Here is a 72,089-nt window from a genome sequence, read left to right on the forward strand (position 1 = left end):
GCATTAAATGCGTGAATGTGTTATCGTGTTCCTTTTGTGCTTTTATGCTAAGGCTGATTTTAACAATTTTATATTAGCATTAACCATCTGATTTCAGCATCAAATTCAAAATCATTTATTTCAACTTAGATGCCAGTTTTGACACACTTGTTGAATGTCAAAATATAAATAACAATGTTAACTCTACCATCATTCTGTAAACCATTTGATATCAATATCATTGTATACAGTTGGATCTGGATATAGTTTTTTTGTTTGTAACATAATATTGAGACTTGACATTTTTTGACCTCACTTCTAAAGGTCTAAAGACTAACACACAAGTTCAAGTTGATTGCGGGATTGGAAGCTGGTAAAAATGATTTGCAATGATTCCACTGCATACATACGAATATAATTTATGCGTACTAAATCATTCTCCTCTAATGATTCTTTATATGGAGGATTCGCTTCCATTCTGCCTTCTTCATGCTTTTATGCACGAGCTCACAGCCCACCTGGTGTTAAATGGTTACTAGAGCCCATAGACATCTACAACGAAAATGCCGCCACCTACCTCGAGACATAAGCTCTAAGTCTTAACAATACAGCGGCTGCCCTACCCTCCAAACCGAAACGCATTACTGCTTCACGGTAGAAATACGCAGGGCGGTGGTACCTACCTTTTCGGACTTAAGATGTCCTACCACTAGCTATGCAAACTTCTCTTGAAAAAGTCGTTAGCAAGATTCAAGAATCTGTCACGATAGAAACTTGTGTCTTCCGATAACTACCCACTAAATCATCATCGCTGTTGGAGATTAAAAAAATAAAAAAATAACAAAAGGGCCCAGCTAACCCTCTGCTTAGTTTTTGCACGCAAGTACCCTTCAAACGTTTAAGAATCTGAATCTTACCATCGGTACATCTGTACTACCGGCAAAAACATCTTATCGGACAAATTCCTTCCCCTCAAATTAATCACCATTACAAGAAAATTAAGTTTAATCATCAAACAACGAGTCCAATCTTCGAACACTCCGAAGATACTTGAGAGATCTCATTCAGTGTCTGTGCGCCAAAAGACAAGGAAACTTATTTATGTGCTCAAGTTTAATAACAGTACTTTGAATGGCCGAAATTCCGCGTTAAAACGATTATACGAAGGACTTCTCCGTTGAAATTTATCGCGTGGACGCTCAGTTATTTTTCAATTTGGATCTGTACAACCGGTTTAAAAGTATATAGTTTGATCGGCGACTGCGGAACTCGAAAACGCCGTCTCTTAGAGAAGTACATTGTGCATTTGGGATTTCCTTTACAGCATCTTCACTTAAATCAGACTACTTTTACGGTTTAATCTCGCAGTTATTGTCATTCTTGATATACATCGCGTTGTTATTATAACTAGTGGTGCCCCAGTAGTCGAAATTCGACTATAATTATTTTAAATTATAAATTCGAACATTTATTATATTTGTGGACATTGTTCTATTGTCAAAGACTATTATACTACTCTCACTTGTTAATTTTTTTTAATTGTAAGTTCTTGCAATTCATTTCGTAATTAATTTGTTTTTCTCAATGATTTGTGATTGTTTCTTGGTTTGGTTTGTTTCTTTTATTTGAGTTTTTATTGTAAGTCCTAGTTTATTTTCTATTTTTTTGTAAAATGACTTTAACCTCATGGCCATGCTACCAATAAATAAAAAAAGAACTTCGCTAAAACTACTCTATAGATTAATAATAATAAAGACAAACAATATTATTCTATTCTCAATTTGACCATAGACTTTAAACAATAACAAAAGTTTAACAATAAACAAAGAGTATATGTGTATATATGTTTGTGTCAAATACATGGTAGTGTGTGTAACGTTTTTTTATTGATTTAATGTATTTTTAAAGCATAATTACAAAAAAAATTACTATTCTACACTACTTCTTATATATTATCTATAAGTGTGGGAAATTTCATACTGCTCCGTCCGCGCAATTTTCATAAAAAGGGGTAGAAAATTTTTGCTTCACGTGTTATCTATATATTAATACGTGAAGCAAAAACTTTGTATCCCTTTTTGCGCAAATTGCGCGGACGGAGGAGTATGAAAATTTCCACACTTATAGAGAATATAGAGAAGAAGTGCACAATGCTAATATTTTTTTAAAATAATGCATAAAAGATACATTAAATCAATAAAGAAAACATTACACACACTACATATCATGTATTTGACGCACACTCGCATGCATACTATTTATTGTCAAACTTTTGTTCTTGACGTCTGGTCAAATTGAGAATAGATTAAATTGAATGTTGTTTGTCTTTGTTAATATTTTTCTATAGTGTAGTCTTGGCGAAATTCGTGATTATAGAAGTATAAAATACAATCATAATAGTGTACAAACTTACAATTCCAATTAATTATAGTCGAATTTCGACTACCGCGGGACCTATAGTATATATATATATATATATATTCTTACTTCGGATGTTGCGAATACATTACTTTTTTCTAATGAATTGATGCCATTTCCTGCAGTCTGCGTTATAATGTAGCATATTTAATACACAATATTCCTTTTCTTTGTGTTATCTTGAAGATAGTTCTCTACTCGATAAACTGACGTCACACGGTGGATTGCTCAAACTGTGTCTAATATCTCTGATCAACTCCGAAACTTTTTCTAAGTAGTAGAAGTTTATAAAAGCGATAAACGGAAAATATAATATTCGGAAAATACTATAACGAACTGTTATAAGAAAATATTTAATTGTTCCTTTAGAAAAAATGGTTTTTGATGAGTGATTTTTAATGAATCTCGTTATTTTACTTTGTCTTGTTGATCTAGACGTAACGAGTTCTTAACAAATTTTTTAAGATTATTTTCGTTTTCCAATACTGTATTTTCATAGGAATTAACTGGTTTCTGCTGGTTTTTTTAAATTAACACTGGTGTGTGCTTCCAAATCATCATCATAGGAGCATAAGGCATAAGACGTATGCTACTGAGCCACTGGCTTGAACTGGCTTATCCTTAAATATTACTACGCTCGAAGCAGTCATGCGTTCCAGCTTAAAACGTGAGTTAGGTGTTGTACAAGATGAAAGAGACCTTAAACTTATATTACGTGGTAAATAGCGTGATATTCATGCTATGATATTGTTACGCCGGTAAGAGTAACGCCATCTATCGCCGAATAGTCGAACGAATATCGGAGGATCTAGAACGCTTGAGAAGTGAAGTATAACGCCATCTGTTGACATATAGCGGAAACGACTACTAGATATGTGTAGAATATTCTCGAAAATTCTAGGGATGAGGAATCGGCTATAAAAGCGTTGCAGTGATGGCACGCAGTCAGTCAGTAATCGGAACTACTCGAAGCGAAACAGCGAACGGATCACCTGAAGCGAAGCGGAACAAGCGAATTGTGAGATTTAAAGTGTTTGTTTAGTGTTTTTGTGTTTTGAGTGGGCTCGCTACCAATGGGCGAGCTGTTAGGATTATATTTTTGGATGTCTTAATTGAGGGTACGATGACCTGACTTAATACCGCAATAGCCTACGTCTGAATGAAGATTCAATATTAATGTAATTTCGTCGGACATCGCACAAATACAGATCTGGAACGAAAACACGTCGCATCCGACGCAAATAACACATTCGGGTCGCGACAGATGCAAGCCTGAATTCAAATAAGAGCGAAACGTCAGAATAACAGAATTTACATGTTTTCGCAGCGGCAAAACAAACTGGAATCCGGAATATAACAATTTTTGTAGTTCGACTTCGACTATATTTGGATTTTTGTGGCGACTAATTCGGGACGATGACTGATTGAATGGATTGGTGAAATTTAATTTAGGTTCTAAGTATAAGGTTTTTCGAAATTGGGGGTCTACGGAGGGACTACGAATTTCCAGAGCTTTAATTTGTACCTTTCATAGGGGTGCTTCAAGGTATTAGTCGAGGTAATCTCTTTGCACATGGCTTTTTACGATGCGCCTCCCACCACCGTTGAAGTCGGAATGGGGAAATGGTAAAGCCTGAGTCAGCCCATATCTTCATCTTAGTGTAATCTAGTAAAATCATCGGGCCTAGAACAAGATTATAGCAAATTCTCGAAAAATATAACGAGTCACTCAAAATAAGGCCCGTTTATTCCGAGTTAAGGGTCAAGCCACACCTGGAGTAAATTGAATTCTATGAATAAATTTCACTTGCGTCGCGCTACGGTACATGGTAAGAACGGAAGCGTTTGTTGTACATTGAGTTACGTATTATTCTGCTGTTATTATCTGAAGATATTGTAACGCGCTGGGGTTCGGGATAAATAAATGTTCCACTAAAGTACAACTTAAAACTGTATTTATCACTTAGAACACACACAGAACACTTTAAAATTCTTAATTTACTTCTTCCGCTTCGCTTTAGTTGATCCGTTCGCTGTTTCGCTTCGAGTAGTTCCGATTACTGACTGCTTCGTGCCATCTCTGAAACGCTTTTATAGTCGATAAGACATCCCTAGAATCGTCGAGAACATTCCTCACAAATTGAGTACTTTCGATGTGTGTTTCAACTATCTGACAATAAATGGCGTTGTAGGTACTTCTCGAGCGTTCTATATGTTACTAGATCCTTCGATATTCGTTCGGTGATAGACAGCGTTACTCTTACCGGCGTTACAATATTATCACAGTCAAACCCACAAAGTATTTAATTTGCGTAATTAAGGAAGCGTCTAAGTGAATAAGCCCGCTCGTGTAGGTGCTAACGGCCTGTTTATTTCTATCGTGAAGCAATCAATCGCGCAGCTATCGTACTGTAAAACTGAGACTTAAAACTCGGTGGGTAGCAACATTAACGTTGTGGATATCTCTAGACTCCAGTACCCAGTAAACGCCAGGTACGCAGACCTCTATTAGTCCCTTTAATTACTCTATGCATCCAACAAATTAATCCAGTATATCTGTAATAATAAGCAAAGACCAGAGTTCCGTACCAGTTTTAGTTAGTATCTAAGGCTTCAAGTGTTGTTAAGACGGAAGAGTTACCGGAAGACGCAGAGGGGGTGGGCTTTCCGCGAGGGGGGCCGAATTCCTGTTGAAGGCCATAAAAATCCCCTCGGTGCAGGCTCAGGCCCAGCCCTAGCGGCGAGGCTTGGCATAACTCTAGCAGTGGATGGACTGAAAAAAACAAGAAATTGAATTACATAAAATGTACCTAAGTCTTGATTTGATTTTGCTATGGTATATGGGAAGTTGCCCACGCGGATTATATATCATGTCTGTGGCCATCCTGTTTTTTAGGTTGGGATACCCGTTATACTTCACAATTAAGATTTCGACTACGTATCTCAAAGTGTGTGGCAATATTCAAGCTGTGATATCTTGGACCTTCAAAAACCACTCAACACAAGATGGGTCGTGACTTGTTTCACCCAAAAAACGCAACGAAAAAAATCTCCTGACATGCGCCCCATTTTTCGACCCTTGGTAACATTTCATAGGGAACAAGAACTTATTGCCCCCGGCCCGTAAATAACTTAATATTACATTACAAATCAAAGGAAAATTTCGGGGTTCAATTTTGTTTCTTTGTCAATTAAGAACATTTTCACTTAAAGTTTTTCCTTTGAATAATAAAGGAACTTGCTGCTGTCTGATTACTGTCTTGTTTTACAGCTACTGTTATTAAATTTTGAAATCGAAGGGCAGAAGTTCAGAGTCCACTTCATTTTCAATTCATTAATAAAAAATTTGAAGAGCACAGATAAGTCACATACACTAAACCCCTTTCTGAAATTAAGTCAAAGACATTAAGTGTCAGAAAAAGTATTTTATTGTTCAAAAGTGTATTTTTTTAGTTTTTTAAAACTATTATTTATTTTTCAATTTTTTGATCCAATTTGAATTTAATTTTTTAAATTTTTTTTTTTTTCGTTTTTTAACAATTTCATCTGAATCAGTCGGTAGCTTAAATAGGTGATCGACGCGCCTGGTAGTTTTTCCCTTCGCGATCTTGACGCTGACACTCCGAGTCTCAGGACAAAAAAAAATCGCTAATCCTGATTACCCTAGTAATGATAACGGATCAAACTGTTTAAAATACTGGATTGTCATCCTGGTCCTTAATAAATATGCCAAATTTCGAGTTAATCCGACGTTTTGAAGGGGATCAAAATCATGTTCAAAGATTCCGTTACATACACATTAACCTACATTCGTCTGAAGCTTATAAAAGCGTATTAATATAACTTCAATTTAACATTTTGCAATCAGGCTACATTCAATATACAACAAACATAAAACATACAACAAACAAGCTTCATATTTAAAACACGTGAAATCATTACCACTTCTTTTCTCACTTCCTCATTTTTTTATCCCCAAAAATTCATGGAAAACCCGTAGTACAACTCTAGGAAAACATAAAACGGATATCCGTATTACTATATAGTAACAAAGAGACAATCGACTTAAGGCCTATAAGTCACAGGATTCTTATTGTGAACTAAAATAACTATTATTAACAGACGTTACTGAATTATCTACGTCCTGTATAAACGGATGGCGGCATTATACAAATGTAGCGTAGCAGTTCAACGCAGGCCTTATTTAGGTAGCACTGGGTGATAAGCTGAAGCGGTTAACGACTTTTATTTTATTAGTCTATTTATAATTTTTAGCTCGCTTAGATTTAGAAACTACTAAACGTATTCCGCGGCTTAATCGCCTTAGTAAATCGGAAGAAAAAAACTGGTGTCGTAAGATTAAATACACCCTATGTAAATTTCCGGTTTATGAATGATCTTTCTCAGTTTTCAATCAGTCTATGATTATCTGTCATTAACAGATTTGTCATTCTGATAATTTGACATAATTTTTATAGCTGACATAGGTCTACGTAGTTAACTCGTAGTAGACGAAGGAGACATGAAATAAAAAAAAGTGTGTGTGTCCGCTCCGACGCACGACTGGAGTTTACTGGATATAAAAAATTAAACGAAACAATACGAGAAATAGTTCTATATTACGACAACACGATACACTACAGATTATTAACAAATTAACGAGACACAAAACAAACGACTAACAAATATATGAAAATACAATAATGAGAGAAACGCGCGATCAGTACGAGGCTTTGTGGCGGACTGCCGGCGCAGCAGCCCGGCGTCACCTGCGATAACGCATTTCGTGTGACATGCGCAATCAGGCGCATAACGCATTTCGTGTGACATGCTAGTACGATTTTGGTCCCCATAATTTTCATACCCCGGGCCTATATATGTAAATCGATTCTAAAGGAGTAAACTCCAATAATAGTTTAAAAAAAACTAACAATATACGCTTTTATAGGAAATCCAACTACAAAATAGAAAATAAATTTTAATAAATTTGATTTAAAAATAGTGAAGGAAAAAATGATTTTACTGTAAAAGAGCGTGGGGTGCTTTTCAGGATATTCTCAAAATAACCCTTCTACTCATATCTGTTTATAAAATATTTATAACTACTGATACCATGCACCCACGCTTTTTTTTTTATAATAAAATCAATTTTTCTTACACTATTTTTAAATCAAATTTATTTTCTATTTTTTAGTTGGATTTTCTATAAAAACGTAGTTTTTTTAAACTATTATTCACTTTTAATTTTTTAGTTGAATTAAAATTTTTTCAATCTTTTTTTTATTATTTATTTTTTAGTATTGAATTGTCATCGGTCGTTAATAAGTATACCAAATTTAGAGTTAATCCCACGCTTTGAAGGGGGTCAAAATCATGTTCAAAAATTCCGTTACAAACATACATACGTCTGAAGCTAATAAAAGCGTTTTAAATAAAAAGTGGAAGTGAAGTCGTCGTGGCCTAAAGGATAAGACGTCCGGTGCATTCGTATCTAGCGATGCACCGGTGTTCGAATCCCGCAGGCGGGTACCAATTTTTCTAATGAAATACGTACCTAACAAATGTTCACGATTGACTTCCACGGTGAAGGAATAACATCGTGTAATAAAAATCAAACCCGCAAAATTATAATTTGCGTAATTACTGGTGGTAGGACCTGGTTGTCAAGTATTTTAAAAATCAAAAACTAAAGCAAGTATAATGATAATAAAAAGCGTAAGATTAAATATAAAAGTATTTTTTATTATGTCTACAATTCGCGAAATCCTAAAAAAATACCATAATGGTGGTAGGACGTTTCGTGAGTCCGCACGGGTAGGTACCACCGCCCCGCCTATTTCTGCCGTGAAGCAGTAATGCGTTTCGGTTTGAAGGGTGGGGCAGCCGTTGTAACTATACTGAGACCTTAGAACTTATATCTCAAGGTGTGTGGCGCATTTACGCTGTAGATGTATATGGGCTCCAGTAACCACTTAACACCAGGTGAGCTGTGAGCTCGTCCACAAATCTAAAAAAAAAAAAAAAAAGTGCATCGTGAAATGAAAGTCACAATGGTATTTTAATGACAAGACTGTCTTACCTTTCAAATGACACGCGGTCACTTTACGACAGAAAGAGATAGGAGGCACAAATTTTGGCCCAAAATACACCTATACTCGAAAAGGAATAATTAGCCACAAGAAGTTCATGGCAGAACACAATGTGACTTATGTAGTGAAGCATATTTTCCGACGCTTATTTACAAAATTAGTTTTAGTAAATAAAATATTGTATAGTACATTATCCTATATGCTATATATTTTTTTTAGCTTTGTGCTGATAGCCTTGAGAGACTATTTCTGCTTCACCCTAACGTTTGTAGGTGAGGTCACGGGGCTCAAATCGGAGAGTTGCTAACACTGACGCTAGTAAGAGCAGTGCTTCACAGAATCTACCACCGGATCGGAAACGCGACCCACTGAGAAGATCCGGCGAGAAACTTAGAAACTCAGTGGGCTGTGTCTATGGGTTATGCTATATTATAGTGTTCTGAATGACTAATAAAGACACGAGCTCACTCGATTGCGAACGAATGGGCTTAAAAGCGGTGACATTAATTTAGCGCAGTCAGCCGAAAACATACATCGGCACCTCGCGACTAACCCGACGGACGCGCTCATATCTCAGCATATATCTTCTAATTCTATCACTGAAAACTATACTCTGGGACACTTGTAAACAAAGCCTCATTTGCATTATGGTACAAATCTATTTCGACAGAATGTAAGATTAATTAAAACTATTTTAACGTTTAGATTACGGTCATCCGCGACCGTGAAACCTGTCAAGTATTTTAAAAATCAAAAAGTAAAGTAAATATAATAACAAGAAAAAGCTTAAGATTAAAATATAAAAGTAATTTTTATTATGTCTACAATTCGCGAAATCCTAAAAAAATACTACAATGGTGGTACGGTGGACGTTTCGTGAGTCCGCGCGGCTAGGTACCGCCACCCTGCCTATTTCTGCCGTGAAGCAGTAACGCGTTTCGGTTTGAAGGGTGAGGCAGCCGTTGTACTGTAAATATTGAGACTTTAGAATTCATGTCTCAAGGTGGGTGGCGGTCTTTCCGTTGTAGATGTCTATGGGCTCCGGAAACCACTTAACACCAAGTACGTCGTGAGTTTGTTTACGCATCTAAGCAATAAAAAAGTAAGCTCATACTAGTATTGAAGGTAATTGATAATCATAAAGCCGCGTGTGGCCACTTACTCATCTTTAATCTCAACTAAAGATCAATCAACGCAATATGTTCCTAACTCAAATATTTCACCGCTCTCACCTATTACAAACGAGGTCTCCTGAAACTTTCTCTCAGCAAGCATTTATATTCTCCAGCAAGTATACTTAAGTCTCTTGCTAAAGACGAAGTGGGTATTACGGCAAACTAAGTTATTTCACTTAACATTCGAAACAGTTCTTTTTTTTAGAATACAGCCAACACAAGTGGCTCTCAACTCTCAGAGGCAATTCAAATCAGGAGAGCTCTATGATTTTAAAATCTAAATGATCGAATAAAAGTTGTTCATTAAGTAGATACTTGAACGAATAGAGAAGTGAAAATGAATTATTTCAAGCCTATACATTTAGTTTTAAAGCATTTTGTATTACGTGAAAAAAACTTCTGATTGATAAACTAACCTAACTCTTACTTATCAAAATGAGAAAAGCATTCCTACGAAGGTATAAAGTTCTAAAATTTAAATCATTCGCTCAGTTCGGATAAAGTTTTAAAGGTTATTCTAATTACTGGTGGTAGGACCTCTTATGAGTCCGCACGGGTAGGTACCACCGCCCTGCCTATTTCTGCCGTGAAGCAGTAATGCGTTTCGGTTTGAAGGGTGGGACAGCCGTTGTAACTATACTGAGACCTTAGAACTCATATCTCAAGGTGGGTGGCGACATTTACGTTGTAGATGTCTATGGGCTCCAGCAACCATATATTATTATTTACATATCTATTAGACATGTATGTCAAAAACATTCTTTTTTTACGATTGAAGGTTTGCCGGTGGCCCGAAGGCCTTTCCAGTTTCACCAAGACAGTTGGGCGAGCAAAGGCTCAACAAGGAAGGGTGGGATTAACTAACAGCTACCCGAGCGCCTCCGAAAGCGACCTAGTAACTCAAGGGCAGCTGCTTCGCGAATAAATCTACGATCGGAATCGCGACCCGCTGAGAAGATCCGGTGAGAAACTCAGCGGGCTGATGCATGGGTTAGGTTGCACGTCAAACTATTGGCCAAGTTCGACGAGTCCTTGAGCCTGCTCCTAGCGTTAGAGTTGAAGGCGCCTAATGCCAGAGTTATTGGATCTGATGGATCCGTAAGGATGTGTCTAGGGCGTCGACGGTGACTGGCTTCTGCTTGAACAGGATTTGGGGAGTAGTCAGCGGCTTCTATTATGAGCCGTCTTCTTTAAGTACACAAATAGAAACTACGAAAGTATCATTGCTTTCGTCGAGTCCTCGTGGTCCCCCTTACCAGGGCACAGGTCGAACTTTGGCTTTTTAAACTAGACAATCTGTACTACGTATTGAACTAGAACTACTGTGGAATACTTGGTGGTGTATCGTAATGCTACATTGCTCAGAACGCAGCAATGATATGATGTTTTGACTCATTTCCCTACCTACGACTGAACTATATAATAAACCTACTTTTAAATGTGTTCAGAAAATCGAGTGAGAAGCGAGAACCGTGTTACCATACCGAACCTCCCACACCTTTTTGCAAATACCATAAAATATTAAGTAGGAGAGATTAGCATTGGAGCTAGAATTCCCATCCCTGAAGGAAAAGGGGAGGAATCTAATCTCTGGACATCCCGCTGTCCCTCGAACGGGGAGCCGTCGCAATATAATATTTACTGGTGGTAGAACCTCTTGCGAGTCAGCGCGGGTAGGCACCACCACCTTACTTATTTCTGCCGTGAAGCAGTAATGCGTTTCGGTTTGAAGTGTGGGGCAGCCGTTGTAACTATACCTGAGACTTTAGAACTTATGTCTCAAGGTGGGTGGCGCATTTACGTTGTAGATATCTATGGGCTCCAGTAACCACTTAACACCAGGTGGGCTGTGAGGTCGTCCACCCATATAAGCAATAAAAAAAATATATAATTGCGAAATATCTGATGATAGGTTTTTCAAGAAATTACCTCTATAAGCAACACTACCTACGCAATATGCTTTCTTGTAAACCAATGTGCACTATAGTGATAAAGCGGTATAGGACTATGGTACCAACTCGCAACACTCATTAATAAGAGCTCCCAAAGCAATTGGTTACAGACATCGTTTCTACAGGGCAAGAAATTCGTTACGAGAACGTTTATATGGTAATTAATACGAAAAGTAATAACGTTGTTTTAATAGATTTTAATTGACTGTCAGTTTTATAGCTATGGATATTAAGACCATTTTGATGTATAACAATAGCGTTTATTGATCATGAGGTTTTTTTTTTTTTATTGCTTAGATGTGTGGACGAGCTCACAGCCCACCTGGTGTTAAGTGGTTACTGGAGCCCATAGACATCTACAACGTAAATGCGCCACACACCTTGAGATATAGTTCTAAAGTCTCAGTATAGTTACAACGGCTGCCCCACCCTTCAAACCGAAACGCATTACTGCTTCACGGCAGAAATAGGCAGGGCGGTGGTACCTACCCGTGCGGACTCACAAGAGGTCCTACCACCAGTAAAGGTAACTTATACTAGTAAATAAATAGATCTGAATGAATAGAACTGAATAGTAACATAGTACTAGCGGCTACGCTTTGTTATTGAACATCGCTAATTGTTCATATTTTTAAGTAGATTTTTCAATGGTTTTTTTTTCGTACAAACCTTATCCATACAAATGGAAAGACAACGAAAAAAAATTTAAGTCAATACGGTCGCATTACTCCCAATTGATGATTATAACTCACACATCCCTAATTGTTCTACTCGTGGGTCTTGAAGGGGCATGCATGCGGGCGGAGCGGCAGAGACTTCGCCGGGCAACCACGAAGTTTTTCCAAAAGCTGTCAGTCGATATAGCATCAATGAAATATATTTTACATCGTTATACTTAAATTATAAAATACACCTTAAACTGGGATTGTTTTAATAATTCGTTATATGATCTAAAAATTCTTGAAACACTAATGTGTGAAACACAAAAAAAAAAAGTTTAATAATTAATGACATAAGATGCAAATTGCAACGACCGATTATTACACTGATATTATGAGTGCCTTCGTGAAAGTTGTCCGAGCATTATTCAAATATAAGTTCCCAGTGGCGTGGAATTATTCAAACCAGTCCTTGGTTGCAGGTCCTAGGGACTTAGAAAGGTTTTTATTTCACGTTCACTATGGAATACTGGACGTGAATCGAATACTTTTCTGGTTCCAATTGTCGAATCTGTACATCATTGCCCGGATGAACGCGGCGCTTGCCATCTATCTGACTGGACAGAGCACTAAAATTAAATTCTTCGTACTTGTAGATTTTAGATTGAGCAGACTCATAGAAATGGCTTGATATTGAATCGGATTGTTTAAAAGACGTCTCTATTTTATTTTGCTACAGTATTTCAATCAACAAATAAATAATGTAGCCTTTTTTTTGTCAGTAGGAAATCACCGGACTTCCGCCCTCCACTGGAGATGGAGGGCGGGGCATGTCGGAGTTGAAGCGACTAAAACCTCCTGTCGCTCAACAGCCCACGTCCGAGCCTCGCATGAGACAGAACTCAAAAAAAAGCAAAGGGGGGAGAGTGAAATGCTTAGTGCGGAGTACATCTCTCCCATCACCCTCCCCCTCGGGACGCCGGACCGGCGGTCGTCGGCGCCACGACCACCAGCCCTCTCGATCGGCAGGCTATCCGATGAGCTATCATACGGAATACCCTGCCGGACCAGAACCAGTGTGGGTCGAGGATAGCCGGCCTCCCATCACCCAGATGCTCTTGCGCAAAACGCGTGCAGTTTGCACGTCGTCTTCTTAGGACCCCCTCGCCGGTCCCCAGACCGACATGTGAGGGGAACCCGATACTCTTAGAGGGCCAGGGCTTGGGCGAGATCCGCCTCCCTGGCCCCGCTCGACGGCGGCGGGATTCTGCGTCTTTCACGCGCCCCGCTGCCTCCTTCTGCGAGATGGTGCACTCGCAGTAGTCGAGCATCGCCTTCCACGACTTGTCGTCGCTGAGCATCAATGCCACAACACTCGGCAACGACAAGTCGTTTCCTATTTTTGCGACGAGGACACGGCGCCACCCCTCCCATGCGGGGCAGGCGACGAGCGTATGCTCTGCCGTGTCCAAGTCGCAACCACAATGGTGGCACTCTGCCGTTGGCTCGGCTGTGATCCGGTGCAGGAACTCACCGAAACAACCATGCCCAGTGGGCACCTGCGTGAGCCGAAAAGTGACGCGTCCTCTGTCACGATTCACCCAATCCACAAGGACCGGGCGAATCGAAATAATGTAGCCTAAACTAATGTGTTTCAATAAAAATAAAAAATAAAACATGCAAATGTATTTTCAAATTGTTTGTGTTGTGTATAAAATAAAATGTACAAGAATATTTTTTTATCTGGTAATAACAAAAAGAATCTCTTAATCTAATGTCGCAAGTCCTTGAGAAATAATGAAACTACTAGCGATTTTGATTGATATTAAAATCTCTAGAACATGTTTTGTTATAATTAGGGACTTACGAGAATTCGGTTAACATAAAGCAGTGGATTGTAATGTATGTAAATATTAAATATTTATTTATTTTCTGTATAATTAGTGCAGCTCAGTATGATTCGTATCTAGCGATGCAACGGCGTTCGAGTCCCGCAGGCGGGTACTAATTTTTCTTAACATACATACGGTACAAGATACAGAGGGAACCGAAGTCCCTCCGCAGACCCAGAGTTTCCAAGCGATTTGTGAGAATGGAGACTCGCGAAAGCTTAAGAAAATACCAAACAAACTTACTTCCAAGATGTTCGATGTTGACACGTGTCAGCGCCCCAGTTCGATCACTCCCAGTTCAACTGCAACAAAGGGCATTGATCCCATTGTTCTTAGATTGATTAATGTCCGCATCTTCCGTGGGCGTGTCTATCGACAAGGTATGATGGATCTGCGTTTGACGGCCGTGATTTAGCACGATTACGGTTGAAAATTTAAGGCTCATGTATAAATTTTGAATTATCTAAGTTAATGGTAAAAAAGTCACAAAAGACTAGCTACATTTAAATTTATACTGGTACTAGCTGATCTGGCAGACTTCGTAGTGCCTCAATCGATAAGTAAAAGACCTAAACTTTTGTATAAAATAAACTTAAAACAAACAAAATAATCCGTCCGACGAGGGACACATCAAAGGGAAAACAAAATGTTATTTTTATTTTATTCCAAGCCATTTCATATTTATCTACCTTTTAAACCTTCTCTGGACTTCCAAAAATAATTCAAGACCAAAATTAGGCAAATCGGTCCAGCCGGTCTCGAGTTTTAGCGAGACTAACGAACAGCAATTCATTTTTATATATATAGAAGATAGAAGATATGAGAAAGTTATTTGAAGAGCAGTTATTCTTGCCCTTAATAGCATATTGCTATCAGACTGCGAAATGTAGCTCGCGAACACACTTCATCTTAAAAACATACGAAGGAAACGAATTTGGTCTTACAGTCTCAAACTCGAGAAGTTCCTTTACTTGATTCATAAGAACATTATGACACAAATTTTCAAGTAATTCAGAACTAAATTCTCTTCTTGGTATTCGAAGTAAAGTTGATTTTAGTATTGAATCTTTAAGTCGTGACTAAAGTATGTTGGCATTTAGAACATAAATTGAAATGAGTATTGATAATCATATTAATAAATATCACTAAAATGCTTCAGTTTTACTATAAATTATTTACCATAATTCATCTGTCACTTTTAAATCAATTATAAGTGCAGAAATATTTTATAACTTGTACTATTTTTTACTATTTTATATAGCTCAATTATAAGAACGTATTTTATAAAAGCGCACACGTCACGTATTTTTTTCTTACAGTGCACACTTTATTAAGTCGTAAAACCAGAAAACAGCTGTGAAATTTATTATTACCATTTACAATCAATATAAACACATTGCTTAGAGCGACCGAAGATGCTTCGTCTATTATCGCAATGCCTCGAGATATATTTACAGCAGCTGCGCCACTTGCAGCTTGCTTTGTTATTTGTACAGGTTCTTGAGCAAGCACTGCTTATTTCTCAGCCAAACCGTGGCCAAGTTTACTGCTCACATTGTTCAGCGTTTTAACAAAGTGAGTCTACGTTGTTCTACGCTCTCGGAATTAGAACCACAATGTCGGAAATGCCAGTTTTATACAAGCGAGTATAAACTTTATTGCGTGAAGAGTACATATAGAATTATATCTATGGTCTCTATATTTTAAGCAACGTTATGGTTTACACTATTACTTAACAGGTTGGTACTACGATTGTCAAATTTGATGAGTTCTCTTTTTTTCCCTACCTATACTGATAGCCTTGAGATGCTATTTCAGCTTCTCCTTGACGTGTAGCTGAGCTCACGGGGCTCAAACCGGGAGTGTTGCTAGCACTGATCCTAGCAAGAGCAGTGCTTCGCAAATCTAACACCGGATCGGAAACGTGACCCACTGAGAAGATCCGGCGAGAAACTCAGTGGTCTGTGTCTATGGGTTAATCTACTCATTGAGTCCTTCGTCGCAAGCGACGGGTTCGACGAGGACGGTGACCGATGCTTGTGGTACCTAAAAGCACCGTTAATGGATCGGGAGGATCCGTAATGACGTGTTAAGTTCTCGATGTTACGGCTACGAAATAAACACTCACGGTACTGAGTGTAAGTAAATTGCCGGGGCGAGACATAGAGCTCCACATGGCAGTCAGATTTGTCTACTGTTAACATCCTACCCGTAGTTTTCAGTTTCTGATTTCGGCGCTAGCAGCAATGCCAATAAGTAGACGGCCAGCTTAAACAATTTTACAGTTTGTTTTTGTAAGGTTTACAAGCCAATTTTATTGTAAGCCTTATTAATCTACAGGTTTATATTTCAGTCAAACTGAAATTTCGACCCTATTCAATACGAACCCAAGGATTACTTTATATTACGAAGATATACAGGCTGTTTTTTTTTATATACGCTTCATTTGCTCATCAGACTATGAGACAATATGGTGCTTTTCGCACGGAGCGAATGTCTTTAATGCAGCTTGCAGATATCAAACTTTCTATTCTACATTTCAAACTTTTTTTGTTTCAGCACTAACAGTATTACTAACCTTTACAGTTCACCACTCACTCCAACCCACATTAACTTCAGAAAAAAAGTATTCTATTAAGTATATCGGTAGGCAGCAACTTGGCTCTGCCCCTGGCATTGCTGAAGTCCATGGGCGACGGTAATCACTCACCATCAGGTGGGCCATGTGCTCGTCTGCCTACAAGGGCAATAAAAAAAAACTGGTATTCTAACAAATAGAAAGTTAAGACAATTTATTTAACGAAATTTAAAAACGACGAATCCTTAAACGATCTTCGTAAAATGTTCGAAGCTATCAATACCTACTATAGATTCGAACATAATTATTTCTATAATTCGGAACTTGTGCCAGTCACAGCGGATCGCGAAACGTCAAGAAGATTAATGCTCTCCCCCTAATTAGAAAAGTTTTCTAACAGCTATTTAACGATGTTAGGCGAACTACGAGCAGGAATGGTTTTGTGGCACGGTCTTAGGCGCGGTGTCACTAAGAGTGACCTTGGCTGAGCCGAACTTCGAAGCCGTTAAGGTATGTTTGCGTAGATCGCAAAGTCACTATATCGCGTGCCGATGACACAATGGTGTCAGGCGGATTAATCGTTGTATTTAAATAAGGCTTGGTGTTCTCGAAACAAGCGATGCAACCCTTCTTCTTCTTTTTCTCCACCTTATGCCACTAGATGGATACGGGACAGCGAATTTTTCTATTCCAGTCTCTTCTATCAGCCGTCAACACTCACTTCTCTCTCTCTCTCACATCGTCATTCACACACTCCATCCATGTCTTCTTCGGTCGACCTCTTCCCCCTCTACCTTGCGCTACCATTTCCATACATCTCCATGCAACTATCCAGGTATTTAAACCAAATAAACCACTACTATTTATTTTCAAGTAAATATGTAGGTATACAAGAACTAATATGTACTCTAGAACATCTTGTACCATGCAGAACGATATCATATCAAAAAATTATCCTCCTTCAGTTGCGCTCCTCATGTCTGAGGGTTGTGACTGTCCTGTCTTCGGCTAGTCTGAGAGCATCGAAGACGGCGGAGCTGACAGTGGCGCGGACGAATCAACATGTTGCCCTTTTTATTGCCCTTGTAGGCAGACGAGCATACGGCCCGCCTGATGGTGAGTGGTTACCGTCGCCCATGAGAGAGCCAAGCCGCTGCCTACCGCTAGACTGCGATTCTTTTTCTTCCACTTTGCCGCCAATCACCAGTTTTTCAAGATTCGCCTGATAATGTGCCCGAAGTACTGTAAGGTTAGTTTGAAACAGATGCTAGAAAGCCTTGAGTCAATTTTAAGCTTCGCGAGTATTGATGTGTTAGTCCGATATGTGGTAAAATTAAACGAGAAAAAAATTGAGTTTGCGTTAGTACTCGGAACAAGGCGCATCACGAGGCGTAACCAAAATCTGGTGGTAGGAAGGACCTCTTGTGAGCCCGCAGGGATAGGTACCACCACCCCGCCTATTTCTGCCGTGAAGCAGTAATGCGTTTCGGTTTGAAGGGTGGGGTAGCCGTTGTAACTATACTGAGAACTAAGAACTTATATCTCAAGGTGGGTGGCGCATTTACGTTGTAGATGTCTATGGGCTCCAGTAACCACTTACACCACTAACACCAGGTGGGCTGTGAGCTCATCTACCCATCTAAGCAATAAATTTAAAAAAAACCTGTCCATTACTGCCACGACGTCTACTGCGATGTCTGAAGGGTAGGACAGGCGTTCCGATACACTTGAAGCCCTTACTTAAACCGAGTTTGCCTTAAATTTGTAATAAGTCATGCTTGCAAACACTTCTCTATTAAATTGATTCGATTTGATAAATTTAAAACATTGGATATAAATGCGAGACAATAAAAAAACATTATTATTACGATCCACGTACATAAAATCTAAGAAGTCAATGGTGTCTCTGCCGATATTTTTGCGCCGACGTTTACAATTGGCGTATTTGTACAAACACTCGTGCTGTTTCGTCGAAACAAAATAAACTTTATGTTTATTATTCTTGGGCTGTGTTTGTTGCAGCCAAACATGACGAATGTTTGTTCAAATACGCCATAATGAAGTGCTAGAAAACAATACGATTTGTTATCGTTCCAGAATGTATAGTTTAAGTGCAGTTTAAGTTGGAACCTCTGGGTCTGCGGAGGGACTTCGGTTCCCTCTGTATTTTGTACCGTATGTTCCATGGGCAGTGCTCTGAGGAATTGTGTGAGATAATCCCCTCATCTCCTTTTTATCATCGCACCTCCCGCCATCGGAGCAGAGTTCATCCATATCACATGGAACCGCTGCGTTCATCGACAGTGCGTTTTCAGAAGTCTTTTTTGCCACGTACCTACCATCCGGCTATGGAATGTGCTCTCCTCCACAATGTTTCCTGAGCGCTGTGACATGTCCTTCTTTAAAAGAGGCTTGTGGAGAGTATTAAGCGGTAGGCAGCGGCTTGGCTCTGCCCCTGGCATTGCTGAAGTCCATGGGCGACGGTAACCACTCACCATCAGATGGGCCGTATGCTCGTTTGCCTACAAGGGCAATAAAAAATTTTCGATCGTGATTGATATACTACATAGTAGTTCAAAGGAATATCTATAAAGGTTAATTGTTGAAGATTCTCTGCCTTGGCCCAGATTATTTGGATGCGAGTGGCTTATAGAGAGATTAGAACAAAAAGTAACATTTTCATTAGTTTAGCTAAATCGGATTATTTGCTTAAAATGAAAACTACCACGCCAACCAAAAACGTTAATACTCTTTCGTGGAAAATCCCAAGCTGATACCGGCAATAACGGTATTATGACCATTGAAATATATATACTGTGGCGAGTGAGCAAGTCAACTCGCACATCTCAACGCAGCACCGAAATCATACGATTTTACGTCAGTCACATCAGGTGATCCGAGTGCCGAGTGCAAAGAATGTTAAACCACGCCCCCTGCAACATGTCGCCGGCGCATCTTATTTGTCGAAGTGGTAAAGGCACAAGATGGCCACGCTTTGATCTATTGTTCTTCAGGCGGAGGACATGTTGAAAGGGGCGGCAACTCCTGCGCAAATTATTATTGACTATAAGTTATAGTTATAGTTATAGTTTTGGTTTTCACTATAAATACGATTGTGCCGTAATTGTGCGACAGACCATCTGGAATACTTCATACTGTTTTTTACCAGAACATATTGAATCATTTGAGGGCTCGTATTGATCCATTAATCTAATTAAAAGTATTGGAGAATAAAAGTAATTGCCATATATGTTTTTACTAGTGGTAGGACCTCTTGTGAGTCGGCACGGGTAGGTACCACCGCGCCGTCGCTTTCTGCCGTGAAGCAGTAATGCGTTTCGGTTTGAAGGGTGAGGCAGCCGTTCTAACTATACTGAGACCTTATAACTTATATCTCAAGATGGGTGGCGCATTTACGTTGTAGACGTCTATGGGCTACGGTAACCACTTAACATCAGATGGGCCGTGAGCTCGTTCACTTACCTATGCAAGAAATAAAAAAAACAACGAAAATAATATGTAGAATCATAGCAACTATCCGAACTAATCCACTACAATTTTGAGAAAACCACACAATATTTATTTAGGCATACATAATCTATGGGTAATCTTATCGCTAAAATGTATACTAGATACAGCAATGAACTTTTACGTAAAACAGTAGATTCCATCCCATTGTAATTTCCATGTATTGTCAGCAAAACCCTAGAAGATGCGTCAATTAAATCGAATAAAAAACCCAAAATCAAGATCACGCACAAATAGATATTCACGTCATAATTTTATATATTTGTACATATGATTTCATGATTCCTTTACTAAATCCCCTGTTGCATTAAATGTGTAAAGATCCTTAAAAGTTACATTACAACTTTTTACCTTTCTACGTATCTATATATTAATACGTAAAACAAAAACTTTGTATCCCCTTTTACGAAAATTGCGCTGATGGAGGAGTATGAAGTTTTCCACACTTATAGAGAATATAGAGAAGAAGTGCACAACGCTAATATTTTTTTTAAATAATGCATAAAAGATACATTAAATCAATAAAGAAAACATACACACTACGTGCCATATATTTGACGCACACACGCATGCATACTATTTATTGGCAAACTTTTGTTCTTGACGTCTGTGGTCAAATTGAGAATAGATTAAATATTGTTTGTCTTTGTTAATATTTTTTTAGTGTAGTCTTGGCAAAATTTGTGATTATAGAAGTATAAAATACAATCATAATAGTGTACAAACTTACAATTCCAATTAGTTATAGTCGAATTTCGACTACTGCGGGACCTCTAGTTTAAATAATTCTCATTGACTCATTTAAAGAAACGCAAAACATTTCTAAAGAACACTCACAGCGCACAATTCCCGGCAGACATCAGAATATTCGTGAACACACATAAACTTCTTTTCCAACAAAAGCTCAAACAATCCTTCAGCGTCAACAGACATTTGTAATCCGAGACGCTATTTATCAAGAAGTATTGTTACACAACTCGTTCATATTTCATCTCTGCCTACCACCTTGGAAAGAGGCGTAATGATACCCATTTAGAAGCGGCCGAAACCCGTGTGTACAACATTGTTATAAATCGTCTGCGTTGTAGTTCCAACTTGGCAGCACGTTTGAAACATTGTTGCGGAATTAAATTTAGATATAAATTGGACATTTAAGTAAACCGGGCGAACCTTGAATATCAGGATGTATTTGTGAGCTTGTTTTCTATTAGTAATTGCGTTTCGTTGTTTCTGCGGGATTAAGATAAATATGATATTGAGGGGTGAAAGGTTGTTTGGTTTAAAATGGGTCTAAACGACATTCCGCCCTTTTTCCCTACCTATGCTGATAGCCTTGAGAGGCTATTTGAGCTTCTCCTTGACATGTCGGTGAGCTCACGGGGCTCACACCGCGTGTGTTGCCAACACTGGTTCTAGCAAGAGCAGTGCTTCGCAGAATCTGCCACCGGATCGGAAACGCGACCCACTAAGAAGATCTAAAAATGTTAACACATTCAATAATCATATTCATAGACTTAAATCAAGTTAATAATAATAAATTTTCTGTTCAAATTTCTACTAACTACACATACAAGGCCTCCAAAAAGTTTTTTTTTCGCTTTCTAGCATTATCATCCAAATGTCATTATGGAAATTTCAAATCATAAAGCTAATCATAAAGTTAGCATAAAATCAAATTTCAAATTACATTGGGTTCGATATCCATCATTCATGGTTAGAAAAACTGACATGAAAACAATGGCACCCTATTTTCACATCGGAGTATTTTTCATAAAATTATCAAGCAGCCTTAAGTTGAGGATATTGGCTTAGAATCCGAGATAGAGAGAGAGAGAGCGCGGAGTACCAAACAGAGAAATAACAGGGTATAGCAATAAAAAAACATTTTTATCCTTGGACCAACTCAAAAGCTACCTTCCCGTGGACATTTTCGAAAGCCATTGTTCTTCACAAGCCTCTGTCAACTGAAATTGTATTTTTCCGCGGAACCCTCTCGCTCATTATGGGGTTCCCTGTGTATTTTTTTTATCCTCCTTTTCTGGTACTGACAGACATTGTAGAATGTTTTTTTTTCTGTTTTTTTATTTTTTGGTAATTAATTCATCCTTTTTATTTTGAATAGAAATTTCAATGTCAGCCATAAATGTTACAGCAATTGAAGTTAGTACTCATTATATATGTTTCGTAACTAGTTTTTAAATGTATTCTTGTTTTTAAATGTGATGTAAGATGGATAGACCACACCTATGTTTCATTGATATTAAATAGCTATGAGAACATCTGATATAAGGTACATATCGTTCTTTGAAACTCGCGAACGAAGTCTTAGAATTTTATTCTATAACAGATGTCCCAAGCATCAAATTCCCGCATTGTTTGCGACAGAAACAGACAAAGGCACATAATAGTGCGATCTTCTAATGTCTTCTGAAATATTTAAATACAAACCACATTATTAAATTCTTTATATTATTATGTTGACAAACAAGAACTCAAATGAAAGTGGGGTCAAAGCTTATTTCATTTGCCAAATTAAAAAAAAAAAAAAATTACAAACCGGTTAATGTACAAGTTCCGTTTGTAATTGGCTAATCCGGATAATCCAAGTACATCCGGTTTCAAAATATAAAATTGTAACCAAATCCGATTATGGCGGTGAATTTTCTTGATGTTTTTTTTTTAATTCATATATTTTATACAGAGTTACATTTATTTCTCGTTCAACGTAAACCAAACATACAAAGGGTGGATTTCTTTCACGTACTACTTAAGCGATCTTATTGCCTCGTTTTTTTGCTACCTTAATTTCGGTTACAAAATAATAATAGTCGAAATTATATTCACTAAATCGAAACTTAGTAAATTGGAGATCGTTATAATGCATATTTTCAGTGACGATACTATAACTGCGCAATTGTAGGCAGCGGCTTGGCTCTGCCCCTGGCATGCTGAAATCCAAGGGTGACGGTAACCACTCACCATCAGGTGGGCCGTATGCTCGTCTGCCTACAAGGGCAATAAAAAAAAAAGACAAAGATAAATTTAACAGATATTTTTGCTTAGACCCACATTGACATACTGATTGGAGTCAACATGACTAACTAACCTTTTTGTTTGTTAAGCTATTGCATAGCTTCTATCGCGGGCCTTGAGCGCGGCGACTGAATCAAGAAATTCCGTAACGAAAATAACCTGACATCCCCACTACGCCTACTATGTAGCTCGCGCTCAACACATTCACACGTTGCGCTGGTGTAGTGTTTGTGAATAGCTTTACCGCAACAGTCTCCGAATGCCACACGTCTTTTTTATTGCTTAGATGGGTGGACGAGTTCATAGCCCACCTGGTGTTAAGTGGTTACTGGAGCCCAAAGACATTTACAACGTAAATCCGGTGGTAGATTCTGCGAAGCACTGCTCTTTCTAGGGCCAGTGTTAGCAACATTCCGGTTTGAACCCCGTGAGCTTGCCTACACGTTAGGGTGAAGCTGAAATATCCTCTCAAGGCTATCAGTATAGGTAGAGAAAAAAAAGGGAACTCATTAAATTTGAAAAAAAAACACAATATAATCGACATAGACCTCACGTTTCAAGGTCAGTGGCACAGAACAGTGAACTCATCTGCCTGTGCAAAACAATAAAGAAGGACTTACAAAGCTTAGCCACGCCCGATACAGGAGTGGCCGGAATTTTAATAAAATTAATCTATGGTACCGTATAGAATAACGTATGTTGTTTAATCTTGAATTTATTATTTTAATTTAATAATTCTTATGCAAAATCTCATATATAGGAAAGAACATAATGAAAATTAATAAACGATGTACCTACGTAAAACAATGGTTCACGAAAACCTATACTTCAATCATCAGAGGATATCAGAGGTTGTGTGAAAGTAGCCCTGGTAATTAACAAATTCAAGAGCGGACGGTTAGCGTGGTATGGACTTTTGATGCGTAGAGAGAAGATGCATGTGCCTAGGAGATGTATGGAAATGGTAGTGCAAGGTAGAGGGGGAAGAGGTCGACCGAAGAAGACATGGATGGAGTGTGTGAATGACGATATGAGAGAGAGAGGAGTGAGTGTTGAGATGACGGTTGATAGAAGAGAATAGAACAGAAAAATTAGCTGTGCCGACCCCACCTAGTGGGATAAGGTGGAGAAAAAGAACAAGATAAAATTTAAATACCTTTAACAAACCTATAGCAAACATAGCTAAACGCAGCTGCCCTATCAAGCGTTTTTTATAATATATGTATAATCATATAACTCCGCAATGCATATTATTATATGTCGAATTTTGTGAAGCCACAACAAAACGAGCGAAGCCTACACAGAAAAGATTGAAGAGCTGAGGGCTGATAGAAGAGAATTGAAGAGAAAAATTAGCTGTCCGGACCCCACCTAGTGGGATGAGGTGTACAAAAAGAAGAAGAAGAAAACCTATACTCCAATGTATATTTTTTAGACTAAATCAATTTTTAGTTTTTTTATTTATTATTTTACGTCCATTTGAGGAATTGGTACTGATATTGAGTTGCACGGTACGCTGGCTGCCCGACTCCACCTAGTGGGATAAGGTGAAGAAAAAGAAGAAGAAGAAAACCTATACTCCAATGTATATTTTTTAGACTAAATCATTTTATTTTTTTGCATAATTTTATTTTACGTCCATTTAAATGAATTGGTACTGATATTGAGTTGCACGGTACGCTTTCACCGCGATCTGACCGCGTGCCCTCAAGAGCTACGTCTGCCCGCTTAATTGGTGGTCAATCGATCCATGATTTCAATGAGAATGTCATTTATTCGATAAAGCTTGGGTTTCAAATTTAAATTGTAAATGTATTTAGATACATTTTATATATTCAGTGACGTGCCATCGGTAAGCGTTTTATACCAATCGATCTATCTATGAATTTCTGTAAATTTCTCGGCCGTACTCCTCGTATATATTATTATAGTTCTCTGAATTCTAACTCAGCGATTTATGATGTTTCCTTAAACAAGTCTTGTTAATTTGTGATAATTACTTGGCTTTTGATCATTAATACGCTTTTATTAGCTTCAGACGTATTACTATGTATCATAGTATGTAACGGAATCTTTGAACATGATTTTGACCCCGGCATACTTATTAAGGACCGATGACAAAACAATATTAAAAAAAAAAAAAAAATTAAAAATTCAACAAAAAAATGAAAAATAAATAACAGTTTAAAAAAATACGCTTTTATAGAAAATCCAACTAAAAAATAGAAAATAAATTTCAATAAAACTGAATTAAAAATAGTGTACGAAACAATTATTTTATTGTAAAAAAGCGTGGGGTGATTTTCAGGATATTATCAAAATAACCCTTCTACTATCTGTTCATAAAATATATATAACTACTGATACCATGCACCCCGTGCTTTTTTTTACAATAAAATATTTCTAACACTATACTAAATTCAAATTTATTAAAATTTATTTTCTATTTTTTATTTGGATTTTCTATAAAAGCGTATTTTTTTTGTTTTTTTAAACTATTATTTATTTTTAAGATGACGTCTGCGAATAAAAAAATCTGTTTTCAGTTCAATTAATTAAAACATTATTGAACAGTATTAATAAATTGTTTAATATGGTTCTCATTCGGTATTTTTTTCTGTGTACGACAACAGTTACATTCACCTAAAAGACGTTAATGTTAATTAATACACCAGGAGCCGGAATGATGATCATATTTATTATTGATTACTGATTATTTATAATACAGAAATAAACCATGTTCAAGGAAAATATGGACATAAAATCTATGTATTGAACCTGAATCCAATGGTAACACTAAGAGTCACTGATCACTGAATCGGCGAGACGACCTAGAAAATGATAAGACGTAATGATAAAAAATTCAAAGTCACGACATCCCCGACAAACAATATTTACCATAAAATCCTTGTAATAAACATTAGACAAAGAGAAAATGTAGAAAAACATGAAAACAATAACACTCACAATATCCAGGTCACATAACAATAAACATAAAAAAGTTCGATACCGGGAGAAAATTTTTTCAGCATCTTTCTAACTCGAGAACCAACCAACACAAGTATTTAAAAAGAATACTGGGGTTCCGCAAAGAAAAAAAAATGTATTATATTTTAGTTGTTGTCTTTATTTATTTATATTCACTTACCATGTGTATGTATTTTAAATTAGAATTTGTGATGAAAATTTAAAAATAAATAAAGATTTTAGAGCTTAAAAAAAACTTAACGGATTTAATTGATTTGGTTGTGAGATGTATATGGACGCTTGAAAGGCAAACATGACTAAGCGACAATAACTGCTTTGTACATAAATGATAGGCAATAACCATATTCGATGCGCAAAAAAAATATATTTCTAGGTCTATTACAATAATTTCAATCCTACAACTACTAGCTAAATTCTACTACAGCTAGATTCGTTAAAATAAATTTTGTTTTCAGGTATTTCAACTTTAAATTAGTCTACTGTAAAGTTCACGCATTGTCGCTTAGTCACGTTTGCCTTTCAAGCGTCGAATTATATAAAATGTTGTATGGATATGTATTTCTCTAAGTGTGTAATAAATAACTTTGGAGATAGCGGGTCGCCTTGTTTCACGCCTCTTCCGATGGAGAACGTAGGACCAGTGGATTCTAGTTTTATTTTTGCTGTACTACTTTTGTAAATGTTACTTATTATATCTATATACTTTTGTTCAACTTTTTGAGCTTGCAGGGCGGTCCAGATACTTGAATGTGACACGGTATCAAAAGCTTTTTTATAATCAATATATGCAATGTATAACGTTCTTTGCTTCTCTTGATATTTTTCCATTATTTGTTCTAGAGTATGTATGTGGTCGATTGTTGAAAAACTCTTGCGAAAACCTGCTTGTTCTATTGGTTGGTTTGCTTCTATTGTGACACTTATTCTTTTGTTAATTATGGAGGAAAACAGTTTGTAGATACATGAGAGTAAGCTTATAGGCCTGTAATTTGTGATATCTTTTGAGTCACCTTTTTTGTAAATTAAAATTATTTCCGATTCTGCCCACTGCGATGGTATTTCAGCAGTTTTTAATATAAGGTTAAGCAAGTATTTATCTCACCTATGCTTCGCAGATGACTTAGTTTTGCAGAAACAGAATCAGCACACAATTACAAAGCATGATCGATTCACTAAACACAGCTAGTAAGCAGGTAGGACTGGAAATGAATCTTTCTAAAACAATGGTTATGACAAATAGTTTACAGAGAAGAATATCAGTGGACAACGAAACTCTGAAATATACAGAGAATTACATCTACCTTGGAAAACAAATTGGCTTGAACAGAAAACAAAATGACCTAGAAATAGAACGAAGAGTACAAAATACTTGGAACAAGTATTGGTCCTTAAAAGAGATATTCAAAAGTAACATGCCAACAAATATCAAAACAAAAGTCATGATGCAATGCCTCCTACCTTGTCTAACCTATGCATGTCAAACTTGGAAATTTACATGTAAATTAAAAAGCAAAATTACTAGCTGCCAACGCGGAATAGAACGAAGTATGCTCAATATAAAAAAGATGCAAAAAATTCGTCACACAAAAATTAGAGAAGCCACCAAAGCGACGGATGCTCTAATCTACGCTAAGAAACTAAAATGGAAGTGGGCTGGGCACGTGGCGAGGCTAAAGGATGAGAGATGGACCAACAGGGTAACAACGTGGAAGGGTCCAATAGGCAAACGCCGGAAAGGTAGACCCCACATGAGATGGTCAGACGAGCTGATAAAAATAGCTGGTACCCGCTGGCCACAAATAGCCCAAGATAAAGATATATGGTATTCTTTAGAGGAGGCCTTCACCTTCATTTGAGGAGGGTTCATGTAAACAAACTTTTATATTTTAGACACTATAAACTTTTTTTAAAAAGCACTGTCTATATTTATATTTTTTTAAACGAGGGGATTGAGGGAAGAGGGATGAGAGGAGGAAGGAGAAGGGGCAAACAAGTGTAAACAGCATCACTATTATTTTTTTCTTCTTTCCTTTTTTTCTTTTTTCTTTTCTTCTTATAATTTCTTCTTCATACTTGAAACGTGTATGTAACCTATTATTTGCATGAAATAAAAGGCTTATTATTATTATAATTATTATTATAAGTGTGTAATAAAAAGTGTCTTCGGTAAGAAGACGCTATTTTTGTTTAAGCTTAGTGTCTTCCATGATTTTCGCGAGTCGAAGCCATAATCAAAACTTTTTTTCCGATTTGCCATATAGTTAAACAACAAAACTAATTTTAATTATATTAAAAACATTTAGTTTTACACATTTACATTAATCTCAGCAACGGAGTTATGTTACTGTACATATTCAGATAAGTCATAATTTTTTATTTATTGCTTAGATGGGTGGGTGGACGAGCTCACAGCCCACCTGGTGTTAAGCGGTTACTGGAGCCCATAGACATCTACAACGTAAATGCGCCACCCACCTCGAGATATAAGTTCTAAGATCTCAGTATAGTTACAACGGTTACCCCACCCTTCGAACCGAAACGCATTATTGCTTCACGGCGGAAATAGGCGGGGTGGTGGTACCTACCCGTGCGGACTCACAAGAGGTCCTACCACCAGTGATTACGCAAATTATAATTTTGCGGGTTTGATTTTTATTACACGACGTTATTCCTTCACCGTGGAAGTCAATCGTGAACATTTGTTGAGTACGTATTTCATTAGAAAAATTGGTACCCGCCTGCGGGATTCGAACACCGGTGCATCGCTACACACGAATGCACCGGAAGTCTTATCCTTTAGGCCACGACGACTACATTAGCGCGTTCAAACGAACAAACTCTTCAGCTTTATAATATTAGTATAGATTTCATACACAATAGTGCGGCTCAGGTCTTTTTCATATTTGTTCGTTGCTTCGCAAAGGTCAATTAGCCATCGTAGTATACTGCTATGTTAATAAGAGAGCACTGCTGTTCATTTTGTTCCGTAATTTCCCTAGTCATCTTTCACGACATCCAAAAGATAGGGCGGTGCTATTCTTGGCTATAAAAGCACCACACAGATAATTGTTTCAAATTATCCACAACATTGTAATAAAACAAAACCACGAGAAATAAAACCACACCCTTCAGAGGAAATAAACATCTCCACTTACGAACATTAAGTTTGGAACACACACAGAAGCGGTCGCACCTACCAATGTAACTCGTTTCGTGAGTTAATTTTATTTCATATCCCTGAAATTATGTCATAATTATTGTGAACATAGCATGGCCTAATTTTGTATAGCTGTGGAGTTGCCGCGTCCAAGTTTGATATCCGATTGGAGTCTTCATTTTTAGAAATATTATTTGGCATTTACGATTTGAAGATATTATTGTTCTTGTCTCATTTTCATATAGCTTGAGGTACGTTGAGAATACTATGGCAAACTTGTGCTCTGAAGACCAAGAAAACATAATTTACTTATTTACCACTACTAACTAGAACAGAAAGCTAGCTGATCTAATCCTAAAACACCTACTAGTTCAAATAAATTGATGAGTATGATCAAGCATGTTCGTGTTTTTTTTTATTACTTAGATCGTTGGACGAGCACACAGCCCACCTGGCGTTAAGTGGTTACTGGAGCCCATAGACATCTACAACGTAAATGCGTCACCCACCTTGAGATATAAGTTCTAAGGTCTCAAGTATAGTTACAACGACTGCCCCACCCTTCAAAACGAAACGCATTACTGCTTCACGGCAGAAACATAAAGAGTGGTACCTAGCCGCGCGGACTCACAAGAGATCTTACCACCAGTAATTACGCAAATAATAATTCTGCGGGTTTGATTTTTATTACACGATGTTCCTTTACCGTGGAAGTAAATCGTGAACATTTGTTGAGTATGTATTTCATTAGAAAAATTGGTACCCGCCTGAGAATCCAATACCGGTGCACCGCTCAACACGAATGCACCGGACGTCTTATCCGTTAGGCCACGACGACTTCAACTTCGTGTTTATGTTGATGGTTGTTGTAATAATTCCAAGGTTTTGATCTAAAAAATGTAATTCATTAATTTAAAATACTAAATGATTTTCTCATTTTTTTTCCGGAAAACCTTGTTATCTGTTTATGACTTATTAGTTAATTAATTCCCTTTACTTGGACTTGGTACTGTTTTCTTTTACCCACTGGGTTTGATTGAATTTACGACAGGCCGACATAAAATCCAGGCTAATGATCCAAAGTCATTTTAACACAAATCACATGTGCGAATAACAACTACTTTAATCAGTATTCCACTTACTAACTTATTATAAAACCAAAGGTATAAATAAGGTAGTAAATACTCGAATACTCGAGTCAAAATAATTGGAATAATTTTGAATAATACTGTATAAACTATTATGTATATAATATTTATGTATGTATGTGTGTATATATGTATGTATATGTATACGCATATGTATATATGTTTAAATATACTTTTTTGTGTATGTATTCGTAACTTAATATGAATTTCATTGCACCTACCACTATTTACTCTGCACTACCTTTGGTTGACTGGTAGAAAATGCCTTAGGCATTAAGTCCGCCAATGTAAATTTTACATGAAGTGTAATAAATAAATAAATAAATAAATAAATAAATAAATAATTGCAAAATCGAAAAACACAACAATAGTAAGGGAGTTTCTATAAATGTCTCTTAGGAAAGAAATGCCTTTCATGAATCGTCTGTCCGGCGCACACCTGGCGCTTTTTGCCGACGGATGTGGGGCCGACGACCTCTTTACCCGGGTTTGCAGTTTTAAAACTTTATCCGGTTTCCTGCGGTACCGGATCTTACAACTGTACTCGTTCCGGGGTTTTGTTCGGTGAAGAATTTATACCGGTTTCGAAAATTGTTTAAAGGTTGTTTTTTTTTAAATCGGTAAACAGAATAGTTTTATAGAATAGTTTTGATAACGATTAATATATTTATAAATCAAGATTAAATATTGCATATTGTAAAGTGCACAGCAACTTCTTTTTTTTTTTTTATATAATTCAAATGCGGAAAATTTATCTTAAAATACAGATGATAAAAGTTTTAAACAATAATATCGAATTCAAATCTATTTACCACACTATAAAAGTTATAATTTTGACATACGTTCTGTAAAAAACGTTAGCTGTTAACTTCAGGTTAGATTATAAATTCATGCCATACAATGAATGTAATTACAATTATTATTTTATAGGAAATAATGATACACAAAACAACAAACAAATCAAGTTAAATAAATATCATTAATTTTTAACACTAAACCATAACGTGCGACTTTAAGAAAATTAGAAAACATAGTTAAACCCAGCTAGGCTTGTCATGTTTTTTTTTGCTACCTAATCTGATGGCCTTGAGAGAGCATTTCAGCGTAACCCTAACAAGTAGGTGAGTTCACGGGGCTAAAACCTGACGACGTTGCTAACACTAACCCTAGCAAAAGCAGTGCTTTGCAGAATTTACCACCGGATCGGAAACGCGACCCACTGAGAAGATTCGGCGAGAAAGTCAGTAGGCTGCGTCTGTGGGTTAATTTACTCGCGGAGCCCTTTATCGCAAGTGACTGGTTCGACGAAAGCTTGTCATGAAGTTAGGTCTCTCGTATATATGATGTACATGTGAGCTTTTTTTTGACCATGGCCTAATCTTCTGCGTGGTTTCCACGCCAAGGGTTAGGTTATGTGGAACTGCCAAGATGGTAGCGACCAGCTACTAAGTAACCCCTTCCGACACAGAACTCATGAGAGAATGGGGGATTAGCGTGGCGACCCTAACCAGACCGTATCTCACCCTAAAGACACCCAACCGACAGACTAGTTAAAGCGAATCAACGGTTCTACTTCATTCTTTCTAGATTTGTGCACATCCTGGTGGTAGGACGTCTTGTGAGTCCGCACGGGTAGGTACCACCACCCTGCCTATTTCTGCCGTGAAGCAGTAATGCGTTTCGGTTTGAAAGGCGGTGCGGCTGCTGTAACTATACTGAGACCTTAGAACTCATATCTTAAGGTGGGTGGCGGCATTTACGTTGTAGATGTCTATGGGCTTCGGTGACCGCTTAACACCAGGTGAGATGTGAGCTCGTCCACCTATATACGCAATTAAAAAAACCTGTTAGAGCCCATGAATACCACCACCTACCTTAAAACCTGAGGTGGAAGTTTTAATACCAGATTTAATGTGAGCTCATATCGTACCTATGTCAAAAGGCCTGACTGATTCACGGTAGGAATTGGAAGGATCCCCACCCATACTCAACACACACCCTTTTTTTTTTTTTTTACGCTGGGGAATCCATTTACGGATACCCGGTCGAGGGGGGTAACGAACCGGGTTATGTCGGACTCCGGCGCCTCCTGAGAGGAAGAAGGGGAGAAGAGAAGGGCCGAGGTCCTTTACCTCCCCCAATTTCTCACAGGAGACTACGCCTTGAAAAAAGGCGCGCGAAGCACTTGCCCCGCAGAACGACTACCGACTAAGCCCCATCGAGCTCCACCACACCGACTACACGAAACTTACGGTACCGCGATGCGCGCCGAAAGTCTCGCCTTAGGCGGTACCCGTGCTAATGTTAAGACGGGATTTCATCCCCGGGAAAATCCCGTAGAACCTCGTCTCGGGCGACACACCGTGAGCGGCGCACAGGAGCCACCTTGCACCGCTTCACCACCGGACCAACAGTCGATAGTCCCTACGAGGGCTGAGCGGCGGTCTCTCGCACGCGCCGTCCACCCCGCCTTCTGCGCTGAGGAGCCGAAGAGGGATCCCATTCCCTTTCGCGCTCCTCAGCCTTACGAAGCGCCATGACCAAGTCACAGAACCCAGCCATGGCCTCCCACGAACTCCGGTCCTCTACCATACGGGCGACGATAGCCCTCAAAGAGAGGTCCTGCCCCAACACAGCGACGAGGTTTCGCCGCGGGTGCTCCCACCGTGGGCACGCTTCTAGCGCGTGCTGAGCGTCATCGTTCGGGTGCCCGCACTGGTGGCAGCCCGGATGTGGCTCCCTTCTGCAGACTCTCCACAGATACCTCCCGAAGCATCCATGCCCCGAAAGGACCTGGGTGAGGCGAAAAGAGAGCTCACCATGTCGCCGGTCCGACCATGCCTCCAGTACAGGCACCAGTGACTCGAGCGTGCGCTGACGAGTGGCCGAAGTTCGGCCGAGCTCCTCCAGCAAGCGCTCTCTCCATTTGGCATACGCCAGACCACGCGCAGCACGTCTCCATCGATCGACAACCGACGGGCCGGGTGTCTGTTCCCGAGTCGAGGACTGTGTTCTCCGTCGGTATGTCGCGGCCAAGATTTCGGCCTCGAGGTCCCACGGTAAGGATCCGGCGAGGGCACAAGCCACATCCTGAGAGATGGTACGGTACCCCCTGATGACCCTCACCGCGAGCGCCCGCTGAGCTCTGAGCAGCAGAGCCGCGTTTCGCGCGGTAAGTGCGGGCGACCACTCAACACACACCCTACAACCAGTTAAACTACACACATCAATATGAAAAATATGAAACCTAACCCATACAAATGCAACACAATAGTATATTATGACTACATAGTATCAAGACTAACAAACTAGGGGTATAATAGATTTGTAAGTAAATAATGTAGTAAATTAAAAATTATAACATGTAAATTGTACAAAATATTTAAATATTCGTATGTAAGCAATAACAAGTAAGAGTATAGATAGTCAGAAAGTACAATGTAAAAAATTAGAAGTGTAATTGTGTTAGCTTCAATAGAAAATAGTGCTCGTCAGAAGTAAATAATAAAGTAGCCCCACCCGTAGGTCATAGAAAAGAAGGATGAAATAAAAGTATTATGAATGAAGTGTTGAAGTGTGAATGAAGAATTAGAACGAAAGAATGAAAGTATAAAAGGTCTCTGCCGTGGTCTGTGACCATTATGACGGAGGGTATGGTAGAAAAGCAGGTCCAACACCCTGTGAAGGCGGGTGCCTGTTTTATAAAATAAAATAAAAAATGCAACACCCTGTATTCTCTATGTACTCCAGTGTTTATATACCTCAAACGATTCCGTACAAATTGTTAACTGAACATCGGAAACAGATTTCTGGAACTTGATCTAAGACTATTATGGGAAGGGAACCATTGTTAGGAGTTTTCAACGCGGCGTATAGACGAGCTCCGTCTGAAAAAGCAATTTAAACTGTTCCCGTGATGGGAACGGATCCAAGGCATAAGAAATGATCAAGTTTTGTACCCAAAGACACGATATGTTTACAACAATGATTGGCCAGTCAACGCCAAATTGGTCTTTAGATAACTGTTAATCTATACATATAAATAAATTGGAGTGCCTGTTTGTAATATTGAAAGAACCGCTTTTTACTACATGCATATGAATATATATACGGTACCACAATATATTTTTTTACAATTTTTGTCTGTCTGTTTGTTCCGGCTAATCTGTGGATCGGCTGGACCGATTTTTAACGGGACTTTCTCTGATAGGTAGCTGATGATATAAGGAGTAATTTAAGCTACTTTTTTTAGACTAGCTTCGCCCTGCGGCGTCACCCGCGGTACGATAATAACCGCGGTTACCATAGCGGGACTCAGCTAGTGCAATATATTCTTCAGGATTCATAATATTACATAAAAAGTATATTATTAATTTGGATAATAAAATTAATAATAGTATAGCTGCAGATAAGCTATAGTGAGGGGTTTTTCATTAAATGCCAAAAAACTTGACCTTATGGCATATCCGAGCTGCCCCCAATTACCACTTTTCTGAAACCTCATTTCCCTTCCAGCCCGTTTGAGGTCCCTGGACATTACAATCTGAATGAATCGGTCCACCATTAGACGAAGGTCAAAATCGAAGCCTCAAACGCTTCGCAAGTGAATATTACAAGTATTATTTATGTATGTTAAAAAATATTTTAGAGCCCTTTATACCAAAAAAAAATTTAAAAATGTGGTGTCGTGGGACACCAGGTAGGAACGAAGTTCCTTCGGCTAATGTAGAATCGACACAATTTGCAAAAAAAAAAATCGTGCTCAATTTTATGTAGGTTTTCTTGATTTTTCTCTTAAATTTTGCTGATTAGTTTTTATTTAAGTATAGGAAAGTATTTAGGAAATTCAGTATTTTAGGAAATAATAAATTACGTAAAATAGAAAGAGAATGGATGAGAGAACGAAAAGAAAGAGGGAGAAAGAGAAAGGTATTATACACTACTCGCTTGTGTATGCGACTGTCGCGCCTGCGCACGTCTCATTTAACGGTTTTATTCCACGCACTTTTTTCCACGGATTTTTTATTACGGTTTTCCTATCACATTTTTTTCAGTTCGGTCGCGCAGCAAAATCCCTATCCCCTCCAAGCCTGCCGTAAGAAACTTCGTTCCAATAAACAATTCAAACCTAGTTTAGATTGTAAATGCTTAATAAAAAATCGCTATTTCCTTTGACTTAACCAATACTTTAGAGTCAAGAATACAATGTGACACAAAGAAAGTCAACTAACGTAAACTCCACCTTTATAAATCTTGTAAGCTCTGAGAATAAATAACTGATGCTTTGAATTTGTTACACATTCGTTAATACAATGATTGAATTGCATAATATATATTGTCCTAAACTTAAATATAGGTTATAATTTTATCTTCTATAAATAAAATAAATATTTACATGTTCAATACTCGATCTAAATAATTCACTAGGTGGCATGAATTTTCACATGATAACACCACTTATACTAAAAAAGTGATTAGAAGAAGATAATAAAATAAGTTGATGATTGATTTTACCATACTTCTAACTTAGAGTAAAATAAAAACTTTATCAAAGTTGAATAACTGTAAATACGTAGAAAATATTATATTATTTAAGAACAATACTAATTTCAATTGTAAGCTATTTTTAAGGAATCTTAGCCAGCTTGGGTATGTTAAATATTTTCCTGAAAACGGGTCACTGACCTCGTCGAAATGTCCTTGTTATATCTGTGATAACGTCACAAAATCCTGTATTGAAATAATCAGCAATTGGTACAATGAAAACAAAACTCAGAACTCTAAGAATGAAGAAATGAGAATTTAAACAGTGAGCTTAAATATAGAGAATTTATTAAGTAATACAGGATAAATGTGGTAGTAAGGAATTTGGCTGTCGATAATCGTTGGGGTAAACGTTGAATAAAAAAAAAAAAAGATGTGTGGTGTCGTGGGACACCGGATAGGAACGAAGTTCCATATAAAAAAAATGAATTACTTGAAAAAAACCACGCGGTGAAATATCGCTGTGCGGAAAACAAGGCCTTATTCCACGGACTTTTTCTTACGGTTTTTACTATCACATTTTTTTCAGTTCGGTCGCGCAGCAAAATCCCTATCTCCTCCAAGCCTGCCGTAAGGAACTTCGTTCCAGAAGAACACTTATTGTAGCATAACTATAATAGTTAGACATATGCTGTCGCGACACTTTTTGTAAATAATAATGTGTTCTACAAAGTCGTAGTACATTATTTTATTCTATCATCAATAGTTTTCGTAGGGCACGCCATGTAAAGAATATTTTAGGTAATTTTTTTACACCTTGGGTTACATTATTGGAGTTTTAGTAATGATTTCCATTTTTTTCACTCGGAAATAGTGTGGCTTCAAAACAGTGAAAGAATTTTTCAATTCGGTTCAGTAGTTTCGGAGCCTATTCAATACAGACAAACAAACAAATCTTTCCTCTTTATAATATTAACTAGTATAGATTAATTTTAAGTTTTATGTATTCGAGGTATAAAGAAAATAAAACTGGAGGTTTCGCAACAACCCACGGTAACGTGCGAACTTATTGTGGTACACTTCATTCACGGTTGTTTGCATAAGAGTTAGTGTATTGCACAAACGAACGCTCTGAGATCGTGGTCAATGAATGATAAAAAATATGTTATTTTTTCTACGTTATTACAAAGTTACGTCGTACACTGTGTGCGTTACTAATAAAAATCTTACGTTACGGACGTTTTTCCCGGTCAGGGTACCCCCCCTCCAGGGTAATGAAATTCGTTCCAAAAAATTCAGTATAATTCCTTACGTTACGCGGTTAGAATGAAATGAGCAATCTTTACGGCGCGGTCTCGCTCCGGCACACTTACGGTTATCAAACGACCCGTTTTCCTATCCTTGTCCGACCATTACTTTTTATTGTTTCGCTTCTTCTCTCCGTGGTGCACGTGGTTTTGTTATTCATTCGTCTTGCAATATGTATTGTATAGTTTCTCAAAAGCTAGTGAATAGGGTCAGGATTTTTCTTATGCGTGTTTTTTCTTCTTCAATGCTATGTCAGGTTCGTTTTCTTTAGTTTTTTGACTTATTATTATATTTGGAATTGTTTGAGATGGTTTACCTTGTTGTTACCATCGCACCGCCCGCCATCGGAGTAGTTTATTCATACTACTTGGAGCTACTTTAGTACTGGTGGTAGGACTTCTTGTGAGTCCGCGCGGGTAGGTACCACCACCCTGTCGTAAAGCAGTAATGCGTATCGGTTTGAAGGGCGGGGCAGCCGTTGTAACTATACTGTGACCTTAGAACTGATATCTCAAGGTGGGTGGCGCATTTACGTTGTAGATGTCTATGGGCTTCAGTAACCACTTAACACCAGGTAGGCTGTGAACTCGTCCACACATCGAAGCAATAAATAAAAAAAAAAACCACTGCGTTCATCCTTTTTTTTATTGCCCTTGTAGGCAGACGCTCACACGGCCCACCTGATGGTGAGTGGTTACCGTCGCCCATGGACTTCAGCAATGCCAGGGGCAGAGCCAAGCCGCTGCCTAAAATCCACAGTGCGTTTCCAGAGATCTTTTTTGCCACGTACAGTCAGGTTTTGAAATGAGCTCCCCTCCACGGTGTTTCCCGAGCGCTGTGACATGTCCTTCTTCAAACATGGCTTGTGGAGAGTATAGTATAGTTGCGCAGTAATATTTATAATGTCTCGGTATATATACATCGCAATGGCGACTCGTAGCTACAGATAGTGGGCTCAATACCGGAATCCGATCGAGAAAGTAACGTTGTATATGTATGTATGTAACACTTGCATAGTGACGATTGTCTTTAAAATATATTCATATCTTTATACATTGTTTTACGGTAGAAAAAAGGTATGAATCGAGTTCCATGTGTTTTTAGACGTACCAACAAAATCCCAAGAACAAGTTTTTTTTATTTTTATTTCTTAGATGGGTGGACGAGCTCACAACCCACCTGGTGTTAAGTAGTTAGTTACTGGAGCCCATAGACATCTACAACGTAAGCGCGCCACTCACCCTTGGGTTATTCAAAAAAAGAGCATATTCTTACCTGAAGGGTAGGCAACGCACTGGCGTAAACGCTGGTGACCGTGGGCGGTGGTGAATCACTTACCATCGGGTGACCCGTCTTGCTCGTTTGCCAATCGTTGTTATAAAAAAAAGATATAAGTTCTAAGGTCTCAGTATAGTTACAACGGCTACCCCACCCTTCGAACCGAAACACATTACTGCTTCACGGCGAAAATAGGCGGGATGGTGGTACCTACCCGTGCGGACTCCCAAGAGATCCTACCACCAGTGAGGAATTGAATTACTTATCTCAAGCCCAAGTTCTACTGTTTGTAAATGCTTCAAAAATGCGACTGGTATTATGTGCGTTTTTAATATCAGATTTAAAACTTGTACTTTTCAATCAACAATTGTTCAAATGAAATATTTTTAGGATTTTTAGGATTAGGAACGCATCTAATGGTCAAAGTAATGCGACCTTTTGCTTTTAGTTCAAATTTCTTGTAGTAGGCTGTCTGGTGAATAAGCACTGACAACTATAATAACATCTGCTTATTTATCTGTCGCAAAGCAACAATACGTTCCGGTTTGAAAGGCGAAGCAATCGCCATCATTTACCTTGTCTTTCAAGATGGTTAGCGGGATTTACGTAGGAATATCTGTAGACTCCGGGAACTATACCTTTTTTTTTGGTCAGAAGGAAATCGCTGGACTTCCGCCTTCTACTGGGGAAAGTGGGGCGGAGCATGTAGGAGTCGAACCGACTAAAACCTCCTGTCGCTCAACAACCAACGTCCAAACCTTGCATGAGACAGAACTCATGAAAAGGCAAAGGTGGGAAAGTGAAGCGTTTAGTGCGGAGCACATCTCTCCCGTCACCCTCCCCCTCGGGACGCCGGACCGGCGGTCGTCGGTGCCACGACCACCAGCCCTCTCGGTGGGAACTATACCTAGCATTTCGTGGGTTATGACCCCAAATGGTCTATGCTATGAAAACATTAATTTGTAATAATCCTGTGGGAATTCGTAGAAACATTTTGAAGGATAGAATTTGTCAGCATGACTTTCAAAGTTGAACACAATTTTTTTTATTGCTTAGATGGGTGGACGAGCTCACAGTCCACCTAGTTTTAAGTGGTTACTAGAGCTCATAAACATCTACAACGCAAAAGCGCCAATTGAGATATAAGTTCTATAGTCTCAAATATAGTTACAAGGGCTGTTCCACCCTTCAAACTGAAACGCATTACTGCTTCACGGCAGAAATAGGCAGCGTGGTGGTACCTACCAGTGCGGACTCACAAGAGGTCCTACCACCAGTAAAATTCGCTGTTCGTTTTCGTAAAGAAATATATGTATAAGAATCGCGTTACGTGAATTCGAAAAGTATCGAATAAAAATTGAAAAACATTTCAAGTTAATTCTCGATCTCGGTCACGTGCTGTGATACAAGCAGCCCGTAACAATACGTACAATACCCCGCTTCAGAATTCCGACCGAATGTTTCTCGCATTTCGTATTTTCCTCATAAAAGTACGATAGAATTAAAAAGCTCTCGGGGCCTATTCGAAGCCGCCGCGCGGATGTGACCACGTTTTATTTCGTTTCCAAACACTACTTACGAGTTTTATAAGTTCCGGAAGTTTTTCACGAGCAGTCGAGTTTGACGTCACGGGAAAAATTCAAGAATATGGCCCTAGTCCTTATTTACACTGTAACGTATGGACACGACTTAATAGACAACAGATACAGAAATTAACCAAAATGTGAACCATATGTCATTGCGCTTGGCATGCCAAAGATCCCAACATTCAACTCATGACTATCTCTCTCTTTCTCTTGCAAAGTAGACTGACTCTACTTTGCAGTAGAAATAGGCAAGATGGTCCTACCTATTTCTCCCGACTCAATACTGCCTACTTATTACATAGTGATTATTCGTCCTCTTTACCTCGCTTCTGTTTCCTCAATGCTGAGGGTCGTGACCATCTCTCGCAATAAGAGCTTATTGTGGATCACTCTACGCCATTTGCTCCTGCCGCCGAGTGTAGAGCATCATGGACTGTGGTGTCGAGAGAAGTGCGGATCTGGTCAGTCTTGTGTGTCGGGTCTCTACCTCGTGGTCTTTTTCCGTCCACTTTGCCAGTGACCATTAGCTTATTCATTTGAATTCCAATGCAATTAAATTATCGACTTCATAATCCAAATGTATTGATGGTCGAACCTTTTTGTCGAGGTAAAGCCTCTACTGGCCCGCATTAAAGAAAGTTAAAATTTATATTAAATAACACCAAGTAGACTTAACTAGCTTTTTAAATAATCCTAATATATAACATTGATTATGATTGGTTGGCAGAGCACATTGCTCATAGAACGGATGGCCGTTGGGACCGGAAAGTTCTTGAGTGGCGACCGCGTAGCGGAGGACGTAGCGTGTGTAGGCCTCCCACAAGATGAACCGACCTATTGAGATTCGCGGGGATCCGCGGGTTGTAAGCAGTGTGCTTAGTGCGAGTTTTTTAACGTTCTCGATAGCGTAAAAGTTAGCTCAAATTTGTATGCAATTGGAAAAGCGCCCCTAGCGGCAAACGTCAGCAAATGTTTGAACTCCATACAAATTTAAGTTAACTTTTACGTTATCGAGAACGTTAAACAACTCGCATTAAGCACACTGGACCGATCTTTGTGGGGAAGCTTGGGGGAGGCCAGCAGTGGTCTGTGGGCTGATAGAATAGAAAATGATTGGTTGAGAACGGTTTAGTTCTCTTCGGTGTAACTAAATCCGGAGCGAATGATAAGCCATGGTGCCGCGCCTCTCTGCTCACAATTTTATCCCTATTTCCCTTTCCTCGGCAACTTTAATATAGTTTGTAACTATTTGATAAATTCAACATAAAACACATTCTTTGTTCGATAGACATTCAATTTATTGGCTGTAAAATTGTTACGAAAGGGCTTTTCTTTACTCTTAAATCACGTTAGCGCTTTCTCTTGGAATTTCTAGTTTTACATTTTGTTTTCTAGTTAATTCCAGAATCTTTATTCAGCTAAAGCAGTTATTAGTACGATCAGTTAAGCTAACTTTAGAAACGAATAAAGATAGAGCTGTCCTTTGAGAACAGTAGAGCTGTGAATAATAGAGTTAACTAGGCTTGACCATATAACCAGCTCGTAGCGTGTAATTAAATGCCATAGCTCTAAAAAAGCGCTCGACCTTACATTATCAAATTAGAACTATAAAAAAATGCGTTTAAAGATCTCGGTCAATCTTTGATTTTTACTTAGCAAACTATGGCCATTTATTCAACAGCTTTCTATTATTGCCAAACAGGAATGACCTCATCTCTAGCTAACTTGATAGTAATTGCTATCGTCCGTCATGATCATCAATAATGCAAAGTTCGTTGTCCCTTGAAGGCACTTCAAGTCTCTTTTGAAAAAAATCAGGGTCTTCTAGAAACATCCGGGAAAGATTTATGCCCGGTAGTACGTGATAAAAATTATACCGGATAAAACAGCTGGTATGTACGCAGTGCAAAAGTTCTAGGCGGTAAGCTCAGCTATCCTCTTAATTTTGATTCCACGACTCACCATCAGGTGAATCGTATGCTAGTGTACCTATTAAGGCAATAAATGAAAATTTCAAATGAAAATTTATTTTCTTTTTACATTAATTTACTAATTCCCGCTTTGATTTACCAACACACTATACGTTATTATATTTAACCTAAAATCTATGATGAGCATAAAACGACAATACGTAAGAGATATCATAAATACGTAATTTTTAATGCTATGGAATTTAGTCGCACACTATTAATATTGTTGATTTACCCAACAACAACAACAAAAACTGAAAACACGACTAGCAGAATTCAGATGTATTTCTCCATTATATTACGTGGTCACAGCTTCAGTCGGTTCGAAATTAAAAATTCTAAAAAGGATTTTACTTTTAAAAATATGATAACAACGGTACTACGTAATACGTACAGTTCTGTGCATAATCCAATTCCCTTTGGCCCACATTTTTTGGGTACCATTCGCTTTAAAAAGGCTATTAAGTTGACCCCTAAAAATGCATGCGAAATGCAAATAAAGTCACATCGGCGGTCTTTAGTAAGAACGATCGAATATATCAATTATTATGTTACTCATGAAATTATATTCATTTCAATATTTTCAAGATTACAGAACAATCGGGAACAATAGGCATCAATAAAAATTGTAGTATATTTACAATTATTTATAATTATGCACTACAATCTTGTACTTTGCATTTGAAACTATTCGTTTTTATCCAATTAATCTTAAAAAAGCTACGGAATCCTGTCAAAGAATTTCAGTAAAGCTCTACCGGTTTTTTTAGTTTTGGAAGCTGGTGCAGTCCTGCCGGCCCCGAAAGCTTTTCACAATGCCCCGACACTGTCTGCCGGAGCCCACAAAGATTACATTCACTGAAACGTTTATAAAAGCCAACACGAAAAGCTCTTTCACGCTCTGTGCGTGATTTTTTGTATTCCGCGAATTCAAATGTTACTACTTTTGAATACAGCACTGTCTTACTTTTTATTTAATTTTCAAAAATATGAATTGCTTTGGCGCATGAAGTAATAGCGTACTAAATAATTAAAAAAATAGACCTTTCATAGATTAAACACTTTGATCCTAATACGTAATACGTAACGTAATAACGCTAGAGTGATAGGGCGTCTATTTTTACTAAATGGTTATCGAAGCCCATAAGCATCACAATGTGCATGGCACCATCCACTCTTCAAGCCGAACGCATGATAGCTTCGCGGCAGAAATAGGGAGAGGACAATCCCAGTCAGTCTCCTCCCGGCGATAGGCAAACTATACGAACGGCTCCTTCGTAAACGCCTCTGGGACTTCGTATCCGCGAATAAAATTCTTATAGACGAGCAGTTTGGATTCCGCGCCAGACACTCGTGCGTCCATCAAGTGCACCGCCTCACGGAGCACATCTTACTAGGGCTGAACAGGCGGAAACCCATTCCGACAGGAGCCCTCTTCTTCGATATAGCGAAGGCGTTCGACAAAGTCTGGCACAACGGTTTGATATACAAACTGTATAACATGGGAGTGCCAGACAGACTCGTGCTCATCATACGAGACTACTTGTCGAACCGTTCGTTCCGATATCGAGTCGAGGGAACGCGTTCCCGGCCCCGTCACGTCACAGCCGGAGTCCCGCAAGGCTCCGCCCTCTCCCCGTTACTATTCAGTTTGTATATCAACGATATACCCCGGTCTCCGGAGACCCATCTGGCGCTCTTCGCCGATGACACCGCCATCTACTACTCGTGTAGGAAGAAGGCGTTGCTTCATCGACGACTTCAGACCGCAGCTACCACCATGGGACAGTGGTTCCGGAAGTGGCGCATCGACATTAACCCCACGAAAAGCACAGCGGTGCTCTTCAAAAGGGGTCGCCCTCCGAACACCACGCTGAGCATCCCTCTCCCGACTAGGCGCGTCAACACCCCCGCCCCCGCCGTTCGCCCAATCACGATGTACGACCAGCCCATACCGTGGGCCCCGAAGGTCAAATACTTAGGCGTCACCCTCGACAGTAGGATGACATTCCGCCCCCACATCAAGACGGTACGCGATCGTGCCGCCTTCATCCTAGGACGTCTCTACCCGATGATATGTAGGCGAAGTAAAATGTCCCTTAGAAATAAGGTGACACTCTACAAAAACACTTAAAATCCTTTCAAATTATTCAATCCCGTTTTTGCAGGATAGCCGTCGGAGCCCCGTGGTTCGTCAGGAACGTTGACCTCCATGACGACCTGGACTTAGAGTCCATCAGTAAGTATCTTCAGTCGGCGTCCATGCGCCACTTCGATAAAGCGGCACGACACGAGAACCCTCTCATCGTGGCCGCCGGTAACTACATTCCCGATCCTGCGGACAGAATGGAAAGCAGTCGACGTCGCCCTAAACACGTCATCTCGGATCCTCCTGATCCACTAACGGTGCTTTTAGGTACTACAAGCACCGGTCACCGTTCTCGTCGAACCCGTCGCTTGCGACGAAGGGCTCGACGAGTAAATTAACTCTCAGACACAGCCCACTGAGTTTCTCGCCGGATCTTCTCAGTGGGTCGCGTTTCCGATCCGGTGGTAGATTCTGCGAAGCACGACTCTTGCTAGGGTTCGTGTTAGCAACATCGTCAGGTTTGAGCCCCGTGAGCTCACCTACTAAAGTTAGGGTTACGCTGAAATAGCCGCTAGGGCTATCAGCTTAGGTAGGAGAAAAAAAAAAAAAAAAAAAAAAAAAAAAAAAAACTCTGGTATAATAATCATAGACCGTCACAGATTCGATTCGTTATTCTCCGGTTAATTCCATAGCCGTATTCCATAGCACCCAAGAGAAGGTTTGAAGTTACTCTAGGCTACCACGACAAAGCCAGACTTTTCAAATTAAATAAATTAGTTTTCAAAAAAAACCACCAGATGGAAAATGCTTTTTTCTTCTTTTTTTGGGTAAGAGGAAAACTCAGATTCTTTTCGAATGGATCTAAATGCATCCCACAGGATGTTGCTCTGTCATTAGCACCGATTTTTTTTATTGCTTGGACGGGTGGATGAGCTCACAGACCATCTGGTGTTAAGTGGTTATTGGAGCCCATAGACATCTACAACGGAAATGCGCCACCCACCTTGAGATATGAGTTCTAAGGTCTCAATATAGTTACAACGGCTGCCCCGCCCTTCAAACCGAAACGCATTACTGCTTCACGCCTGAAATAGGCAGGGTGGTGGTACACCTGTGCGGTCTCACTAGAGGTCCTAACACCAATAAATCGAGGTGTACGACCTCTGTCACCCAAGTACTTACTCCTTTTTTGAGTATCCTCCTTCTCCACAGCCTCTAAACTGGATTTAAATACATTTAGGGGGTCGGATAAAACTTCTCTCTCAGGCTCCCTTATCTCCTACTGCAAAATTGCGCCTACTACGACACGTCGATGCCATATGCTGCATCATCTAACCTAGTTAAATAATTGACGGGAAATTGCACTCATTCAAATACAGCTTAGAACTATAATAGGGATTGAAGCATGACTTGTATGATATTACGATAGACAGGGTACTTTATGGTTGTTGAACCGTGATGACCAATGTAGAGTCATCGACTCTCGCCTCTACAACTGTTAAGCCCCATTTATAGTTCGATTGCCAATTGTTCAAAATCGTCACAGCGACGTGTGAGTTTTTTTTTATCATCACCATCATCATCATCAACAGCCCACAGTCGTCTACTGGTGGACATAGGCCTCTCCCAATCCACACCACTGAGCCCGGTCTGCGGCTCTCCTCATCCACTTATTGTCGGCCATCGTGCGGAGGTCATCGCACCACCTAGCCAAGGGGCGTCCCACGTTATGGCTTCATGAACCCTGACTAAATATAATGACGCACACAATAATAATACGAAATGTAGCATTGACTTTATCACGCTAAAACTATTACTTGAACTCACTACAAATGAAATATCATTAAAATAATCCTAAGTGGTGCAAAAATTTTATTTTAGAATTAGATCCCCGAAATACGGCTTTCGATAATCCAGTCGAACTCAATATTATTATATTCAGGTTGAAATCGAAAAAGGCTTTCAGCGTAGGAAGGTGAGACCTAAAAATTTTGTTAAAAAATAGTGACCTTTTTAAATTGTTTTAAGTGAAAAATTTGATAGATTTTTTTCGTGTCGCGAATACAGAAAGAGCTTTCGTTTTCGAAAAGCAATAGCGCTCACTGTCGCTATGAATAAAAATCGCACGTACGATAATTTAATTTAAGCATACACATTCAATTGGAAGTATAACAGTATTTTCTCTGATTTCCGCAAATCATACACATGATTAAATCCAGTGTTAAGAGACCCGAAAATATTGATAAGTGCATGAGACAAACTCTGGTCTGATCATCTCAAACTATTCGTTAGTTATCTCAGCATGTTTCACGAGGCACCAAGCGCAGATGACAATCAACTGTTGTAAATGGTGAAGAGCATGAAAACTGTGCAAACAAAGCTCAGCCGAAAGTGCCTTAGTCCATAGCAGAGCCGGCAAAACAAACTCAGCGGGGCTCCTTTTTTTAGATTACAAATATAAAATTATGAGTATATTCACAAACGAACATTGCTTATGACTCACTGAATGTACCATAATTCAATTTAGTGCGCGGACGTTAGAGTCGACTCGTATTATTTACAGCGCTTCATTTCCGATGGGTTTTTGGTTGTTTTTTTTTTTTTTTGTTTACGCTCCCATCCGTGGACATCCTTATATTTTATTTATTCGAGGGCTGCTCATGCGTGAGTCGTCCCGGGACTTTATTAAATTATATTCGTGTTTTATGAGAGATGTGCTTAGAAGATAATTTTCATACGGGACGTGAATGCGTGGATTTTTCGCTATATATAAATTCGGGAAACGGGTGGATAAATAAATAGCTTTTTTTAATCAAAGGAAAATGTGTCGTCTGTCTTAAATAAATCTCCTCCATTCGTACCGTTTTTCGACAAGAATGAATGTTAAAATAACAAGAACTCATTATACCATCATCCTTTCCATTTTTCAAGCAGTCGCACCACAACGTAATCGGGGTTGATGACCTAAGGTACAGGCTCCAAAAACCTCTTAAAACCAGCTGTGCTGTAAGCATACCAACTTAATACATTAATATAACTACATTGGTGAGGGATATAATGCATTTTTACAAATTACCCGCTGTAAGTCTCATGTCGAACTCTGACAAACATTGAACTCTGGCAAAATGTCAATGTTATGTTTTAACGAAACACTTAAAAATTTTATTTCCATGCTGTGCCAGTAACATTGGATATTTAATAAAAAAAAAAAGAATTCAAAAATAATTCGAGAGAACAAAGAGATTAAAACAAAAGAAAAACAGAACAGTTTCAAAGAATACTACGAATGAAATCACGTACAGACGATCAGCGTATTTAATGATTCGTATAAGTATTTTTTTTTTACAAAAGGCGACTGACTATGGACGGCGACAAGAAACGAAATAAGAAAAGTAAAATACGGAAACGAATTGAAAACAATTACCGGGAACAAGTTTAGCTTGATAACGACCGGGGTTGACTTCTGTGACTCGACGAAAGAGCGAAAAGAAATTTTTCAGATTCTCTTTTACACCCCGATGGCTGCTGCGATGTAATCTCGGTTCTTATAGTCTTGTCGTGATAATATGAAACGTGCTAATGGTGACATTTATTTGTTGGCGCAACCGCATCTCGGATGTTATTTTGTCGATTTTTTTTCAGTTCTTATAGCGGTTTATTATTATGGTTTTTCGACAATGCTCGAATGTAAGTGTAATGTGAGCAGAGTTTCAGGAAACAGACTCAATTTACTGTGAGTACGCTGTGATTTTTCATACCAGATTCTGGCGACGGGGCAACGCAGATCATGGGTGGACGAGCTCACAGCCCACCTGGTGTTAAGTGGTTACTGGAGCCCATAGACATCTACAACGTAAATGCGCGACTCACCTTGAGATATAAGTTCTAAGGCCTCAGTATAGTTACAACGGCTGCCCCACCCTTCAAACCGAAACGCATTACTGCTTCAGGGCAGAAATAGGCGGGGTGGTGGTACCTACCCGTGCGGACGCACAAGAGGTGCTTTTAGAGTCTTCAAGCACCGGTCACCGTCCTCATAGATTGTGACGAAGAGTTCGACGAGCAAACTGACCCATAGACACACATAGCGATTCCGATCCGGTGGTGGATTCTGCGAAGTATTGCTAGGGCCGGTGTGTTAGCACATTCTCTCAAGTTGAGCCCCGTAAGGACACCGACCAGTCACAGCGTAGCTGCAATAGTCCCTTAGGCTACCAGCGAATAGGTAGGGATAAAAATGATTTTATTTTGCCCTTATGATTCTAAATTCTATTGTTAAGTAAATAATAATATATACTATAAGTTTTGAAGGAAAAGAGTGACAAAAGTGCTAATACTAAAATAACGCCCTTTGATACGAATAGTTAAAAGCTAACTTTAATAGAGACGATAGTCAACACTTGTTTAACTCCTGAGATACTCTTCTCGTGAAAATGAAAACCTGAAAAAATTGCCATACCACAAGATTAATTATTTTTACTATACGAAAAGGAACATAAAAAGTCAAGAAATATTTATAAAAAACACAAATAGAAGATAGCTAGCACAATATTGAAATGTCGACGCATAGTAGTCTGTCCCTGGACGGCGCATCGGACTAACGCATCAATCCTGAAAGAACTAGGCGTCTCTTTAAGACTGTCCACGTTGGATTTTAGAGTTTTTCGGTCACTTTGCGAGGAAACAGGGTGACAATCTCGAAAAACTTCTCATCACCGGCAAAGTGGAAGGAAAGAGGCCTAGGGGGCGTAGTCCCATGCGCTGGTCCGGTCAGATTAAGACGACTTTGGAATCCAGCATCAATATCGCTATCCACTGCGCGGAGGACAAGAGTGAATGGAGGAACATAGTCCTAACAAAAGTGCACAGTAAAGGTTACGACCCTCAGAACTGAGGAATACGACGCACAGAGACAGAGAGTAGTCTGTGAAACATGAAAACATGTAAAATATCCGAAACGTCAGAAATAATAGAAGGAGAATGAAGGTGAGTGTAATGAGCGTTGATAGGGGTCTCTAAAACGCACCAGGGTCACAAGTCCACTGGCACTCTTCAATTCATCTTTCAGCTACACGATAACACCGGCAACCTCACTCTGAATCTAGGGAATGTTAGAAAATTTATATCTCATAATAATAAATGCGAGCTTAACCCGTATTTGACCCGTATAAGTTGATTTTAATCATGTCTGAAGAAAATATCTAAGAAAATGGTAACATGTTATTTAGTTTTAATTTATTCCGGTAAATATGGCCTGTATAACACTAGGGTGAAATAATAAAATTGTGTTGAACATACATACATACCTGTGCAAATTTTCATGTTGATTGGACGTCTTTGACTTGTTGAAAGTTTTCGTATTTTTTTTTTTTATTGCTTAGATGGGTGTACGAGCTCACAGCCCACCTGGTGTTAAGTGGTTACTGGAGCCCATAGACATCCACAACGTAAATGCGCCACCCACCTTGAGATATAAGTTCTAAGGTCTCAAGTATAGTTACAACAGCTGCCCCACCCTTCAAACCGAAACGCATTATTGCTTCACGGCAGAAACAGGCAGGGTGGTGGTACCCACCCGCGCGGACTCACAAGAGGTCCTACCACCAGTAATTACGCAAATTATAATTTTGCGGGTTTCATTTTTATTTCACGATGTTATTCCTTCACCATGGAAGTCAATCCTGAACATTTGACTAAATAAACAGTGATTAAATAAACATGATTAAATAAACGTGATTAAATAAACAGACAGACAGAGAAACAAGTCACTTACCATCGCTGTGATTATATTATTGTGTTCAAAAAAGCCAAAAGATCGTTTTGCTTTCGTAAGTAAAAAAGGACCATTTCCTGGAGAATTTCCGGCGTAACTTGCGCAAGTCTTGTTATTAAATTAAAAGCTCCTGTCGACTTTTTCACCCTAACGAGGCAAACTGAATTTCGTGTTACGTTAAAAGCATTTATCGGTCTCCGTCGTTTTATTCCTATGGAAAGCTCGATAAAGCGTTAGTTATTCTAAAACTAACTAAACGTCCGGTTTTGCATCAATGATTTTGGTGAGTAAAAATATATATGTACTTAAAGTTGCAAAAACAAAAATAGTCAGGACTCGTCTAAAATTACAAGATCAAAAAATCCGTAGTCACAACACAATGATCTTAGTCTACTGACAGCTAATATACCCTTAACTAATGGGCTCTTGTCGACAGAGAAGATCAAGATGGTGATGCCTAATCGTACAGTCAGAAACTATTAATATTAAATTAATACTAATTAACATTAATACTAAACCGCAACACATACTATTATTATTTATATAATTACATTAAAAAATAAGAAATATAATAGTATTACATTAAAAAGAAAAATTAGAGCATGTGGAAAACCTAAACACGACTTTTTATCGACTATACAAAAATCAGAAGGATTTACATAAATTATAGAAAATTAACAGCATAACACAACAGAAATAAAATATAAACGTGAAGAAATAGAAACAAGACTCTATTCAAATGGTATCAATCAAATCAAATGGTAAGCTCATATACTATAGCTCCTGAGCAGGTAAATTCACGGTCTACCAGCTCCAGTAGCATACTTAAGAATAATAGACTCCACAAAGTAAATACCGCCATTAAGCGGTAGGCAGCGGCTTGGCTCTGCCCCTGGCATTGCTGAAGTCCATGGGCGACGGTAACCACTCACCATCAGGTGGGCCGTATGCTCGCCTGCCTACAAGAGCAATAAAAAAAAAACCTACTTCGAATCGTAAGGTGGTTATTTCAATAGGATCATTTTAGTGGCTAAAATTATCTTCAAATCGGATTATCGTACAGGTACGAGCTCACAACACGCCCAACATAGAAGTTGTTCGCGAATTGGTTACAGTCTTCTTCTTAGTCGCATACTTCATTACTGAAGGTCGTGTCCCTGAAAGCCCTTCGTGGCTCTGTGTACCGTTAGCTTCCATTTCCTTCGGTTTTCGGCTTCTCTCAGGGCGGTCGCAACAGAGAGTCCAGTGAGCGCAGTTACCTGATCTGACCAACGGTTTGGTGGCCGGCCGGCGGGTCTTTTCCCTTCTACCTTGCCCACCACAGTCAATTTTTCAAGGCTGTCTGGTGGCCGCTGAGCAATGTGACCAAAGCAACCAAAGACCAAAGTAAAAATGGTTATAGTATAATTAAGATATCGACGTCATGAGTCAAGGTGTGCCTCCGGCAACCACTCAATACCAGGTTTAGTACCCATTTATTGCATTACAGACAGACTAGAATGGTATTAACCGTGGCATAGCTCTCAAACCAGATTTACGAATCCAAAGATCATAAAATACATATTTATATTTTTCAATTTTCACTTCCCCGCGAAACCTCTCAAGATGTTTTCGACGTCATTATCTTTGACGATAAAAGAAAAGTATCTTTAATGTAACGCTACCACTGTAGCGGTTTATTGCAAAAGAAATATCTTACGAGGCACGAGCGTAAAGAAACTTGGCACGAGCCCAGATATATCTTTAAAAGCCTTCCACTTTGAGGACGCTTTGGAATATAACTTTTTTTTTCATGGAAGATAAACGGCTTTTTCTAACATAACAATGGCGATAACGATCCGAAGGAGGTCCGAGGGTGAAAATCATTGTTCCTTTAACGTTAAGACCTGCTGTTTCCTTGTTAGAGGAGATTTAGTGACGTATCACCTGTTCGGTTGGCTTTAGGAGGGGTCGTGTTGGCTGATATTTCATTGCCTTTTTGGACTGCAAAGGATTTTAGGCCTTTAGTTTTAGCAAGTGAAGGTTTATTTTAGGTTGTAGCACTATACGCATTCGATTCAAATGAAAACTGTTTAGCGGACGAGATATCCTCTAATAGGGAAAAGAAGAACTCTGATTATTTTACATTGAAACGAAAATTTACAAGAATCAACTTTAATACGCATGATGTCATTTGAGGCAAAATAATGAACGAACTAGATATATCGCCATACAATGATTTACAAACATGAATTGTGATTGGTTTTTGACGTGAAAAATGTTTGACTCGTAAGATTTTTGTTATTAGTGCGAGTATGTCCAATGGAAATAAGACTTCATCCGTACATTTTGAAGTAAGTAATGACATTGACGTTATGCCATTCTAGGGCACCGGTAATATTTTCAAGGTCATGTACTCGACTTTTGAGCGTTACCGAAAAAAGCCAGTGAGATTTTTATTGAACGTTCATTATCATTTCATTTTGCTACAAAGCAATACCGAAGCGATTTCTCAAAAACAAAAACTAGTATCGCGATAGAGGCAATATTCGCAGAAGCTCTGTTGGTAAGGTCTCATTGTAATATCGAAATACCGTTGCCGGCTATGCGAGCTCTTAGGTTCAACAAACAAAAACTTTAGCAAAACGTGCGCCCTGCGAGACAAGGAGAAATTTTGTTTTGTTCATTTTATTACGTACAAGAATTCAGTTTAATAATTCAATATTTTTAGTTTTTCCAAGATTTTTATTATTCAAATATGTACTAATTTGGTCTAGGATAGATGATTTTAACGATAATTGTTTATCCATATATATATCTCCTCCGATATATCAACGTACGTATGTATATTCATAAAATTCCAAGTTTCTAAATATCAAAAGTTTCAGTCTTAGCCACTTTAGTTTAAAAAAAATAGATATTATGTACATACGTTGTTATTAAAGTGTTGTTTACCTTTTTACTGATCCATATCACCAAAACAAGTGTGCTTAGTGCGGGTTTTTTAACGTTCTCGATAGCGTAAAAGTTAACTCAAATTTGTATGCAGTTGGAACGTTTACCCTATCCGCTATGCGAGTCCACCATCTCGTAGAAGGAGGCGGCGGAACGGTTCTTCTTCCCTCTCGGCGCCGTGCCGCCGCCACCGAGCTGGGGGTCGGAGGAGGGCGTTTGTCCAGCTCCAGCCCCTATGAGGAGACAGTTTCCTCCTGTTGATGGTCACGGGGCGACCTAAGGGGGTTGAGGCTGCGCCGCACGCTACCGTCACTCTAGTGTGCTGGCACCAGGAGGACGGGACGGCGCGTCGGCGGCTGCGGAGTGCGCCGAACATACTGTGAAAGAGCAACCCGGTCAGCGGTGTATCGCGTTCCGACCCGGCAGGCTGGTTCTGTCCCAACGGGGTATCCCGGAACACCAGCGGCATCGCCCGGGCAGCCTGGTAGGGCCGCCGTACCGGGGAGAGCGACGTTGTTGGTCGTCGACTATCGCTTCGACGACCCGTCGGTCGGGTGTCCTCGGGGTGGCGCCACGTATTTGGTTGTAGTGTTGACCGCGCGAAACCCCCTACTCTGACCTGGTTTTGACCCCGGACGGAGATCGGACGTCGGGTGTAAGAGTGCAGGGGAGTCATTTAGTGGGTAGGGCCCTAAAATTCCTTGGGCCCGCGGTCTGCTCCCAACACCTCGCAGATCGCACATCAAGTCCCATATACCCGGCGGCCCCCTAGGCGCCGAGACCTCGTACGAGGTTCGCACCCGGCCTAAAAAAAAAGGGATAGCTGCTCGAACTGCATACAAATTTAAGTTAACTTTTACGCTATCGAAAACGTTAAAAAATTCACACTAAGCACACAGAAGGGTTGTCAATCCAGAACACCTTTTTTCGTGAACTCACTCTGTGTAAGGACTTGCTGGTGCTTTACTTTTTTTTAGGTGCACTGTGTAAGATGAGATTATAGTCGAAACTCTATTCAATATTTGTGTGAGCCAAAAACCTAATTAAAACTATTTTTACCTTCTCTTTGACCACAATACCCATAAAGTCGAAAACATCGAAAAGTCAAAAATCAGAAAACTAAAATAATAAACGCCATTTTATGCAACATATGTTAATTAAACTTTATTACAGTAAAAAAGGTTTTGATTTGGTCAATTTTATTTAATAACAGAAACAAAATATGTTTTATTAAAATTTTTACAGCTACACATTTAAACACGTTTAAACATTACAAAAATGTGGATTATGCACGAGAAAATCGTGGAAGCATCTCATAGAACCATGTCTCATTTTAGTTCTGCACCTAGGCAAGCTTAATAATTTTATGAAGTCTTCTAGACTCCTATTTTGGCTTGTTTAAACTTATTTATGTGCTACGTGTTTCTACTAGAGGTAAAATATATTTATTCTTATTAGTGATAATCTAATAATCGTCTTCGCACATCCATCTGTATATATATCTATACATATAAATAAAATTGGAGTGTCTGTTTGTAATATTGAAATAACCGATTTTTACTACATTCATATGAATTTATATACGGCACATACACCAAAATAACATTTTTTACAATTTTTGTCTGTCTGTCTGTTTGTTCCGGCTAATCTCTGGAACGGCTGGACCGAATTTGACGAGACTTTCACTGCTAAGTAGCTGATAATATAAGGAGTAACTTAGGCTACTTTTTTTAAACTAGCTTCACCCCGCGGCGTTACCCGCGGTGCGACAATAACCGCGGGATTCAGCTATCAATAATAAAATTTAATGTTTCTGAAGCGAAGCGAGGGCGGGTCGCTAGTTATAAATAATTTAGATACAATTATACAATTAATGGTCAAGCTTTAGAACGGATTACAGTTGCTCGTAATTTGAGTATTTATTTGGACTAGAGGTCTCGCAGTAGTCCAGATTCGACTATAATTCATTGGAATTGTAAGTTTGTGCACTATTATAATTGCATTTTATACTTCTATAATCACAAATTTCGCCAAGACTACACTCTAAAAAATATTAATAAAGACAAACAATATTTAATCTATTCTCAATTTGACCACAGACGTCAAGAACAAAAGTTTGACAGTAAATAGTATGCATGCGTGTGTGCGTTAAATACATGGTATGTAGTGTGTGTAATGTTTTCTTTATTGATTTAATGTATCTTTTATGCATTATTTTAAAAAAATTTTAGCATTGTGCACTTCTTCTCTATATTCTCTATAAGTGTGGAAAATTTCATACTCCTCCGTACGCGCAATTTTCGTAAAAAGGGGATACAAAGTTTTTGCTTCACGTATTAATATATAGATTTAAGATTGATTTTTGATGCTCATATTAATGAAACCGTAAGTAAGGCTTATCAAACATGACCTTTCATACTTAGATTTGGTAACTTTAAAAGACCGTTTATTTTCTTGTACAATATCTTTGTGCGGTTTTTATGGAAATGTAAGACCGTCACTTGAAATCCCCAATATAATACTTATTGAGAACCTAGAAAGACTCCAAAAAAATATTTTAAACACCTTCTTTATCAATGTCGTCGCTTCAAGTCATCGGAACCGACAGCATTTATCTCTCTGGCTGATCGTTGAGGGATAACATATTTTAATAAAAGATAGTACTTAAATAAGATTTATTTCAGGTATCTTCTTTCCAAGCTTTTATAAACAGACCTTCTAACTGTCCAAGGTGCTAACAAAATTATACTTCCAACACATTTGACCCTTTTTTCCTACAAGTAGGCAGCGGCTATGCACATAGAAGATATTTTCTAAACTGACACTAGATTTTTATTTGTAGGCAGCGGCTTGGCTCCGCTCCTGGCATTGCTGAAGTCCATGGGCGACTGTAACCATCACCCAACTCACCATCAGGTGGGCCGTATGCTCGTCTGCTTACAAGGGCAATATATAAAAAAAACTAAGCTTTGAGAGGCTATGTCAGCGTAACCTAACAAGTGAGCTCACGGGGCTCAAACTTGAGGACGTTGCTAACACTAACCCTAGCAAGAGTAGCAGAATCTACCACCGGGTGTAAAGGTTTTATATTATAATTATTTTGTTTATAGGTTGCAGTAACTGCTCAATAACAGATGGGCAGTATTTCTTCGTTACCTAAGCATCAATGAAAATCTATATTTACTAAAAACATTTCCGCCCAGTAGACAATTCTGAAATGTATAATTCAATTGTAATTTTTAAATATCAAATTTCAAGAGAGCAAATAAGGTGATGACCTCAATCCATTCAGCATTTAATGAAAAACAATTGACGCGACACTGCCCTCATAACGAGACGGCGAAACGCTTACAAAAGAACAAAATTAATCCTAATGGCAAAAAGCGCTGAAGCCGCTTAACTCAACGCTAGTCAACAAAGAAAAACGGCATTGTCGCACAGCGTTTTATTCGTATCCTCAAAAAAAAAAAATACAATTCATAACAAAATCGTTCATAAATCAAAGGAGGTAATGTAGGATTTCGTTTGTTTCTCCAGCGTTATCGTTCGGCGTCGCGTGAAGTTGGAGCATGCGTCATAATTAGACGCGTATGGAAATTTATGTGTCGTACATTTTTTTTTTGTTGTCTCATTTTTTAAGGTAAATAGTAAAATATAGTATGCGTTAAGTATCGGAAATTGAATCACCTCGTAGGAGGCTGTCGGTAATTTCGTGATCCTTTAAGTTACAGGGATATTTCAGTGATTGGTTCGGGAATTAATATGCTAAAGTTTGTAAGTTATTTTACGTACAGACAGCTTCAAACAACTGATTGTAAGAGATATTGTAAGCCCACACGTATAAGTATCGTTTTCTCGTCCATTTCTGCCGTGAAGCAGTCAAGCATCTCGGTTTGAAGGATAGGTATAGAACAATATGGATACTTCCATATCAGTTTTTTTATGGAGGTAGGATTACTTGTTGCCCGAAGGCCAGCAAATGCGCAGTCACCTCATTTTACAAAGTAGCATCCATATTATGACGTTTATAAACACCGAAAATCACGAAACGCCAATTGAACCGCGAGAAATTGTCCAGTAACCTAGTAAATACAACATGAAAAACAAAATCAACTATTAATATTATTATATACGTATTCAAATTATGAAATTAATCAAAGGTCTTCGATCTTCGGTTTTCGCGAATCGTAAATGTAAATAATCCCGCACTTTAAGAAATCGCGCATTTATTATTGTCATATCTTTTCTCATTATTTTTGTTTGATTCGTCATTTTCGATAGTTCTAATCTCCTAATATATAAAAATGAATTGCTGTTCGTTAGTCTCGCTAAAACTCGAGAACGGCTGGACCGATTTGGCTAATTTTGGTCTTGAATTATTTGTGGAAGTCCAGAGAAGGTTGAAAATGTAGATAATTATGAAAACACTCGGAATTAAATAAAAATAACAATTTCGTTTTTCCTTTGATATGTCCCCCGTTAGACGGATTCCTTTTGTTTGTTTTAAGTTTATTTTATACAAAAGTTTAGGTATTTTATTAATCTATACGAAGTCTGCCGGGTTAGCTAGTATTTTATACTTGTCGTGGTCTCGGGCGACTAAGTTATTATAAATAATGATAATTAAGCACTAAATTCAGGACCTGATGTGACTAAAGGGCTGTGTTTGGGGTATAATTTTGAGACTGAATGACGTCACATACAACAAAGTTCCACTCAGGCGTATTTTGTATACACAGAAATTTTGCAATTTTATTATACGCAGAAAAGTCAAGATAAATCAATTTTGGACATCAAGAGCAATGTGGAATTTCCCTAAGACCCCGTCGAACTGACTGAAACAAACGTTTGAATTTTATTGTGTCGGACCTCTGAAAACTGAATTTCGTCAATAAAATTTGCTTTTGTTAAATAAATGGACCATGTTGTATTAAATTAGAGCCACTCTGATACAATAAAAACGCGAATTCTGGACATCGTATCGCGTTTGATGTCGATATCAAGAACAATAGAAACTGTGCTTATGTCAAATCAATCTTGGTAAAATCACAAATAGTTTGACATCCCTTCCGGTAAACAATTTTTTCGGTAAGATAATTAAGAAGCTGAATATCGTATGCTAGTTTCAAACAGTTGTTTTAGTGGAATATTAATGTGCCTTGATAATAAAAACGACTGTTATGATTTTATTGTATAGACATCGTCTCCACTCTCAAACCATTATGCATGATTGCTTCACAGCAGAAATAGGCCGGATGATGGTAACTATCCGTGTGGGCTTACAATATTCCTTACACGATATTCCATCCTAATTAACGCGGGTTGGAGATTCTGGCATGTTCAAAGAACGTTGCTACCCATTTTATGGGGAATTCATTAATCGCCTTTTACGACAGCCATGGGAAGAGATAGGAAAGTCAACTTTACATACCACATAGTGATTTGAACTGAACTCTCCACCAAGAACCGAGTAAGTTTTGTACCCCATCCTGGTGGAGAATTAATTACTTTATCCAGACTCTACAAAACTATTGGGTATACCTTCTGAAACATTTTCCGGTGTCCAAACCCAACAATTGTGGATATATTTAAAATTCTTCTCAATTGTGTCACTCTTGATAAGTGGTCGTGATCGTCATATAGAGTTGGAGAGGGCAGACTTTATGCGTTTCACCATGTCCCGCCATCTCTCCCTGCTCGAGGTCATTCTACTGCATTCATTTAGGGTACTTCACACTAGTTTTAATTTGATTTGTCCACCGCATTGGTGACCTCCCGCGCAGTCTTGTACCATCAACCCTTCCCTGTACAACAAGGCGTTTTATGGACGAGCCATTTTGTCGCGAAACGTGTCCGAAGAAATCCACCATTCGAGACTGTACTATAGAAAACAGACGCTGCTTGATGCCGAGTTCTACAAAGTATCGAGACATTTGTACGAAACTTGGTCCACAGAACTCCAAGCATTCTTCTCCAGCACCAAATCTCCAGAGCATAAATTTTCTTCCTTTCTATATAAAAATGACTTAAAATATCTCTCACAAGCACACGATAACGCCTTCGATCGCCACTATCGCACAACGATAGCTCACCACAACTGGGATGGTATTCTTCAAGACATTAGGAAATTATACTCTGACCTAAATTTATTTAGTTAATTATTTATTATAATCTGGATACTTAGTCTATTAAATATGCAACAAAGCGATCTCTTAAGACATTCTTAAATTTTCAAACAAAAAGTAAGGGTTTTTCTAGAAACATAGAAAAATCAATAATCTTATGCCCTTTTTTTTTATTGCCCTTGTAGGCAGACGAGCATACGGCCCACCTGATGGTGAGTGGTTACCGTCACCCATGGACTTCAGGAATGCCAGGGGCAGAGCCAAGCCGCTGCCTACCGCAAATTCATAATGTTTATTTACATATTCAATCTCGTTAAGTTCTCGACAGACCTTTCGCCACTATAGAATAATAGTAACAGGCTTCATTTTATACCCAATACTGCGTATATAGATATCAGTATTACACAGTAAAAAGGGCATTTTGTGATATTTTGATTAACTAAACAATCTAAACTTATTGATAAAGGATGCCAAGGATGTTTACGGATGTATAGAGTTGGCAGATTGGCACGGAATCTATAACCCCTATCTTTAAGCGATCAGGAGAGCCCATAGAAAGCAAATGTGAATTACAAATCATAAATTACAATTACAAGATTGTGTTGGTTTGCCAACCAGATGCTGAGGACTGGTGATTTAGAACACGTCACCCTTTTTTTTTTTTTTTTTATCGCACTCATAATAGGATCTTTTTTTTTTGACGCTGGGGAATCCATTTACGGATACCCGGTCGAGGGGGGTAACGGACCGGGCGAGAGGAAGAAGGGGAGAAGAGAATAGCTGAGGTCCTTCACCTCGCCCAATTTCTCACAGGAGACTACGCCTTGAAAAAGGCGCGCGAAGTACTTGCCCCGCAGAACCAACTACCGATTAAGCCCCATCGAGCTCCACCATACCGACTACACGAAGCTTACGGTACCGAAAGTCTCATAACAGGACCTAGAAGATTCAGAACTGATAAACTTATAATAAAATGAAGTGGTGGTAATTTAAAATACATTCTATTATAATTTTTGCCTCTCTAAATTGTGTCCATCAAACACATTTACAAAAGAAATTCAAATAATCACTCCTGACCTGATCCTGTTCGTTCCACATACGCTCTGCGTCATAAACCGCACTAACAAGGATACAAAGTATATATTTTCATTACAGAAGTCTCAAATCCTTCGAACAGTAACCGGGGTTTAAGTCTGGAAGGTTGTAAAGCGCCCGTTAGTTTCTTTATTACCTCAGATAATTCTAAAGTGTCTCGTCCACTTGTTTTACAGGCTTGTAAAAGCAACTCGTTTGGTTCATAGCTTTTTTTTGTTGTAACGCGTCTTTCAAACGGCTTTTATTTTTCATCGGACGTAAAAAGTCACCGTTGGAGACGCTGTATAAAGTGTCATCAGGTATTTTTGCCGGAGGATTTTGGTAATAAGCCATTATTCGCTAGATTGCTTTTAGGTTAAAGGCCGCTGCCTATCCACCATAATTTGAGCTGTTGGCTGTAGTATCTATGAGTATATGTGTCTCTTCATGTCCACAGTCAAACATAATTTTGGAGGGATTAGACAATTAGCTAGGGTTTTTATTCAGAATAGGTTACAGGAAATTATAGGCCCAATCCGACCCAACACCGTGAATATTGCGGTCGGTCGCAATGTTGAGTCGAAAGCCGAAATACGTGGCAGCATCACGAAATAAATACACAGGATTTTGCTACCAAATCGTGCGTTATCAAAATACGCTTAACCAAGCAAAACAGGATTTAGAAAACAAAGGTGAGTGCTACATTTATGCTTCGCGGAAAAGAGGTGTTATTAGATTTGAAATGAGAAAGAATGAGATTATGTAGACCTATATTGACTGTTACATTGTCATAATAGAACCCACCTGTCCTGGTGAAACTGGAAAGGCCTCCGGGCCACCAGTAATCCTTCAATCATAAAAAAAAAAAAAATAATAATAATAATAGAATATGACTTTGTTTTTTTTTTTAATTAATAAATATAGAGCATTTAATTCCTTCCAAACCCTTGAAAATACTAAAAGATTTAAACTCATATTCTCGAAAATACTTCTTTTTAAGCGATTACAATATAATATATTTCATAGCATTTAGATTTTAGTCAGTGCGTTTTATACGTTGATTTTTATATTAAAGTTTTTTTTAAAATAAAAGCTTACTTGTACACACGAGCTTGCGGTCCGCCCTTTGATCGGTTATTACTATAGATCATAGGCATCTACAAAGCAAGGATCATGGACCAAGCCACATCTTAGAGGGCACCTTTCGAACCTCAGTTGAAAAGGACATGTCAGGGCGCTTGAGAAACAGTAGATGAGAGTTCTTTTTAAAGTGGTGTGGCACGGAAAAAAGTATTTTTTCCGGTTTATAGTAATAAACCTTGAGAAAATTCTCTCTGTAGACTCATCTCTCATGGGTAACTATCCAAAAACCTTATTAGTTGGATACTTATAGCATAAATACCATCAACCGCAAAAATTCAAACGTGTAACCCCACTAGTTCAGGATCTGTATTGATGAATAGCACACTTAAAAAAACTAATTATACATGTATACACCCAATACCGTCTTTACGTTTATTCTCAAAAAATTTTTGTCGGGCACATTACACTTTTTTCACAAATCAGTAATCAGAAGGTATTTAGAAGGCATATACTACGCCTATAATAGAAGATTTTGCTCAACAGAAATCCCGAAAGAAACCGTTATCGAAATCGTAACCAAAAAACCAGCAGCATTCTAATATCATTAATTACATATTATATCATACTGTATTTGATTACCAATAATAACTGGTCTCAAGCTCAGTAAAAAAATGTTATTATAATTCGCTTTTTTTACTTTCCAAAAGGGCCTCAAATTCTTGTGTGCCCAAGGGCCCCATCCTAGTTTAAGACGTCCGTGTATACACCATCGTATACAGTAAACCAAATAATATTTATGTTTAAAAATAGGAATACCAAAAGGCTGAAATAATCCTTAACATAAAACCACACACTAACATTTTGTTCAATCATGTATTGGCAACGCTTCGAAACCTCACAATAAGAACCCCTATTTTCCGGTCTGCATCCGAGAAATGATCTTTGCATCCAACAATAGGGGTATTCATAATGAGCAGCCGATCATTATCCTCGGATATTCCACTCAACAAAGGGTCAAGTAGGTACCAATCATTCACTCACATGATCAGTAAATGTACCTACGTATTTGCGTGCGCTACGGTATGATTTTTTATCGAGGTGGCTTTCAATGATTCCTATTCCACCCGTAAATACAATATACAACACTGAAACCGAGTTGTATATCAAGCACTTCGGATCCAAATCTATAGGCTACGGTAGTGACCAGAATTAGTTTTTATTTGTGTATGTGTCTGTTTATAATTATTTATAATCATTCTTACTTTTTATTTGTTTTAATTACTGATATTTAAATGGCCATTTTAATAGTAATTCAATGATTCTATGTACACATATGGACTGGTTTCTGACATAAACGATTTTGATTTAATTTAATTAAAAATTATTTCAACTAAGCTCACTAAAAATTTCTACCGCCACTCATATGTGAATGAGATTTTATCGCTATTCATTCTCATGCTTAGTACCTATGAAAACATTCTTTAAGTGTATTTTTCTTCTATTAATTATATATCGGAGATTCCGATTCGAATGAGTTCAATGAATGTATAGTTAAATTACTCTTCATCGTCATCATAGTCGGCTACTCATGGCAGAGTAGGCGTGCTCATGTGGAATCTTCGTTTATTATATATAAATTACGCTTAGTTCAATTCGTGTTGTACGATTACCTATCTAGTGGGTATACTAGACTGGGTATACTTGTACTTTTTTTTAGGAAATCATTAGATATCGCGAGGCGCGAATTCGAATTCACGCAATCACCATAATGCATAAGGTTAAACTCTCATTCGCATAGCTTCAATTTTAAATAACCTTTTAAATGTTTAATTTAAATCTGAAATCAGAATATCCAAGAAAAAAAAACACTCGATATCATAATAATATTGTTTATTTAGTATACGTAGCAACTTCTCTTCGATGTTACCTGGCTATGATTCCTTGTGATGTATTATGCAAATGAGATTTTCCTGACTAGGAAGAACTAGGAAGACTTTCAGCAATAGGCAATGACTTAGAACTGTGCAACTAATACTATTAATGCTAGGAGCACCGTTTTTTCTTAATTTATTATTGCCTAGATGTTTGGACGAGCTCACATCCCACCTGGTGTTAAGTAATTACTGGAGCCCACAGACATCTACAAGGTAAACGCACCACCCACCTTGAGATATAAGTTCAAACGTCTCTGTATAGTTACAACAGCGGCCCCACCCTTCAAAGCGAAACGCATTTACTGTTTTACGGTAGAAATAGGCAGGGCGGTGGTACCTACCCGTGCAGACTCACAAGAGATCCTACCACCAGTAATTACGCAAAATATAATTTTTGCGGCTTTGATTTTTATTACACGATGTTATTCCTTCACCGTGGAAGTCAATCGTGAACATTTGTCAAGTACGTATTCCATTACAAAAATTAGTACCCGCCTGCGGGATTCGAACACCGTTGCATGGCTAGATACGAATGCACCGGACGTCCTGTATTTTAAGGCCACGACGACTTCATGTTACCTGTCTTCTACCATGCTTACCCGTCTTCTAAAATAATAAGAAACAAAATTGTGAAAATAAATACTCCAAATCCAAATTAAACGTAAAGGACCCCAAAGGTTTTGCAAGAAGCACACGTAAGCGCCGACGACGGCCCGCAGTGTTGCAATGTACCGATAAAGTAGGTTCTATCCGATGATGAGCTCAAAAGCCCGGCTCAGGGTCCGACGATTTGTGAAATTGCATCTTCAATCTTCGACTATTGGGAACTGTGATATTTTTTTCATCTACCTATTGAAACTGAGAAATAAGTTATTAGATATTTTTCAATGGTTTTCTTTTCCTATTTTTTTCAATAATTGTGGATCACTTCACGCGCTGTTCAATGGTCAAATGTCCAAATGGCCATCCGGTCCAATGTAAGATTCCCTGTGTTATGTAAAGAAACCCAAAACGATACTGCTACGCACTTCAAAATGTAAGATCGTGGTTTCCAGTGCGCTACTTCGCGGCAGAAGTAGGCAGATGCGGAGGGGCAGAAGTAGGCAGATACGCATCTCTCTCTCTCTCTCTTCAGTCGGTCCCTCATTGCTGAGGATCGTGACTCCGTTTTATTCCGTCAACTACCTGTCTCCATCGCTCCCGTTCTGTAGCTTGGTGGAATGCGTCGCTGACAGGTATTTTTAGTTCCTCCGCTATTTGGTCTGAGCATCGTTTGGGACCTCTAACCCTTTTTCCCTCGATTTTACCGGTCACCACAAGGCGTTCCAAACTGCTGGTATCCCTGTGTGCAACATGACCAAAATACCGCAATATTCTTTGCAGGTTGTGGATAGACGTTCAGTCTTTTGCGGCGGGTCACAATACGCATATCTACAAATTTATCTGGTTTGTTTTTTTCTACACCATGTTGTTCTTTTATGGAAGTCATTCATTAAACAAGAGTTTCCTTAGGTAAATTAGTACCTGCCTACGTGATTTTTTCACCAACACGGGCCTTTGGGTTATACGAGGTAACCGGATATCTTACATCTATAACTATTGTCATCGTAATTAATTTTCCAGGCCCATGTGTGTATCACTTCGCTAGCTGAAATACCGTTAGACTGTGTTTTAAAACGTCTTCGAAATTTAAGTAGAACTAGAACTAGTAAAACTTCTCATAATATGAAATATATGGCCACAAAATATTTATCTGCGGTTTAAGAGCTCAAGATAGAGGTATACTCAAAGTGCGGATATAATCGTAAACAAAAGAGGTATTAGCGATATGATTTTAAAGGCAGCTTTAGAATTCCTGAGTTTATACGTTTTTCTTTTTTTTTCTGTATTTTTATTCTCATCAAAAGCCTTCGAGGCTTACTCTTGATGATAAGTTATGATTATAACCATTATGATGATAGCCATTCTTCTTAGACAGTAGAAATGGCAAGGCCAAACCTTTGCCTGAGGACTATTTATATCACCATAAGCCCATAAACGTCCTCATTAGAAATAGGTCTCCACTTCAATATTCGTCATAAAAACCGGTCCTGTGCAGCCCGCACCCTTTGCAGGTCGTCAGCCCACCTGATAGGCTAACGCTGCGTTTCCTGGTGTGTGGTCGGCAGCCGAGAACTTTTTGATCTACCGATCAACGATCGCAGTGTGCTATATAGGCAAACTCAAAGAACCTAACCCAACAAATATTCCAGTAAATTAAAAACCATTTAACTATCATACCATACTTCCGTAGGCAACGGCTTGGCTCTGCCCCTGGCGTTGCTGAAGTCCATCGGCGACGGTAACCACTCACCATCAGGTGGGCCGTATGCTCGTCTGCCTAAAAGTGTAATAAAAAAGAAAAAAAAAACCATACGTTACATCAATCTCATTAAAGTATTTCACACTGGTGGTAGGACCTCTTGTGAGTCCTCGCGGGTAGGTACCACCACCTTACCTATTTCTGCCGTGAAGCAGTAATGCGTTTCGGTCTGAAGGGTAGGTTCTAACTATACTGAGACCTTAGAACTTATATCTCAAGGTGGGTGTCGCATTTACGTTGTAGATGTCTATGGGCTTCAGTAACCACTTAACATCAGGTGGGCTGTGAGCTCGTCCACTCATCTAAGCAATATAAAAAAAAATACATCTGCTGAAACATATTTCCTCAATCAGATACTCCAAAATATTCTTTGCCAACTAACAATGGATGCGCGACGCAAAACGCTTACTACGAGAGCACAATAATCGTAAACAAAAGCGTATTGGTACCATCATTCAGATAATACGTGATATATAGGTTTATAGAGAGGCAGCCAATGACAGGGAAGAGTCAATTATACGCAAGGACGGCTTACAAGAGCCAGATCAATTCGGCTTTATCACCGGCCTCAGAACTTGTTACAAGTCATAAGCAGCGGGCAATACGTATGTTTTCTTCTTTGTATTAAAATAAAATAATAAGCAACATACTATAATAAGCAAATGTACACTATATAGTAGAAATGCTGGTTTATTTTGAGTTGGCAAGACCGATTTAATTAGGTAATGAAATGCGTATAGATATGCCCATTTTTACAATTATTCTTTCATTTCCCTGTCTTCATAAATGACAAAATAGTCCACATTTATTAAAGTGATCATTTAAATTTTTTATTTCTGACAATTAAATAATATACATTTTTTTTCCTTTATTGATTGATGGGTAGACGATCTCACACCCCACCTGGTGTTAAATGGTTACCGGAGCCTATAGATCTCTACAATGTAAGTGCATCAGCCCACCTTGAGATATGAGTTCTAAGGTCGCAGTATAGTAACAACGGCTGCCCCACCCTTCAAACGCATTACTGCTTCACGGCAAAAATAGGCAGGGTGGTGGTACCTACCCGTGCGGATTCACAAGAGGTCCTCCCAGCATCATCCAGCCAGCACAAATATCAATCCAGCAAATCATCATCCCAGCCTCGACAGGCAGGGAGTTACAAGGTGGGCAGAGGAGTTTCCCCAAGGCCCGTTCCGCGCTCCGTAAGGGGTCCCGACGACCCGACAGCCAATTGCTTTGTAATTTTTCGATTTCTTCTCCTTGTAAATTCAATATGAACTTACAGTTCAAGTTCGCAGGTCAGCAGATCTCACCGTACAACAAACCTTTACAACCAAAATGTAGGCTTCGTTTACTGCGAAAATTGGCTATACGATTTAATCGCTTCCTCTGATAAATTACGTCAAAATGTCACTTATACGGAGGTAGAAGTCAGGAATAATCGTCTAATTGTATTGAGAGGTGAAATTTTGTTCGACTCCCTGTTATATTCAGGTAAAATTACTATAATGTATGTTAGAACTTATGAATAATGCGGGCATTCCGATAGAGGCACCCGTCACGTGCGGACGTGCTCATCGTCCACTCGATCGCCCGGTCTTTGTTCGCCCGGCTTTTGTTAGCCCGGCCATTGTTCGCGCGGCCTGTGTTTGTGGTACATCTGCCGACTAAGTGCTCTTTCTGGAAGTTTTTATTTGTTTTGTTTCCTTTTGTTGTTTCTGTGTTCGTGGTACATCTGCCGACAAAGTGGTTTCCTGCAAGTATTTATTTGTTTTGTTTCTTTTCGTAATTTCTGTTTTGTTGTGCTTTTTCTTTGTCCTGTAGTAATCGCGCCGCATTGCCACCTGTGTTCAATAGAACCGCTCAGGTCCGAGAAGTTGGGGCCTCGCCGCAAGGCGAGTGTTTTCAAGACCCGGGGCCGCCCCACCTGGGTACTCAGCGATCATGGACGCTGTATTCGCGGAATTCCTCCGACTTCGCCACCCACAACTCGCCTCGGAGTTTTTGGCCTTCAAGGCCAATCACACTGCGAGCCCTCTCGAGGACTCCGCCGCGCTCGCTGCTCCTGCGTCGCCTGTACCTGCGTGCAGAGCTTCTGCATTGAGCACCGCAGCCTCTGTCGTGCCTGCCGCTCCCGTGTCGCCTATACTGGCGAGAAAAGCTGCTGCGTCGTCCGCCGTGACCATCGTTTCAGCTGAGCGATCATCCGCGGCCTCCGTCGCGCCCTCTAAAACACCTACACTTGCTCGTAGGTCGCCTGCACCCGCCTCCTCGTGCTCCGACTCTGACTCGGACATGGAGGTCGACCTCGCCCCCGCCTCATCGACGGATGGATTCACCCTGGTACAGAAGGGTAAGAAGCGTGCCGCGGAGTCTCGAGCTCCCGCGGCCGCTAAAATTAGCAAAGCCGTGAACGCGTCGCGCCCCCGCCCTCAGACTCCCGTTGCGCCCCCAGCCCGTGCCACTCCGTCGCCGCGTCCGGTGGCACAAAATAAAACCCAGACCCCTCCCCCGGTTATCCTTCAGGAGAAGGCAGCTTGGGATCGAGTTTGCCTGGCCCTTAAGGCCAAAAATATAAATTTCACGAATGCCCGTAACCTCGCGAACGGCATTCAAATTAAGGTTCAAACACCCGACGACCATAGGGCCCTCTCTTCTTACCTCCGTAAGGAGCGTATAAGTTTCCATACGTATACGCTCCAGGAGGAGCGCGAACTCCGCGTTGTAATACGCGGAATCCCTAAAGAGTTAGATGTAGAGCTCGTAAAAGCCGACCTGTTAGAACAAGGCCTACCAGTGAATTCTGTGCACCGTATGCACACCGGTCGCGGTAGGGAGCCATATAATATGGTTCTAGTCGCTCTCCAGCCTACCCCCGAGGGTAAGAAAATCTTTAACACACAGACCGTCTGTAGGCTCTCTGGTATCGCTGTCGAAGCCCCCCATAAAAAAGGCACTCCTAGCCAGTGCCATAACTGTCAATTGTACGGGCACTCTTCCCGTAACTGTCACGCGCGCCCCCGATGTGTTAAGTGTTTGGGCGATCACGCCACGGCCCTCTGCGCTCGCGACCAAAAAACCGCGACGGAACCGCCTAGCTGCGTCCTGTGTCGAACACAGGGTCACCCCGCGAATTACCGTGGTTGCCCCCGAGCCCCTAAAATAAATCGCCGCGTCGCCCGCCAAAACCGCCTCCGAGCTTCCGGCCCAGACATCAAAGCCTCGGCACCCTCTGCGTCGCAGGCTAAGCCAGCGTTCGTTCCGGCGGCGGTGCCCAGTGTCTCGGCCTGGGCAAAACCGCTGCCGTACACGAACACGGCTACAACTCCCTCCTCCGCGATTCGTCCCGCCCCCGCGACTCGTCCCTCTCCCGCGACTTGCCCTCCGACCGCGTCCGACAATCTCGCTTTAGCGATCGACTTCTTTCAGTCGATCAACTTTGAGCGCGTTAACGCTTTGGGCGACGCCATTCGCGCTGCCTCCACTGCACAACACTTTATCGCCGTTGTGCAGGAATACGCCGACGTATACGCGTCATTAAATACGTACGTCCTCCCCTCACTCCGCCGGTAATCAATGGCGTATATAAGTAGAATAAAGCTCCTGTCCGTAACGATAGGATTTTTTAACGCTTACGGTCTCGCAAATCAACGTGATCAGGTTTCTGACTTTTTGCGTGACCACCAAATTGATATCTTTTTAGTGCAGGAGACCCTACTTAAGCCCGCGCGCCGTGACCCTAAAATCGCGAACTATAACATGGTCAGGAACGACAGGCTCTCTGCCCGTGGTGGTGGTACCGTCATTTACTATAGAAGAGCCCTGCATTGCGTCCCGCTCGATCCTCCCGCGCTCGCTAATATCGAAGCATCAGTGTGCCGAATCTCACTGACGGGACACGCGCCGATCGTTATCGCGTCCGTTTATCTTCCACCGGATAAGATCGTTCTAAGCAGTGATATCGAGGCGCTGCTCGGTATGGGGAGCTCTGTCATTCTGGCGGGCGACCTAAATTGTAAACACATCAGGTGGAACTCACACACCACAACCCCGAATGGCAGGCGGCTTGACGCGTTAGTCGATGATCTCGCCTTCGATATCGTCGCTCCGCTAACCCCGACTCACTACCCGCTAAATATCGCGCATCGCCCGGATATACTCGACATAGCGTTATTAAAAAACGTAACTCTGCGCTTACACTCGATCGAAGTAGTTTCAGAGTTAGATTCAGACCACCGTCCCGTCGTTATGAAGCTCGGTCGCGCTCCCGATTCCGTTCCCGTCACGAGGACTGTGGTGGATTGGCACACGCTGGGCATCAACCTGGCTGAATCTGATCCACCATCGCTCCCGTTTAACCCGGACTTTATCCCGTCTCCTCAGGATACCGCTGAAGCCATAGACATCTTAACGTCACACATCACCTCGACATTAGATAGGTCATCGAAACAAGTTGTAGCGGAGGACTTCCTTCACCGCTTCAAATTGTCCGACGATATTAGGGAACTCCTTAGAGCTAAGAACGCCTCGATACGCGCCTACGACAGGTATCCTACCGCGGAAAATCGTATTCGAATGCGTGCCCTACAACGCGACGTAAAGTCTCGCATCGCCGAAGTCCGAGATGCCAGATGGTCTGATTTCTTAGAAGGACTCGCGCCCTCCCAAAGGTCTTACTACCGCTTAGCTCGTACTCTCAAATCGGATACGGTAGTAACTATGCCCCCCCTCGTAGGCCCCTCAGGCCGACTCGCGGCGTTCGATGATGACGAAAAAGCAGAGCTGCTGGCCGATACATTGCAAACCCAGTGCACGCCCAGCACTCAATCCGTGGACCCTGTTCATGTAGAATTAGTAGACAGTGAGGTAGAACGCAGAGCCTCCTTGCCACCCTCTGATGCGTTACCACCCGTCACCCCGATGGAAGTTAAAGACTTGATCAAAGACCTACGTCCTCGCAAGGCTCCCGGTTCCGACGGTATATCCAACCGCGTTATTAAACTTCTACCCGTCCAACTCATCGTGATGTTGGCATCTATTTTCAATGCCGCTATGGCGAACTGTATCTTTCCCGCGGTGTGGAAAGAAGCGGACGTTATCGGCATACATAAACCCGGTAAACCAAAAAATCATCCGACGAGCTACCGCCCGATTAGCCTCCTCATGTCTCTAGGCAAACTGTATGAGCGTCTGCTCTACAAACGCCTCAGAGACTTCGTCTCATCCAAGGGCATTCTTATCGATGAACAATTCGGATTCCGTACAAATCACTCATGCGTTCAACAGGTGCACCGCCTCACGGAGCACATTCTTGTGGGGCTTAATCGACCAAAACCGTTATACACGGGAGCTCTCTTCTTCGACGTCGCAAAAGCGTTCGACAAAGTCTGGCACAATGGTTTGATTTTCAAACTTTTCAACATGGGCGTGCCGGATAGTCTCGTGCTCATCATACGGGACTTCTTGTCGAACCGCTCTTTTCGATATCGAGTCGAGGGAACCCGCTCCTCCCCACGACCTCTCACAGCTGGAGTCCCGCAAGGCTCTGTCCTCTCACCCCTCCTATTTAGCTTATTCGTCAACGATATTCCCCGGTCGCCGCCGACCCATTTAGCTTTATTCGCCGACGACACGACTGTTTACTATTCTAGTAGAAATAAGTCCCTAATCGCGAAGAAGCTTCAGAGCGCAGCCCTAGCCCTAGGACAGTGGTTCCGAAAATGGCGCATAGACATCAACCCAGCGAAAAGTACTGCGGTGCTATTTCAGAGGGGAAGCTCCACACGGATTTCCTCCCGGATTAGGAGGAGGAATCTCACACCCCCGATTACTCTCTTTAGACAACCCATACCCTGGGCCAGGAAGGTCAAGTACCTGGGCGTTACCCTGGATGCATCGATGACATTCCGCCCGCATATAAAATCAGTCCGTGACCGTGCCGCGTTTATTCTCGGTAGACTCTACCCCATGATCTGTAAGCGGAGTAAAATGTCCCTTCGGAACAAGGTGACACTTTACAAAACTTGCATAAGGCCCGTCATGACTTACGCGAGTGTGGTGTTCGCTCACGCGGCCCGCACACACATAGACACCCTCCAATCCCTACAATCCCGCTTTTGCAGGTTAGCTGTCGGGGCTCCGTGGTTCGTGAGGAACGTTGACCTACACGACGACCTGGGCCTCGAATCAATTCGGAAATACATGAAGTCAGCGTCGGAACGATACTTCGATAAGGCTATGCGTCATGATAATCGCCTTATCGTTGCCGCCGCTGACTACTCCCCGAATCCTGATCATGCAGGAGCCAGTCACCGTCGACGCCCTAGACACGTCCTTACGGATCCATCAGATCCAATAACCTTTGCATTAGATGCCTTCAGCTCTAATACTAGGGGCAGGCTTAGGGACCCCGGTAACCGTACTCGTCGAACTCGACAAAGAGGTCGACGTGCAACCTAACCCATGCATCAGCCCGCTGAGTTTCTCGCCG

This window comes from Bombyx mori, chromosome 21, assembly GCF_030269925.1.
Source record: "Bombyx mori chromosome 21, ASM3026992v2".
NCBI lineage: Eukaryota > Metazoa > Arthropoda > Insecta > Lepidoptera > Bombycidae > Bombyx > Bombyx mori.